General features: G+C 42.6%; 2 protein-coding genes and 1 long non-coding RNA gene across 3 annotated transcripts; 2 read left to right on the plus strand and 1 right to left on the minus strand.

Moving 5' to 3' along the window:
- The first annotated feature begins 219 nt into the window (after positions 1-219).
- On the plus strand, positions 220-26,541 carry TDRD15 (tudor domain containing 15). The gene is made up of 2 exons (XM_069726827.1): positions 220-5,883; positions 25,559-26,541. The coding sequence occupies exon 1, from the start codon at positions 249-251 to the stop codon at positions 5,850-5,852; it is 5,604 nt and encodes a 1,867-aa protein (XP_069582928.1). The 5' UTR covers positions 220-248; the 3' UTR covers positions 5,853-5,883; positions 25,559-26,541.
- Positions 18,554-20,027, plus strand: LOC138680951 (uncharacterized). The gene is made up of 2 exons (XM_069768145.1): positions 18,554-18,906; positions 19,013-20,027. The coding sequence occupies exons 1-2, from the start codon at positions 18,554-18,556 to the stop codon at positions 19,893-19,895; spliced, it is 1,236 nt and encodes a 411-aa protein (XP_069624246.1). The 3' UTR covers positions 19,896-20,027.
- On the minus strand, positions 21,659-22,640 carry LOC138680952 (uncharacterized). Its single transcript, XR_011321852.1, has 4 exons — positions 22,258-22,640; positions 22,071-22,178; positions 21,908-21,979; positions 21,659-21,779 (listed from the first exon to the last, which is right to left on the minus strand). It is a non-coding gene; the product is annotated as an uncharacterized lncRNA (long non-coding RNA).
- Positions 26,542-72,089: the final 45,548 nt, after the last annotated feature.

The following is a 72,089-nucleotide window of genomic DNA, read 5'->3' on the forward strand; positions in this document are numbered from 1 at the left end:
CTCCTAAACACTGCAACCCTAAATCCGATAGGTGTTGGTGTTTAGAGATTCATTGTATTTACGGTAGGCTCCTATTGCGAATTATTTTTTAATGTAAATAACATTTTAGTTTATGAAACGACAAAATGCAGTGAAAAACCATAATTAAATGTAAACCCAAAAATTATCCTACATTTTATTAACTGTATTTTTTTTATTTTTCAGATGTAATGGACTGTAAGTCTTTAACCGAAAGCTGCAACTTTGAAATGGACTTGAAGATCTTAAACATCCATTTAAAGTCTGGAGATGTTCTGATAAAATTTCAAGGAACATATCTATCGGATGACGAGTTTGACTACCATATCCTACAGAAAGAAATACAGCTCGCTACAAAAAATACAGAGGACATTGATATCGGGCAGTTCTGCTTGGTACAAGATAAACCTTTGGGATCATGGCACAGAGGAAACATTTTAGATAAAGTCAATCAGAAATTTGAAGTTGCACTAATCGATCAAGGCAATGTCATCAAAGTTCCCTCTTCACAAATTGCTTCTGCTACCGGTGAATTGTTTATTCTCCCCCCTAAAGTGGTCAATGGAATCATTTCTAATTTACTTCCGCTTGCAGAGAAGTGGCCCCCAAGAGCCATCAATTATTTTTCATCCTTGATCGGGCAACAGCTTCACGGAAATGTAAAAACCTTCTTGCTCCATCAAGTTATTCTTCTAGAAATACCAAAAGTCATAAGCCATGCCATCGAGCTCAGTTTAGCAAAATATGTGGATTCTGAGACTTTTTGCCTTCTTGCTGAGCTCCAACACAAGTTACCAGCAAACTCTCACTGCAAACGAATGCCAGACTTACTCCAACAGAAGGAAATCTGTCCTGATGTCACTCCAGACAGCCTGCCTCGTTTCCAAAAGCTATTGGATCATCTAAGACCGAAGTTGTGTACTAATATCATGGAAAAAATAAAAATTTCTGCTGCCATAAGCCCAGATCATTTTTTTTGTCACGTTCTGTCATGGGAGACAGAGTTGAGTACGTTGACTACTGCTATGTGCAGTCATTATGCATCTGCTGTAACAGAAACAAGTTCCTCGCTTGATAGTTTTGGGATACTCTGTGCTGCCAAGAGGATAGATGGTTCATGGTACAGAGGAGTTATCCAGAAACTAATCTCGTGTAATGATATGAAGATTTGGTTTATTGATATTGGTAGTAGTGAAGTCATACCAATCACCAATGTGCAGAAGTTGGAATCTGAATTCTTGTCTTTACCCATGATGACGATCCCATGTGCTTTATCTCGGGACAAAGACCATATAGAGAGTGTTAAAAATGTGCAGCTAGCTCTGTTTAAAGAGGCCTTGTTGGGACGTGTTGTTATTGGTCATATAAAGGACTACTCTAGTGAAGAGCATCTATACTACTTATCACTGTACAATGCTGACTTTGAGTTCACCGCAGACTGTCATTTAACAGATAAGCAAGGACCCTCATTCTCTTTGAACCCTTACTCGGCCATTGCAGATCCAGTCATTGAGAAGTGTGAAATCATCTCTGAGCCTGAGACGTCCACATTTATAGAGATGGAATACAACGAAAGTGTGTCTTACAAATCCGTCAAAATGGACGTTGAATCCGTATACGTGGCATATGTTGAATATGTGGTAAACCCCTCAAACTTTTGGATTAGAATTGATGAGAGCCAAAAAGGCTTTACAGAGATGATGGCTGGGATTGCTGAAAAGTACAATAAATGTGAGCTCATGGAGATGGTAATACAAGATCCTAAACCCGGTCAGCTTTGCTGTGCACTTTATGCATTGGATGGACATTATTATCGAGCTGTTGTCACTGAAGTGTTAAGTCCACACATTTCTGTTTATTTCATTGACTTTGGGAACACGGAGACCATTCCTTTCTATGATGTAAAGGTGTTGATGCCACAGTTCAGCGTTTTGCCTGCATTAGCAATGTGCTGCTCTTTAGCATATGCCTGTCCATTTGATGATGTGTGGGTAAAGGCTGCAAATGACTTATTTAAACAAACTGTGAATGGGAAAGCTCTTCTTTGCCATGTTATTGCAAAACAAAAGTGCAAATATGTAGTGGAAATGCGGCTTTCAGAGAGTTCCAACTCTTTAGATATCGTCACCCTTTTGGTGAAATCTGGATTTGCCGAATTATGGAAAGTGGATTTAAATTCAAATTCAACAAATTTGCACAGTCAGTTCTCAAACTACAACACTGAACACGAGATACCTAAAAGAACATTCATTGGCAAAGGTAAAATAACTATAAATACTAGGAAATACGTCTGCATGGAAGCAGTTGTGCCAATTGATTCTTTGCCCTTGAAAATCAAACCAGCAGAGAAAAGGTATTCATTTTGTACAGCAGCCAGTGATTTAGTAACACCTGGGATTTTCGCAATTTGTTTTAAACATCCTATATTCAAACCTGGGGCTGTAATGGATGTAATAGTTTCTCATGTGGATTCACCAGCTAGTTTCTGGTGTCAAGTGTCGGGCAATGCTTCTAAACTCTCGACCTTCATGGAAGATGTGCAGAAAGTCTACAGCTGTTGTGACATCCTATACCAACATGGACAAGTTGCTTGTATTGCAAAATCCTCCAAAAATGGCAAGTTTTATCGAGCAGCTGTTTTGAAATATGTTTCGGCTCACGAATGTGTGGTTATTTTCATTGACTATGGGAGTACCGAAAAGGTGTTGATTTCTGAGCTTCGCAAGATTAAACCACAGTTTCTTGAATTGGAAGGCCAGGCTTTTCAATGCTCTTTACATGACGCGTTTTCATCTCTGTCTGTTCCCCTCGAATGGTCTGCTAACGCGTGTGAAGATTTTAAAAGCCTTGTTCAGTCTTCTGTCGTGATAACATGCACTATTGTTGCCTTGTTCAGTAGTGGTTCGGAGGATCTGCGTATCGCAGTAAATTTGGAAACCTGTTTTGGTAATGCAAGCAAAATATTGACAGACAAGGGTAATCTAGTTCTAAGAAAAAATGTTCAGTGTGTCCGTTTGCATACATATTGCTACTCCAGTTTTGACCTTGAAGTAGGAAGTAGAGAAGATATATTTGTGAGTTTTATTTACAATACTGGAAGATTTTACTGCCATCTTTTAAAAAATGAGAAGATCTTAGACACGTTGATGAAGGCTGTAAAAAAGTTAGGTAACAAGCTAAAGCCAGCAACAAAACCTAATGAGCTCTGCATTGTTAAGCATGCCGAAGATCACAATTTTTACAGGGTATTGTCGTGCCCCGTGAAATCCTCATCTCTGTTCTTGGCTTTTTTTGTCGATTTTGGAGATAGCCATATGGTGAAAAGTAGTGAACTGCTTCCTATCCCTGAAGACGCTGATGATATTTTATTTCAACCAATGCTAGCTGTTCCCTGCTATCTGGCTGGCATGAAAGAAACTCATCTCACGACAGAGGCCAAAGCCTGGTTTGAAGAGCAATGTTTTGATCAACTTTTAAATGCAGTTGTAGTAGCTAGAAACAATGAAGGACAACTGGAACTAGAATTATATAGTAAGAATATATCAATAAACCAAGAAATTAAAAAATTTGGGATTAAATCTGTTGCTAGTAAGGAAAAACTGACTGACTGTGAAGACTCTAACACTTTGAAAAATCAGCATGAATCAGATAGTTATGACCCTTTGCCTAGGAGTACACCCCATAAAAAGTCAGATTCGGTGCATGTTGCAAAGTCAATAGACCTACTCAATGACAAGAGTGTTTCTTGCAGCCCTAAGCTTGTAAAGTCAGTTGACCTTCCCCCAATATTTCTAGAGGCAGATACTACCTGTCTTGTTTATGTTTCCCATGTAGACAGTCCTTCTAGTTTTTTCGTGCAACTTGCCAAACAGGAGGTTGAGATTTTTCAGCTCGTGGAAGAGCTGAATGAAATGTCATTCCAAGTCCTTAATGAAAAAGATCTTCAGAATGGTCTTGTAGTCATTTCTCAATATCCAGATGATGAGGCGTACTATCGAGCAGAAATTAAAGACATTCTTGAAGACAGTTTCTGTGTTGAGTTTATTGATTATGGTAACAAAGCAAATGTGGATTCTTCGTGTATTTTTACTCTTCCTGAAAAATTCTTAACTATACCGAGGTTAAGCATCCCTGCTTTTCTCACTGGCATTCAAAAGCTTCAGGGCCATACTGAATGGAGTAACAATGTTACGGAAATGTTTTCTGAGAAAGTTAAAAGTGAACCAATCTCTTGCAAGTTTATGTGCAAACATGACCCTCAGTGGGAGGTCAATATAATTTTAGAAGGTCAGTCCCTTTCTGAAACACTCATTCAAGCCTTTCAATGTTCTTCCAAACCACCTGCTGCAATTACCAATGACTGTCTTCTGAAATCTGATCTTGGTTATTTTAATATGTCAAATAAAAGTGCTATAGATGAAGCCAATGCTGATGAAAACATTAACATACCTAGAGCCAAAACATTGAAACCTGGTATGGTAGAAAAAGTTAAAAACCTTTCTCTTTCGGAATCTGGAACACTTTTTGTCACCTTGGCAAATTTTCCTGAGGAGTCCAAATTAAGTTTACAAATTGCTGAGACCATCAAGCAGTTTGGCAACAGACTTTCCGTTAAGGAGATAAAAGAAGGAATGGTTTGTTTGGCAAAATCTGAAAAGATGCAAGTTTGGCTCCGTGCCTCTATTGAAAAACTCATGCCAACTGCAATGAGGATGGCAGTGTCCTTTGTTGACCACGGTGCAAGTGAAATTCTAAGTGTGCACAATGCCAAAAAACTCTCTTTGGAAGCACGTTCAATTCCTAAGCAAGCAATTGCTTGTAAATGGATCGGGACTGAACAAATTGGTCAAAATGTGTTCGCTGCACATTTAGAGTCCATTTTGCAAAAGGAAATTAAGATAATATTTCTTGAATTTTTGGAGTGCACTAATGCATGGCAAGTGGAGATATTAGTTGATGGTCTTCTGCTATTGCAATATCTTCAAAGCGTACTAAACGTGGCTGATATTAATCTTGATAAAACCAACTCTCACTCACAGGCCAGTATTTCTTCATCCCAGATTCCATGGAATCGTCTAAAACCATTAGAACTTTGTCCAGGGTTCATTACTTCATTTAATTCCCCCTCTAGTTTTTTTGTACAGCTGACGGACTCTGTTAATATGATGGATGCTTTGTCGCAGTTGATGCAAATACAAGATGAGCTTACCCCAATAGCTGGGGATTCATTAAAACCAGGATCTTCATGTCTTGTACGGTCATTTGACGAAGAAGAATGGTGTAGGGCAGAAATAATGAGTATTAACATGAACTTTATTTTATTGTGCCTACTTGACTATGGAGTTGACAAAATAATTCCATACTCGGACTACAAAGAACTGAAAATCATTCCCACAAAACTTTCTTGCTTTCCAGCACTAACCTACCATTGCTCTTTACATGGCGTGATGCCAGACGCCGGAAACAGTTGGTCCAAAGATGCCATTAACTATTGTATTAGTTTTGTTGAAAACCAAGACTTGATGATTTTGCATGTTAAAAATCTTGGGAAGAACATTAAGGAAGTATCTGTGTATGGTCAAGGAAGTCTGGCCATAAATTTAATTAAAAAAGGTCTTGCTAAAGAGGTTGATGTCGTAGGCAAATCAGAAATGATATATAATTTCCCTACTCTTTCCTTAGAAACTAATCAGCATTTAGAAAATATTGGTTACAGAGAACCTTCTCCATGCAAAAATTCATTGCATCCTTCCAAACCGAATGTACATGAAGAGGCAAGAGAGGATTTTAAGGCTGGATATCCACTTCATCAAAATGGTGTTCAGGAACAGTAAGGTGCTGGTCACCAGTCCCCAAATAGTATTTGTAAGTAAAGCAAAAAAATATATGCAGCCTATATATTCTATACTAAGCCATTCATTTATTTTTTTTCCTTAATAATAATAATAATAATAATAATTTTTATTTATATAGCGCCAACATATTCCGCAGCGCTTTACAAATTATAGAGGGGACTTGTACAGACAATAGACATTACAGCATAACAGAAATACAGTTCAAAACAGATACCAGGAGGAGTGAGGGCCCTGCTCGCAAGCTTACAAACTATGAGGAAAAGGGGAGACACGAGAGGTGGATGGTAACAATTGCTTTAGTTATTCGGACTGGCCATAGTGTAAGGCTCGGGTGTTCATGTAAAGCTGCATGAACCAGTTATCAGCCTAAGTATGTAGCAGTACAGACACAGAGGGCTATTAACTGCATAAAGTGAATGAGAACATGATGCGAGGAACCTGATTATGTTGTGATTTTTTTTTTTATAAATAGGCCACACAGGGATCGTTAGGTTAATGCATTGAGGCGGTAGGCCAGTCTGAACAAATTAGTTTTTAGGGCACGCTTAAAACTGTGGGGATTGGGGATTAATCGTATTAACCTAGGTAGTGCATTCCAAAGAATCGGTGCAGGAAAATTAAGGAAATTAATTTCCTTAATTTTAATGCATTGTATTGTCTTTAAAAGGGTGGTTATCAGAATAAACGCCCCCTTCATTTAGCACAGTCACTCATCTAATCAGTTTATTGTATCTGGTGCAGCATCTTGCCCATTTTTTTCGGTATTTTCATTACTATGAAAATTGTACATTCACACTGAAGGCATCAAAACTATGAATTAACACATGTGGAATTATATACTTAACAAAAAAGTGTGAAACAACTGAAATTATGTCTTATATTCTAGGTTCTTCAAAGTAGCCACCTTTTGCTTTGATGACTGCTTTGCACACTCTTGGAATTCTCTTGATGAGCTTGATAGATGCTCCATACAGACACTTGCCCCATTTGCTGTTGCTGCGATAAAAAAAATCATACTCACCTCTCCGTCGCTCAGGCCCCCGACACTTGCAATATTCACCTGCTCCTCGTTCCGGCGCCGCTGCACTGACCTTCAGGCAGAAGGCGCGCACTAACCACGTCACCGCGCCCTCTGACCTGAGCGTCACTGCAGAAGACGCTGAAGACGGAGCGGCGCCGTAACGAGGAGCAGGTGAATATCGCAAGTGCCGGGGGGCCAGAGCGACGGAGAGGTGAGTATGTGGTGATTTTTTTTTTTATCGCAGCAACAGCCACTGGGACAAGTGTCTGTATGGAGCATCTATGGGGCGATAACGTTTGTGCAGCACTGTATGGGGCAAGTGTCTGTATGGAGCCATAACGTTTGTGCAGCACTATATGGGGCAAGTGTCTGTATGGGGCCTTAACGTTTGTGCAGCAGGGCAGCGCAGCGCTCCCCTCTCCGTTATACTCACCTGCTCCTGGCGCTGTGCAGTCCCTGCTTCCCTGCAGCTTCTTCCTGTATTGAACGGTCACCGTTACCACTCATTACAGTAATGAATATGCATATTAATTACTGTAATGAGCGGTACTATGTGACCGCTCAGTACAGGAAGAAGCTGGGGCACCAGGGACCGCCCCAGGAGCAGGTGAGTATAATTAGACAGCCCCGGCTCCCCCTGGGTATGACTCGAGTATAAGCCGAGAGGGGGACTTTCAGCGCAAAAAAGTGGGCTGAAAATCTCGGCTTATACTCGACTATATACGGTATGTCCTGTGAGGAGCAGTTAACCCCTTCCCGACCTGTGACACAGCATATGCGTCATGAAAGTCGGTGCCAATCCGACCTGTGACGCATATGCTGTGTCACAGAATGATCGCGTCCCTGCAGATCGGGTGAAAGGGTTAACTCCAATTTCACCCGATCTGCAGGGACAGGGGGAGTGGTACTCTAGCCCGGGGGGGTGACTTTGCCCCCCCCCCCCCCCCCCCCCCTGTGGCTACAATCTCTCTGATCGGCTGTTGAAAGTGACGTTTCACATTCACTTTCAATCGGAGCGATAATAATATTTCGCCAATGAAAATTGGTGAAATATTACAATCCAACAATCCAGCCATGGCCGATGCTGCAATAGCATCAGCCATGGCTGGAGATCGTGATCTGACCCCCCCCCCCCCCCCACCGCCACCGATCTCCTCACCTCCATCCGGTCATTTCCAGTCCTCCGTTCCCCTCCGTCCTCCTGTCCACTCCCCCCGCAGTCCGATTTCCCCCCCCCCCCCCCCCCATCATACTTACCGACCTCCTGTGTCCCTCCCGGTGTCCGTCCGTCTGCTTCATGGGCGCCGCCATCTTGCAAAATGGCGGGCGCAGTGCGCCCGCCGAATCGGCCGGCAGATTCGTTACAAGTACATTTTGATCGCTGTTATAGGTTCTATCACAGCGATTAAAATAAAAAAATAATAAGTAAACCCCCCCTTTATCACCCCCATATGTAAGGACAAAAATAAAATAAAGAAAAAATTTTTTCTCCACTAGGGTTAGGGTTAGAATTAGGCTGGGTTCACATTGCGTTAGTGGCAGTCCGCTAACTGAATCCGTTACATAGCGCCACTAACGCAATGTAACGGATCCGTTAGCGCAGCCATTGACCGCAATGTATCGAACGCATTGCTAACGTATCCCGTTATTTTCTGACGGACCTCGAATGCTGCTTGCAGCGTTTTTGGGTCCGTTCTTGCTAGCGCAGATCGGGCATCTGCGCTAGCGGGATCACTAAAAGCAATCCCTTTTTGTACATTGCGTTAGCGCATTCCGTTAGCGTATGCGCTAAACGGATTGCACTAACTCAATGTGAACCTAGCCTTAGGCTATGTGCACACGGTGTGGATTTGGCTGCGAATCCGCAGCGGATTCGCCGCTGCAGATTCGTAGCAGTTTTCCATCAGGTTTACAGTACCACGTAAATGGAAAACCAAATACGCTGTGCCCATGGTGCGGAAAATACCACGCAGAAACACTGTGCTGTATTTTCCGCAGCATGTCAATTCTTTGTGCGGATTCCGCAGTGTTTTAAACCTGTTCCACAATAGTAATCCGCAAGTGAAATCCGCACAAAAAACACTGGAAATCCGCGGTAAATCCCCAGCTAAAACGCGGTGTCTTTTACATGCGGATTTTTCAAAAATGGTGCGGAAAAATCTCACACGAATCCGCAATGTGGGCACATAGCCTTAGGATTAGGGTTGGAATTAGGGCCAGGGTTGGGAATAGGGTTAAGATTAGGCTTGTGGTTAGGGTTATGGTTAGGGGTGTGTTGGGGTTAGGCTTGTGGTTAGGGTTATGGTTACGGGTGTGTTGGGGTTGGGATTAGGGTTAGGGTTTGGATTAGGGTTACGATTAGGGTTGGGTTTAGGGTTAGGGGTGTGTTGGGGTTAGGGTTGTGATTAGGGTTATGGCTACAGTTGAGATTAGGGTTAGGGGTGTGTTGGGGTTAGTGTTGTAGTTAGAATTGAGGGGTTTCCACTGTTTAGGCATATCAGGGGTCTCCAAACGCAACATGGCGCCACCATTGATTCCAGCCAGTCTTGCATTCAAAAAGTCAACAGTGGTTTACCCCCACATATGGGGTATCAGTGTACTCAGGACAAACTGGGCAAGAATTATTGGGGTCCAATTTCTCCTGCTACCCTTGTGAAAATAAAAAATTTTTTGCTAAAACATCATTTTTGAGGAAAGAAAAATGATTTTTTATTTTCACGGCTCTGCGTTGTAAACTTCTGTGAAGCACTTGGGGGTTCAAAGTGCTCACCACATATCTAGATAAGTTCCCTGGGGAGTCTAGTTTCCAAAATGATGTCACTTATGGGGGGTTTCTACTGTTTAGGCACATCAGGGGCTCTGCAAATGCAACTTGATGCCCGCAGACCATTCCATCAAAGTCTGCATTTCAAAAGTCACTACTTCCCTTCCGAGCCCCGACGTGTGCCCAAACAGTGGTTCCCCCCCACATATGGGGTATAAGCATACTCAGGACAAACTGGCCAACAACTTTTGGGGTCCAATTTCTCCCGTTACTCTTATGAAAATAAAAAATTCTGGGCTAAAAAATAATTTTTGAGGAAAGAAAAATTATTTTTTATTTTCACGGCTCTGCGTTATAAACTTCTGTGAAGCACTTGAGGGTTTGAAGTGGTCACCGCACATCTAGATTAGTTCCATGGGAGGTCTAGTTTCCAAAATGGGGTCACATGTGGGGGAGCTCCAATGTTTAGGCACACAGGGGCTCTCCAAACGCGACATGGTGTCCGCTAACGATTTGAGCTAATTTTTCATTCAAAAGTCAAATGGCGCTCCTTCCCTTCCGAGCCCTGCCGTGCGCCCAAACAGTGGTTTGTGACCACATATGAGGTATCGGTGTACTCAGGAGAAATTGCCCAACACATTTCAGGATCCATTTTATCCTGTTGCCCATGTGAAAATGAAAAAATTGAGGCTAAAAGAATTTTTTTGTGAAAAAAAAGTACTTTTTCATTTTTACAGATCAATTTGTGAAGCACCTGGGGGCTCAAAGTGCTCACTATGCATCTAGATAAGCTCCTTGGGGGGACTAGTTTCCAAAATGGGGTTATTTGTGGGGGAGCTCCAATATTTAGGCACACAGGGGCTCTCCAAACGCGACATGGTGTCTGCTAACGATTGGAGCTAATTTTTCATTGAAAAAGTCAAATGGCGCTCCTTCCCTTCCGAGCCATGTCATGCGCCCAAACAGTGGTTCCCCCCCACATATGGGGTATCGGCGTACTCAGGACAAATTGTACAATAACTTTTGGGGTCCAGTTTCCCTTTTTACCTTTGGGAAAATAAAAAAAATTGTTGCTAAAAGATCATTTTTGTGACTAAAAAGTTAAATGTTCATTTTTTCCTTCCATGTTGCTTCTGCTGCTGTGAAGCACCTGAAGGGCTAATAAACTTCTTGAATGTGGTTTTGAGTACCTTGAGGGGTGCAGTTTTCATAATGGTGTCACTTTTGGGTATTTTCAGCCATATAGACCCTTCAAACTGAGTTCAAATGTGAGGTGGTCCCTAAAAAAAATGGTTTTGTAAATTTCGTTGTAAAAATGATAAATTGCTGGTCAAATTTTAACCCTTATAACTTCCTAGCAAAAAAAAAAATTTGTTTCCAAAATTGTGCTGATGTACAGTAGACATGTGGGTAATGTTATTTGTTAACTATTTTGTGTCACATAACTCTCGTTTAACCCCTTAAGCCCCGAGGGTGGTTTGCACGTTAATGAGCGGGCCAATTTTTACAATTCTGACCACTGTCCCTTTATGAGGTTATAACTCTGGAACGCTTCAGCGGATCTTGGCGATTCTGACATTTTCTCCTGAGATATTGTACTTAATGTTAATGATAAAATTTATTCGATATAACTTGCGTTTATTTGAGAGAGAAAAACGGAAATTTGGCGAAAATTTTGAAAATTTCGCAATTTTCCAACTTTAAATTTTTATGCCCTTAAATCACAGAGATATGTCATGCAAAATACTTAATAACTAACATTTCCCACATGTCTACTTTACATCAGCACAATTTTGGAACCAAATTTTTTTTTTTGTTAGTGAGTTATAAGTGTTAAAAGTTGACCAGCAATTTCTCATTTTTACAACACCATTTTATTTTAGGGACCACATCTCATTTGAAGTAATTTTGATGGGTATTTTCTATAATATAGACCAAAGTGTGACACCATTCTAAAAACTACACCCCTCAAGGTGCTCAAAACCACATTCAAGAAGTTTATTAACCCTTCAGGTGTTTTACAGGAATTTTTGGAATGTTTAAATAAAAATGAACATTTAACTTTTTTTCACACAAAATTTATTTCAGCTCCAATTTGTTTTATTTTACCAAGGGTAACAGGAGAAAATGGACCCGCAAAGTTGTTGTACAATTTGTCCTGATTACGCTGATACCCCATATGTGGGGGTAAACCACTGTTTGGGCGCATGGCAGAGCTCAGAAGGAAAGGAGCGCCATTTGACTTTTCAATGCAAAATTGACTGGAATTGAGATGGGACGCCTTGTTGCGTTTGGAGAGCCCCTGATGTGCCTAAACATTGAAACCACCCACAAGTGACACCATTTTGGAAAGTAGACCCCCTAAGGAACTTATCTTGATGTGTGGTGAGCACTTTGACCCACCAAGTGCTTCATAGAAGTTTATAATGCAGAGCCGTAAAAATAAAAAATCATATTTTTTCACAAAAATGATCTTTTTGCCCCCAATTTTTTATTTTCCCAAGGGTAAGAGAAGAAATTAGACCACAAAAGTTGTTGTGCAATTTGTCCTGAGTACGCTGATATCCCATATGTGGGTGTAAACCATTGTTTGGGCGCATGGCAGAGCTCGGAAGGGAAGGAGCGCCATTTGACTTTTCAATGCAAAATTGACTGGAATTAAGATGGGACGCCATGTTGCGTTTGGAGAGCCCCTGATGTGCCTAAACATTAAAACCCCCCCACAAGTGACACCATTTTGGAAAGTAGACCCCCTAAGGAACTTATCTAGATGTGTTTTGAGAGCTTTGAACCCCCCAAGTGTTTCACTACAGTTTATAACGCAGAGCCGTGAAAATAAAAAAAAAAAAAATTTTCACAAAAATGATTTTTTTTAGTCCCCAGTTTTGTATTTTCACAAGGGTAACAGGATAAATTGGACTGCAAAAGTTGTACAATTTGTCCTGAGTACGCTGATATCCCATATGTGGGGCGGAACCACTGTTTGGGCGCATGGCAGAGCTCGGAAGGGAAGGAGCGCCATTTGGAATACAGACTTAGATGGATTGGTCTGCAGGCGTCACGTTGCATTTGCAGAGCCCCTGATGTACCCAAAAAGTACAAACCCCCCACAAGTGACCCCATATTGGAAACTAGACCTCCCAAGGAACTTTGTGAGAACTTTGAACCCCCAAGTGTTTCACTACAGTTTATAACGCAGAGCCGTGAAAATAAAAATTGTTTGTTTTTTTTTACAAAAATTATTTTTTAGCCCCCAGTTTTGTATTTTCACAAGGGTAACAGGATAAATGGGAAAATGGAAATAAATACATTTTTTTTAATTTTATTATTTTTCCCTAACTAATGGGGTGTTGAAGAGGGGTTTGATTTACTTTTATAGCGTTTTTTATATCGGATTTCTATGATTGGCAGCTGTCACACGCTAAGATGCTTTTTTTATAGCAAAAAAGTTTTTGCGTCTCCACATTTTGAGACCTATAATTTTTCCCATATATTGGTCCACAGAGTCATCTGAGGTCTTGATTTTTGCGGGACGAGTTGACGTTTTTACTGGTAACATTTTCGGACGCGTGACAGTTTTTGATCACTTTTTATTCCGCTTTTTGTGAGGCAGAATGACCAAAAACCAGCTATTCATGAATTTCTTTTGGGGGAGGCGTTTATACCGTTCCGCATTTGGTAAAATTGATGATGCAGTTTTATTCGTCGGGTCAGTACGCTTACAGCGATATCTCATTTATATCATTTTTTTATGTTTTGGCGCTTTTATACGATAAACGCTATTTTATAGAAAAAAATTATTTTGGCATCGCTTTATTCTGAGGACTATAACTTTTTTATTTTTTTGGTTATGATGCTGTGTGGCGACTCGTTTTTTGCGCGACAAGATGACGTTTTCAGCGGTACCATGGTTATTGATATCCGTTTTTTTGATCGTGTGTTATTCCACTTTTTGTTCGGTGGTATGATAATAAAGCGTTGTTTTTTTGCCTCGTTTTTTTTTTTTTTTCTTACAGTGTTCACTGAAGGGGTTAACTAGTGGGACAGTTTTATAGGTTGGGTCGTTACGGACGCGGCGATGCTAAATATGTGTACTTTTATTGTTTTTGTTTTTTTTAGATAAAGAAATGTATTTATGGGAATAATATTTTTTATTTATTTAGGAATTATTTTTTTTACACGTGGAATTTTTTTTTTTTTTTAACTTTGTCGCGGGGGGAGGGGGGGGGGAACATCACAGATCGCCGATCTGACAGTTTGCATAGTACTCTGTAAGATCGGCAATCTCGCTCACATCGCTGCAGGCTTAGCCTGGCTTACCAGCGCCTGTAGTCGACCCGGAAGTACTCCCTGCAGGACCCGGATGCAGCCCCACGGCCATTTTGGATCCGGGGACTGCAGGGAGAAGACGCACGGTACAAGGTGAGTACATCACCTTGTACCGATCGTCTCAGGGAAGCATGCAGGGAGCCCCCTCCCTGCGTGATGCTTCCCTGTACCGCCGGCACACCGCGATCATGTTTGATCGCGGTGTGCCCGGGGTTAATGTGGCGGGAGCGGTCCGTGACCGCTCCTGGCACATAGTGCCGTATGTCAACTGCGATAGTCCGCTGACACCCAGCCGCGATTGGCCGCACTCCCACCGTGAGCGCGTCCGATCGCTATGACGTACTATCCCGTCGGTGGGAATTAAGGCCCACCCCACCTCGACGGGGTAGTACGTCATATGGGATTAAGGGGTTAGAATAAAAATTCAAAATTTGAAAATTGCGAAATTTTCAAAATTTTAGCCAAATTTCCATTTTTTTTACAAATAAACACAAAAATTACCGACCTAAATTTACCACTAACATGAAGCCCAATATGTCACGAAAAAACAATCTCAGAACCGCTAGGAATCGAAGCGTTCCCGAGTTATTACCTCATAAAGGGACACTGGTCAGAATTGCAAAAAACGGCCAGGTCATTAAGATCAAAATAGGCTGGGTCATGAAGGGGTAAAAGGATCTGGGAATGTTTAGTTTGCAAAAAGACTAAGATGAGTCTTAAAGGGAACCTGTCAGCAGGATTGTGCACAGCAACCTACACAGTGTCAGGTCGGCGACAACGTTATACTGATTAAAATGATACCTTGGTTGATGAGATCCCTCTTGTGGCTGTTTATTAATCTTTATTTTCAGTTTTTAGTTAATGATACAGTTAGGTCCATCTATATTTGGACAGACAACATTTTTCTAATTTTGGTTATAGACATTACCACATTGAATTTTAAACAAAACAATTCAGATGCAGTTGAAGTTCAGACTTTCATCTTTCATTTGAGGGTATCCACATTAAAATTGGATGAAGGGTTTAGGAGTTTCATCTCCTTAACATGTGCCACCAATTTCTCAACAAAATTGACAAAACCATTTTTTTAGGGACCACCTCGCATTTGAAATCACTTTGAGGGGTCTATATGGCAGAAAATACCCAAAAGTTACACCATTCTAAAAACTGCACCCCTTAAACTGATCGAAACCACATTCAAAAAGTTTATTAACCCTTTAGATGTTTTGCAGAAGCAACGTGGAAGGAAAAAATGAACATTTAACTTTAGTCACAAAGTCACAAAAATTATCTTTTAGCACCAATATTTTTATTTTCACAGGGGTGAAGAAAATGGACAGATAAAGTTGTTGTGCAATTTCTCCTGAGTACGCCGATACCCCATATATGGGGGAAAACCACTGTTTTGGCGCAGGGCTCAGAAGGGAAGGAGCCGTGTTTGACTTTTTCAAACCAAAATTGGCTGGATTTGAGATCTGATGCCAAGTCTCATTTGGAGAGTCCCTGATGTGCCTAAAAAATAGAAACCCCCTACAAGTGACCCCATTTTGGAAAGTTGACCCCCTAAGAAACTTATCTAGATGAGTGGTGAGAACTTTGAACCCCTAAGTGTTTCATTAAAGTGACGTTTTGGAATGCAGACTTTGATGGAATGGTTTGCGGGCATCATGTTCCTTTTGCAGAGCTACTGATGTGCCTAAGCAGTGGAAACCCCCCACAAGTGACCCCATTTTGGAAACTAGACCCTCTAAGGAACTATCTAGATGTGCCTAAACAGTAGCAATGCCTAACAAGTGCCCCCTTTTTGGAACTAATCTACGGTTTCCGGTTATGTAAATTCAAGTAAATAGTAGTGTATGGAGGTGTGGTACAGTTTGAAGCATTCTTTCATACACAGGCCAGGTTTTTCGGGGCAGGTGTTGCATTGATAAATGGTGTTTTTGCGTAGTCCCCTTTTGTAACACACTTGGCACCTTTTTTGCGACTTAGCTTTTTTACAGTTTGAGGGACTTTCCCCGGGAAATACTGACCTGGTACGATACAAGCACATTCAGTTCCAGAAATACTGAGGCTAGCTTCTTCCTGAGTCCCAAATATCAGGGCCATAATCACTATCTCCTGGAACTGAAGGTACGACATATCTGTGTAGCCTGCACATCGTAACAGCACAAAAGCATTGAGCATTGCCTTCTGTACGATGTTCACGGCCAGCTTTTTGTACCATATCTTGGCCTTTCTCAAAGCACTGTATGTTTGAAGGACCTGATCAGAGACCTAAACAAAGCCCCACATGTTTTTGTTGTACCTAAGCACACAGGTCGGTTTGCTGACCTGTGCAGAGGTATCTCGTACAGTGCCGAGGGCGCTGCCATCACAGTGTATGGTGGTCAAGAAAAATACATCCCTCTTGTTCTTGTACTTGACCACCAGCAGGTGGTTGCTACGTTGGGCTCTGCTGTCACCCTCTTCTGATCATCTGCCCAAGTAGCGTTTTTGGGAGGCCTCTCTGATTTTTGCAGACAGTACCGCAGGCTGCGCTACCTCACTCAGAGTGATTTGAAGAGTGGGATGCTGGTATAAAAGTTATCCGTGTAGAGGTGATGACCTTTATCCAGCAGTGGGTGCACCAAATCACACATAATTTTCCCACTCACTCCCAGGACAGGGGAACATTCAGCTGGTTCAATCCGGGTGTCCTTCCCTTCGTAAACTCTAAACCTCGGGGTGTACCCTGAGGTTTTTTCACACAGCTTATAGAGTTTAATTACGTACCTGGCCTCCTTGCATGGCAAGTACTGACAGAATCTGAACCTTCCCTTAAAATGAACTAAGGACTCATCCACGCAGATGTCCCTTTGTGGCACGTCCACTTCAGAAAACTTTGTTGAAGTGTTCGATGACTGGCTAAACTTTGAACAGACAGTCAAAGTTGGGGTCATCTCGTGGGGGGACACTGCATTATCAGTATAGTGCAGGAATTTGTGGATGGCCTCAAAGAGTGCCCGGGCCATGACCATTCGGAACACTGGACAGTTGTATAAAACATCAGCATTCCAATATTGCCAAAGTTCTGGCTTCTTCAGGATCCCCATGTGAAGGACCAGGCACAAAAACGGAATCATTTCAACTGCGTCTACAGGAGACCAGTTAGAAAATGATGAACCAGAGTTTTGTGCCAAAAATTGATGAGCATATGAATTAGTTTGGCCCACCATGAGGTTAACAAAATCCTCAGAGAAAAAGACTTTGAAAAAGTAATTCTGTGAGCCCAGTGGTGTCAAACTGGATTCCTGATTCTGCCACAAAATCAGGAATCAGTGGCTCATAATTTTGGGGGGGCAAGGTCCGTAATGGGGTGCACTGGTTCATCTTCTGGAATGGTGGGTGCTGCTTCCTCCTCTGTCTTGGGACGTTTGCGTGGAGATTCAGCAGGATCTGAGGAGGAGGAAGAGGATGATGAATCTGATAAATAAATGTGGGATCCTCTCCCTCGCTATCTATGTCGGAGGAAAGGAAAGCATATGCCTCCTCCACTGTATAGCATTGTTGGGATGGGCGGGACATTTTTTTTTTCTTTATGAATATGGTGATTGTGTTAGTACTTTATTTTTAACTGTGTGTGGGGGGATAGTGTTTGGTGTAAACTTTTGTCTGAAAAGAAAAATCTGAAAGAAAAAAAAGCACAACCAGGGAGAAAAGAAATGAAGTGTCTAAAACAGCAGGCACAAGCTCTGATGAGTGAACTCCATCACTCATCAAAGCTCGGCAACTTCTGGATGTGAACTGCGTCACTAATCAACGCTCGGCGGTTGCTAAATGTGCACACAGAGGTGGCACAAAGAGGGGTAGAGGGGGATGGGAGGGATTGGTGTGGATGAAGAGAGATTAGCAGTGATCAAACCACAGATGTCTCTCTTCTGTCTTGTCTTTCGTCTCTGTTCTTTGTTCAGCAGGGATTGTGGTGTCACAGGCTTCTGTGGTACCACAAGGCACAGCAGCAAATCCTGTAGCGTGACCACTCTGCAGGAATCCTCGGCTATTGTGAGGACCTGCAGAGCAGTCACAGAGCGGTCATACCGCTGCTGTGCCCTGTCATGGGTGTGATCGATGATTACATCGATTACACCAATCATAGCTGGCCCTGGTGACACTGGTGTTGCTAGGCACCGGCATAGGATCGGTGCTCTTACAGTTCCGATCCTAGGCAGGGCACAGCGCAGTCGCACCGCGGCTGTGCCCTGCGATTTAGGCTTCTTTCACACTTCAGTTGTGTGGCGTCAGTTAGGTCCGACATCGTGGCGGATCGAAGGATCCGTCAAATTTGGTGGAAAAACGGTTCTAACGGATCCGTTTTTTTGACGGATCAGCTGCCCCGATCCGTTTAAAAAACGGATCCGTTAGAACCGTTGTGACCGTTTTTTTACATCCGTTGTAACCGTTTTTTGACGGATCCGTTTTTTAAAAGGGGAGGATTTCAATGTGATTGGCTACTGGATACTACTGCAAAACTATATATAGCGTGTATTTACACCACATCTTTGAAAGGTTGTAGAAAAAGTGGCAGAAATGGAAGGAGTCCTGGCGAACATTGCAAAGATCTATGCGGATTTTACTTTTGAGGCAAATCAGTTGGCAGTCAGCGTTCGAGAGAGGGAGGAACAAAGACTGCGCATCCTACGGCAGCGGCGGAAGAGAAGGCTGTGGATCCATCCCATCACAGCACAACGTATGACCCGTGGTGTTTATTCCACGCTTTACATGGAACTAAGGGAAAACCCTCAAAAGTTCTTCAATTATGTGAGGATGAGAGCTGAAAATTTCGAGTTTTTATTGGGCTATGTGGAAGACTGTATACGTAGACGAGACACCCAGATGCGATTCTCAATATCACCAGCAGAGCGTCTCATGGTGACTATTCGGTAAGTAATTTTTTTTTTTTAAATGATTCTCATTCATCAGACTTATAACTGTAATGTTGTTTTTTGAATTTTTTTATTAATTATTGTCTTTTCGTTTTGTTAACAGATTCCTTGCAACTGGAGAGTCGTTCTCATCCCTCCATTTTCAGTATCGACTTGGGATATCCACCATCTCGGGGATCATCAGAGATACCTGCCGGGCATTGTGGGAGTGCCTACAAGCGGAATACATCCCAGAGCCATCACAGGAGAGGTGGCTGGAGATCGCCCAAAATTTTCAGCAAATTTGCCAGTTTCCAAATTGTGTTGGAGCAGTTGATGGAAAGCACATACGGATCGTCAAACCTTCAGGCTCTGGATCACAGTTTTATAACTATAAGAAGTACTTCTCTATTGTGTTGATGGCCATAGCCGATGCACAATGCAAGTTCATCGCTGTTGATATCGGTGCGTATGGACGCGCAAATGATTCACAAATCTTTAAAAATTCACCAATGGGGCGCCGTTTATATGGAGAGACATTTGATTTTCCGCCCCCTAGACCTCTCCCTGGAACCACTAGTCCACCATTACCATTTGTTTGTGTTGGAGATGATGCCTTCCAGCTTTCCCCACACTTGCTGAAACCCTTTGGAAGTAGTGGACTGACCCAGAGGAAAAAAATTTACAATTACCGCTTAACCAGAGCACGAAGAGTTGTGGAATGTGCTTTTGGCATCTTAACTGCCAAATGGAGAGTCCTGCTAACTGCAATTAAACTGCAGACTGAAACTGTCGATGATGTGGTCAAAGCGTGCGTTGTCCTGCACAATTTTGTTTTATCAAAAGAACAAGTTTCCCTGGAGGATAATGTTTCTGAAAGCACCTTACGGGATTACCAAAACCCCACTTTTCGCAGTCCAGTAGCAGTCTCCAGAATGCGGGACAGTTTTGCAGACTACTTCATGTCTCCTGCAGGATCAGTTGACTGGCAGTATGAAATGGTGTAAAAAATTTTTTTCTTTTTACACTTGTAAAAATACCATTTTTTGTTTGCTTACAAAATCTTTGTACTTTAATGCAGCATTGTATGTTTTGCAACGGTACCCTTTAAACACTGTTTATTGTTACTATTGCCATAACCTTGGTGATTTAAAAACTTTACAAAAAAAAAAAGAGAAAGACAATAAAATTGTTTTTAAACCAAACAACTGTTTATTTATTTACAGATTCTCATAGTTTGGGGTGGAGATAGTAGTGGAGGGGCTGACAGGGCGGACCACGTCGAGAGTGGGGGACAGGACATCACGGGGAGGAACAGAAGTAGAATGGGTGGTGAAAACATGAGGTTGTGTAGAGAGTTGAGGTGCAGATGTGGTGTGTGGGAGGTATGAAGGTGTTGGTGGGATTGGGAACGGAGAAGTTAAAGGGGAAGAATGGAAGGGGGACGGTAAAAACTGGGAAAGACTAAGGGGGGAAGGAACAAATGACGAAGGAGTAGAATGGACGGGAGGAGGACGGACAGGAGGAGGACAGACGGGAGGATAGACGGTGGATTGAGAGGGGAAAGGTGTTGACACATGAAGGGTAGGTGGAGGGGCATGGGACATCGCCTGCGCTAGAGCAGTGTGGCAGCCTTGCATCACATGCATCTGCAGGTCAGGAGTTAGATTTTCCATGTGCCTGAGGACTGACTGAAAAAAACAGTGCCTTGGTGACTGATTTGCATCTGATTGCATCCTATCAAGACGACTGCTGAGTTCAAGTATGCTTTTGTTAAGCATATTGTACCCAGCAGACGTTTGCTTACTCAAAAGCTTGATGGCACTGTGAAAGGATGCATTCAGCTGCAAAAAGTCAGGCGCATAGCTCCTTTCCTGACCTCTCTGGCGCTGCCGTCCTGACCACAAAGTTGGTCTAGATGTTGCGGCAGTGGCAGAGGGGTGGGGTAAAGGGAACTCTAACTCATCACCTGCAGCTTCAAGTGACGAAGTCCGCCCTGCTGCTCCAGCGCTGGTGGATGAGGCTGAGGGATCAAACGAAAGGGAAGGTGCAGAAACAGAGGGGTCGACGTGGTCCCCGGTGGCGGACTCTTGAGGGATCGCTCCAGAGGGGTGCAACTCTGATGCAGGCTCCCGAGTGCTGCAGAAAGTGCTGTTAAAGAAGAAAAAAAAAAATTAGTATCTGGATATTACAATTGCCCTTGCTGCAAAAAAAATTGAAGGTTACACATTTTTACAGTTTGACTGAAAATATGTGGTGTTGAATATTTACCTTCTGCTCAGCAGCGTCGACCGGAGGAACGACAGGGCTCTGGCATGTTTGTATCTGCTCCTGCGTCCTCTAGATCCACTCGGGGCCTGCATCTCCTTATTAAACTCCCTCTTGAAGCGATCCCTGAGTGACCGCCACCGCACGATAATCCTGTTACCTGGAAAGAGAAAGCAAAAATTGGTTACTATACACCACATTAAATCATGCCTAACATAAGGTTATGAAGTGTGAATACTTACGCGCTAGATCCTGGGCCCCAGCATCGAGTTCCTCCCAGTTATCCATAACAGCACTGCACACTTCCTCCCATAGCCGTCGGGTGATTAACTGGTCAGCATGGCGGCGGTCCGACATGTTCCACAGCGGCTCCCGACTTTGTACTGCTTCGATGAGGGTGTTCACATCGATGCCCTCCTCTTCATCATCTTGTTCGGGAGCACGCTGTGAAGCCTAACAAAAGGATAAGAATAAAAAGGGAAAGATTACAACACATGAATTTTACATTTTACTAAACACCAAAACAAAAAGGAACTTACTCTTCGGCGACCGCCGCGATTATCATTCCGACGACTATGGGAGGTGCTTTGAGGAACTCTACGTCGAGCCCCGGATTGTGAAGACTAATTTAAAAAAAAAAATAAAATTAATAATGTTCTTTGATCGAGGCATATGTATTGTGTGTGCTGTGCTGAATGTTTGTGTTGGGTGTAGTGCATTGTATGTGAGGATCGGTCTGTTCAAAACTTACACTATGCGCTCCCGCTCCTTGTATTTCTCCACCCTGTCCGTCTCCTTCTGTTAGCCCCTCTGCTTCATATTCCTGTGAATACAGAATAAACACATAAAGGCTTAAAATACAATTGCCATTGTTGCACCAAAATAAAAAATTTATGAAGAAAAAAAATTAACACCTCAGTTTGCTGATGATGTGCTGGGGGGCTCTCAGAAGAAGACATTATGATCTTGCGTCTATCTTGGGTTGGTCGGTCCCTTGCTTGGGTCCTCTTGGTCCCTAGAATCTGTAAGCATAAAGAGAGTTCTAAGCTACTATACAAAAGGATAGATAGATAGATGCAGCTTTCAGGACTTTACACTTACATCTGTTTCCAAAACTTGGGGCTTGCCTATAGCTTGGGTCGGTCGGTCCCTTGCTTGGGTCCTCTTGGTCCCTAGAATCTGCAAGCATAAAGAGAGTTCTAAGCTACTATACAAAAGGATAGATGCAGCTTTCAGGACTTTACACTTACAACTTTTAAAAAAAAATGGGGAGCCTGCTTGTGTACGTCTTGGGTCAGTACCTACTACAGTACCTACAGTGCCAACTTATTTTTGATTTCCCCCACCACAAAAGAAAAAAAAAATTCTACCGTCAAACTTGATGCACAAGCTGCCAAACCCTCTACCTCCTGTTTCCCCACAAAAAAACCCCAAAAAATCCCTTTAAAACAACACCAAAACTACTTAGAACTTGATATGCGCAATGCGCATGCTGGTAAAACCCACCTAAATAAAGTTTAACCTTATAAAAAATGTTCCTCATTCGAAATTAAAATACCAATCCCCAAAATTGTTAATTATGATTACCCTACAGTTTGTATTTTCTAAAACCAGATAACATATTCTATAGCAAAGATTTGCATTACACATTTGTATATATAACCTTTACTGCATGTTTACCCAATATTACATTTATCTTGAAATGAGACTACTGACAGTTTTGTGAAATTTTTATTACTATATTTTTTTAAATTTTCTTTTTTTTAGGGTACAGTAGGAGCTACACTGCTCTTTATTTGAAATACAAGTACATTATGGAAAACAACAAAGATGCAGAACACATCACACATCATTTATACACACACACAAAACAAATTTTACACCACAGCTATTTAAAATACCAGCATAGTATGAAAAACATATAAACAGGGCAGGCAGGCGCACGCACGCACACACAGCCACCTTCTGTCTGTCCCTCGGCACTCTGCTTCTCTGCCCTGTGTAAGCACAGCGGCCGGAAAGCAGAGTGGTGACGTCACCGCTGTGCTCTGCTTTACGGCTGGCTGGCGCTCACAATGCAGAGAAGCACAGCACGGGGACAGACAGCGGAATTTACCTTTTTTTTTTTTACTTTTACACTGGTAACCAGGGTAAACATCGGGTTACTAAGCGCGGCTCTGCAGTTAGTAACCCGATGTTTACTCTGGTTACCGGCATCGTTGGTCGCTGGAGAGCGGTCTGTGTGACAGCTCTCCAGCAACCAAACAGCGACGCTGCAGCGATCCGGATCGTTGTCGGTATCGCTGCAGCGTGTGACGGTACCTTTAGTAAATACATCAAAAATCAACATTAACCAATATGGCATTGACAAATGCACATGCAACCAACAAGATGCACACAAACATACCTGCAAGCAGAGTCATAACGCAAGCATAACACATGAACAGGCGTAATATTGACGAAGGCATAATAAGGTGCAGGCACATGAACACATACATACAAAAGCACACAGCAGTACAAAAATACACACACACACGGCCATCAGTCCTCCAGCTGGAGCTTGATATATTCACAGTGGCAGGCCTCGGGGTGGATCTGGACTGTAGCAGGGCACTGGCTGTTGCAGGACGACGGCAGGCCTCAGGTTGGATTCAGGTTTTAAAAGCTCTTGCTGTACTCAGTACGTCATACACAAATGCACACACACACACTCACACACACACACACACACACACACACACACACACACACACGCTGGATGTCAGTACTCACATGGCTGTCTCAGGCAGGGTCTGGCTGGCACGGCCTCTCTGGCTGGCTGGCAGGGCCTCTCTGGCTGGCAAGGTCTTGCTTGCAGGGTCTGGCAGTGTGTCTCTGGCTGGCAGGGCCTCTCTGGCTAGCTGGCAGGGCCTCTCTGGCTGGCTGGCAAGGTCTTGCTGGCTGGGTCTCTCTTGCATTGAAGGGTCTGTCTTGCTGGTACATTTGGGAATGACCTGTCCTTATATAGTTTTTGGGTTGTCTGGGCAAAGTATCCACTTTTTGGAGCATGCTCAATCAAAAAAAGCGGATTGAGGCGACGGATCCGCCAAAAAGCGGATCGCGACGGATCCGTTGCCCATAGGCGCCCATTCTAAAAAAAGGCGGACACGACGGATCCGCCGCGGTCCGCCTTTTCGGCGGCGCCAAAAAACGTTACAAAGTCCGTCAATGTCTAGACAACGTCCGCCAAATATCGACGGATCCGTCGCATGGCGGATGGAACGGACGGCCATCCGCCACAATCCGTCTCTAATGCAAGTCAATGGAAAAATAGCGGATCCGCCAAAAAAAAATGGCGGATCCGCCATTTCACGAAAATGGCGGTTTTTGACTGACGCCGAAAGACTGAAGTGTGAAAGAGGCCTGATGTGATAGTCGATTGCTCCAATCAGTCGTTCTAGGCGATGCCTGGAGCACCGATCATAGGCTGGGACATCCGTGTTTCAGGCAATCTGGCTGAAACACTGAGAAATCCTGCGATTGGCTGTTCAGAATTAAGGTAAGATGGCCCTGGAATTTTAATGCGATCACCGCGACTTCGGTCGCATTAAAGAAATAATGTAATATTCAGTCCATGGTCAAACAGGCCCAGGTCACATGGACGGAATACTACGTCGGGTGTCAGAAAGGGGTTAATAGCTGTCTGCAGCTATCTGAAGGGATGTCAGTGTAGAGGGATCTTCCTTATTCTCATTTACCCAAGAATTAATGGAATGAAACTGTAAGGGAGTAGATACAGATTAGATATTCGAAAACATTTTTGACAGTGAGGGTGATTACTGAGTGGAACATGCTGCCACAAGAAGTGGTGAGTTCTCCTTCAATGGAAGTCTTCAAACAGAGGCTGGACAGATATCTGTCTGGGATGGTTTAGTGAGTCCTGAATTGAGCAGGGGGTTAGACACGACGACCCTGAAGGTCCCTTCCAACATTTAACATTCTATGATTCTACCGACACTGATGGCTTTGTTTGGCACACCATCCGTATTGCTCTGCTGCCAAAATCATACTGAAGCCATTTAAATAGCAATCTTTAATCTTTCTTAATAATTCCAGAAGAGCGTTTTCAAATCTGAGATTCACTTTTTTTTCCAATGAACGACACGACACTGAGCGTGTCACAACCAATCTTGAAAGTGCCAAAGGAAAAAAAGTTTGCTCTTCTGTAGTGAACATACTGTCCAAATTAATTCTAATGTGTTTAATTGCAATACTGTGCCATTTAGAAAAAAATAATATACTGCTGGGTGTGCCCAAAACATACATAGAATGTCTTTTCTGTTTTATAAATTAGTTTTCATACGTTTTTTTACAATATATAATTTTTAATGTGTCTGAAAGATTTTCATTGCTTATTTTGCAGGGACATCAGGAGCCTGTTTATGAAGCCACTGTACAGTATTAATTTTCTGTTAAGTCTGCTGTGAAGGATGGAGTTTAAAATGTGAACGGATGAACACAAAATGTGTAAATTTCACACTTATGGTTTTGGTTCTTCTTTGTTATTGTATGAAACAGCAGAAAGTTGTTTTACTGTTGAGGAAATGTAGAATTATTTCAACTTACTAATGTACTTGTGCAGATTTTTCTGGGTGAATCTATTGCATGGCTCCTTTCGCCATGTTGCCAACCATGTTCTCACTTAAGTAATTTCCGTTTTTTTTGTTCTGATGGATTTTCTGTTCCTGCTGAATATGAAGGAAATTGGATGTTTGGTTTTGTTTTCTAGCTAGGCCAAAACCCTCCTCTGTCTTTAAGTCAGCTGTGAATTAGGAGAAGACTGACTTAACTGGCCAGAGTTTTCCAGCAGCAAAAATTAGAGAAAAAAAAATTATTTCCTAGTCGCGAAAATGTGAAATATTTTAAATTGCTTATATACTTCACATTTACTTAGGCAGTTTTATTTAAATAGCTTAAGATAGGTCATCAATGTCTGATCTGTTGGGATCCAGCACCCTCGTTGATCAGCTCTTAGCGGTGTCGGTGGCTGCGAGACGGAACTACTCACTTGCGGAATTGGCAGTGTTGTGATAATGGCTGCCGCAGGGTACTACACATCCGCCTCCTATTGGTTTGAATAGGAATCACGATAACAGGGGTGTCAGACCCCAACAGACATTGATGACCTATCTTAGTCATCAATACTAAAGTGGACAACCTCTTTAAGTGCCTCCCATCTCCCTCAACGAACATATGGGAATGTTAAAATAAATTAATAATTTCAATTACTTGATATTTCCTCAACAACATAATTTAAAAGAATAACAAGTAACATAGAGTATTTGTGTTGTGCGGTTTGATTATTATTGCAGCTTTTGCAAGTATATTAAACGCAATTGGTCTGTATTAAATTACTTGTAATAAAGCTGTTTTTTTGTCCTACGTAAATGACTTCTCTGATTAATGTACCATTTTTAGAAGATAAATATACAGGTGGCGCAAGATGTCAAGAGGCTACTTTCCTGCTGCGAATAAACAATCACCACAAGAATTGTAATCACGTCTAAAATACAAAGGAAAAAATATATATGCTGAAAAAAGCCAATAGAATAAAATATAAATATGACCACGAGAAGCACCCAGCTCAGTGCATAGAGGTACAGGTATAGTCAACCGGTAAGATAGATACAAGTGTGACCCACAGGTATCTTCCAGCAGCTAGTGTTGGGCACATGCGCTAAGGATAAGTAGTCTATATCAGGGGTGTCAAACTGCATTCCTCGAGTGCTGCAAACAGGTCATGTTTTCAGGATTTCCTTGTACTGCACAGGTGATAATTTAATCACCTACACAAATAATGAGTTGGTGATTAAATTATCACCTGTGCAGTACAAGGAAATCCTGAAAACATGACCTGTTTGCCGCCCTCGAGGAATGCAGTTTGACACCCCTAGTCTATATTGTATCAAGATAAGACAATTCCTTACCACCAGCAAGATGACCATGGAGGTTGGTGATTTCCTGATGCTCCAAAGCAGGGTAAGTAGAATAGATGAAGTCTTTAAAATTGTGCCGGAGAGCTGCCCCGGCCGGTGGCAGCTACTCAGTCTGTAAGTTCCAGTATGGGGAGGGATCCCGTGTCCTAGTAACCAGACACCTCGCGGTGTGAGAATAGTGTGAGCGGCCTATCTGGAGGACCTTCGTAATGCGGTGAATCAAGTGACAGCCCGCGTGACTGGAGTGTGTGTAGGGATCGCGGTGAGGACCATAAACCGTCACGTTTCGTAAACGTCTCCTTCCTTCCTCAGAGATGGTCCTTACCCCGAAGGTCGGTCCTTTTATATCTTCCAGCAATTAGGCTTGCTAGTGGAAGCCAAAGAGCTCAATTTCACTGTTGCCCTTGAAATAGATTTGATATAGTTGACTCCTCTCCAGTGAGGGTGCACAATTTCAATGCCCGGTATCTCCATAGTCTGTGGTGTTCTATTAAATGTTTAGAGAGTGGGAGACCCAGTTTTTGTTTCTTTATGTTCCGTATGTGTTCATTGATTCTCACCCTAAGGCTATATGCACACGTTAAGGATTTATTGCAGAAAATTCCTGAGAAAAACCTGAAATTTTCTGCAAGAAATCTGCATGCGTTTTTGGTGCGGTTTTTTTTTTTTTTTGCTGATTTTTCCAGACATTTCCCAATGCATTATATAGTGGGAAATGAGCAAAATATCCGCAAAATTATTCAACATGCTGCGTTTTTTACCACGTTTTTTCGCGGAAAAAAATGCATCATGTACACAAAAATTGCGGAATTCATTCTAAATGATGGGATGCATAATGTATGCTTTTTTTTTGCGGTTTTTATAGCGAAAAAAACACGAAAAATCAGCAACATGTGCACACAGCCTAAGTGGCCGTTTGGTACGCCCCACATAGAGTTTAATACATGGACACTTGATATATGACCCCTGTTGTGGAGCACGTAATAAAATCCTTAATCTTGAACTCTGTGTCCCCCTTTTCAATACTTATTTGTTTGAGTTGTGGTCTGCTTACACATCCTGCACTTACAGCATGGGAAAACAACCTTTAAGGATATTATGAAAAAGTCAGTTGCGTGGAGAGGGGCTTATTCTGGACGGTGGGGGCAATCATATTTCCCAAGTTGCAAGATTTTTATAGACCAAACGATGGATGGGGATTTTTTTCACGTATGATTTTATCATCTTTTAGTATATGCCAGTATTTTTTCACTATTTTGCGGAGGATGTTTGAGTTGGCATTATATTGAGTTATTATAGGGATAGAATAATTTATTTCCCTTGATTCAGAGGTAATCCGATCTTGGCAAGATTTTTTTAGGACAACTTCTTTTGATGTTACCAGTGTTTCTTCATTACACCCTTTTTCGAAAAAAGGAATTGGTAAGTATTTCTGCCTCTGCGTGAAAGTCCTGAGGCCTCGACCAGTTCCGATGAATTCTCATGAACTGGCTCTTAGTGACATTCAACAGCCAATTGGGAAGGTGGCAGCTGTCTAGGGGAATAAAACTGTTCGTGTCTGTTGGTTTGCTGAAGGTGCGTGTTTGAATTGTGCAATTTTCAATAAAATATTAAGATCTAAAAAGTTGACACCGGTCGTGCTGGTGGTTGATGTGAAATGTAAAAAGAAATCATTTTTATTAATAGCACATGTGCCCAACCCTAGCTGCTGGAAGATACCTGTGGGTCACACTTGTATCTATCTCACTGGTTGACTATACCTGTACCTCTATGCACTGAGCCGGGTGCTTCTCGTGGTCATATTAATGTTTTATTCTATTGGCTTTTTTCAGTGCGAAAATTTTTTCATTTTTAGTTTTACTTACTAGAGAATAAGACTCTGGCCCTAAATAAGTCTAAGGCTACATGCCCACTGTTAAGCCATGTGTTTGGCGTTTTGCGTATTTCATTTATTCTAAGGGAAAATACTTCTGTATGAACCTGATTTGGTGGCACAATGATCTAATGGTACAATTTTTTTTCTCATTCACATAGTCTGAAAAAACCCTCCCCATGGAATATTATTCACGCACCTGAATTGGTGATACATACCAATTTGAACTCTGATATGGTCATGTGCGAGAGACCTAAATTGCTCTGTCGTTTCAATAAACCTTGCATAAATTGGACTGTTAAGGACCATGCAGTCTTCACAATTTCACCATTAAATAGAATGGTGGATAAGGGGCCAACGGCACTTAAATCCACCAATTCAACTTGTGCCTGTAAGAGTGTGTACATGGCGTCTTTTAGATGCCAGCACACCCGATGAGTTCTCCCAGGCAAAGCTGCTTAATGAAAATGCCGCTGGCGTCTCCTACTCTATATTTTCCAGCATAGAGAGAGGGGCTTCTTCTGAATGGAAGTCGACCGAAGACTGTGCATGTCATTTGTCTGAACAGCTTAAGGGTTTCCGAAATCTGAAGTGGTTAAAAGAAATGACATAAGACAAACATGTACTTGTCAGTTTGACATTGCTGTGCATTATGTTCTTGTTATGGGTCACGGTTTCAGGCAGTATCTGCCTGAAAAAGACTGCGGCACATATCCAGATTCTGAGACTTGGTGCCCTGCAGACGCAGTGACATCACTACATTGTGCCTGCTTGTGTGTTGCCTCCATCCTCATTCCACACAAACCTGAAATGTGTTCCGGGGGAACGTAAGTAATTTTAACTTTTACATGTCAAAACTTGGGGGTCCATCATTATACAGAATGGGGGGCATCATACGTAGGGAGTACTTTTAGGGGCACTATGCAATGGGGGTGTCATTTTTCTGGAGGTACTGTGGAGTAATACTGTATATGTCGGTGGGAGATATGTGGTTAAATTAGGGGGCATTCACTGTGGGATATCATACAGTGTGTGGGTGGGACTTTTTTTGGAGCATGGCCATGAAAGGGGTATTTTGAGTAAGTGCTAATAGGCTTCAATAGGGGTATTCCTCAATACTGGTTCCTCTCCTTGTCTATAGGTTGGGAGATATGACCCCTCCTACTCTGATAATATTTGGGGGGATGAGAGGATGGGTCCAAGAGCTGTTGCTGTGGAAGATCGTGAATGCTATGTACGCTTCTGCGTACCATAATAGTAATACATCTTATCTAAGAAATATGTTTGCTTCTCTCCTCCTGAATGTCACTTAGAAAATCTGAATGAAATCCTCTTGCTAAATTCAAGACACCAAATTTCAACTGTTTATTAAAGTCCATAGGGGAAGGAGCAGATTAAGAGAAAAATCAAGGGGTGACAATAAGATGGTGTTGCAGCTTTCTCACCCAAGAGTAAGTCACAGCTACACTGCTCAGTATTCATGCTCTTTTGTCTGTGCTATAGATGGACTAAAAAGCAGGTATCCCTTAATGACAACTGTGTGCCGAGTATTGGAAGCATCATAGCAGCTAGTTTCCACCAAGTACAGTTAGGTCCATATATATTTGGACAGAGACAACATTTTTCTAATTTTGGTTATAGACATTACCACAATGAATTTTAAACAAAACAATTCAGATGCAGTTGAAGTTCAGACTTTCAGCTTTCATTTGAGGGTATCCACATTAAAATTGGTTGAATGGTTTAGGAGTTTCAGCTCCTTAACATGTGCCACCCTGTTTTTAAAGGGACCAAAAGTAATTGGACAATTGAATCCAAAGCTATTTCATGGAAAGGTGTGGGCAATCCCTTCGTTATGTCATTCTCAATTAAGCAGATAAAAGGCCTGGAGTTGATTCGAGGTGTGGTGCTTGCATTTGGAAGATTTTGCTGTGAAGTAAACATGCGGTCAAAGGAGCTCTCCATGCAGGTGAAACAAGCCATCCTTAAGCTGCGAAAACAGAAAAAACCCATCCGAGAAACTGCTACAATATTAGGAGTGGCAAAATCTACAATTTGGTACATCCTGAGAATGAAAGCACTTGTGAACTCATCAATGCAAAAAGACCTGGGCGCCCACGGAAAACAACAGTGGTGGATGATCGTACAATAATCTCCATGGTCAAGAGAAACCCCTTCACAACAGCCAACCAAGAGAACAACACTCTCCAGGAGGTAGGCGTATCAATATTCTAATCTACCATAAAGAGAAGACTGCATGAAAGTAAATACAGAGGGTTCACTGCACGGTGCAAGCCACTCACAAGATTCAAGAATAAAAAGGCTAGACTTGACTATGCTAAAAACAATCTTAAAAAGCCAGCACAGTTCTGGAAGAACTTTCTTTGGACAGATGAAACCAAGATCAACCTCTACCAGAATGATGGAAAGAGAAAAGTATGGCAAAGGCGTGGTACAGCTCATGATCCAAAGCATACCACATCATCTGTAAAACACGGCGGAGGCAGTGTAATGGCTTGGGCATGCATGGCTGCAAGTGGCACTGGGTCACTAGTGTTTATTGATGATGTGACACAGGACAGAAGCAGCCGAATGAATTCTGAGGTATTCAGAGACATACTGTGTGCTCAGATCCAGCCAAATGCAGCCAAACTGATTGTCCATCTGTAGTGTGAAATGAGGACCAATGACCCAAAACATAAAGCCAAAGCAACCCAGGAGTTTATTAAAGCAAAGAAGTGGAATATTCTTGAATGGCCAAGTCAGTCACCTGATCTCAACCCAATTGAGCATGCATTTCACTTGTTAAAGACTACACTTCAGGAAGAAAGGCCCAAAAACAAACAGCAACTGAAAACCACTGCAGTGAAGGCCTGGCAGAGCATCAAAAAGGAGGAAACACGGCGTCTGGTGATGTCCACGAGTTCAAGACTTCAGGCAGTCATTGCCAACAAAGGGTTTTTAACCAAGTACTAAAAATGAACATTTTATTTAAAATTATTGAATCTGTCCAATTACTTTTGGTCCCTTTAACCCCTTCCCGACCTTTGACGCATACGCTGCGTCATGAAAGTCGGTGCCATTCCGACCCATGACGCAGCATATGCGTCATGGAAAGATCGCGTCCCTGCAGATCGGGTGAAAGGGTTAACTCCCATTTCACCCGATCTGCAGGGACAGGGGGAGTGGTAGTTTAGCCCAGGGGGGGTGGCTTCACCCCCCCGTGGCTACGATCGCTCTGATTGGCAGTTTCACTTTCAACAGCCAATCAGAGCGATTTGTAATATTTCACCTAAAAAAATGGTGAAATATTACAATCCAGCCATGGCCGATGCTGCAATATCATCGGCCATGGCTGGACACACTAATGTGCACCCACCCCACTCCTCCGATCGCCCCCCAGCCCCCGATCTGTGGTCCGCTCCCCTCGGTCCTGTGCTCCGCTCCCCCGTCCTGCCCGCTCCCCCCGTGCTCCACACCCCCCGTGCTCCAATCAAACCCCCCCGCACTCCGATCCCCTCCCCTGCACAGCGATTCCCCCCCCTGCACAGCGATTCCCCCCCCCCCTCCCGTGCTCCGATCCACCCGCCCGCACAGCGATCCCCCACTCCGTGCTCCAATCCACCCCCCCGTGTTCCGGTCCACCCCCCCCCCATGCTCCGACGCCCCCCCCCCCCGTGCCCTGATCTCCCCCCCCTTATACTTACCTGGCCTCCCGGGGACCGTCCGTCTTCTTTGCTGGGCGCCGCCATCTTCCAAAATGGCGGGCGCATGTGCAGTGCGCCCGCCGAATCGGCCGGCAGATTCGTTCCAGAGTGAATTTTGATCACTGAGATAGATTATATCTCAGTGATCAAAATAAAAAAAAAAAAGTAAATGACTTCCCCCCCCCCTTTGTCACCCCCATAGGTAGGGACAATAAAAAAAATATATATATTTTTTTTTTCCACTAAGGTTAGGGGTAGGGTTAGGGTTTCGGTATGTGCACACGTATTCTGTTCCTCTGCGGATTTTTCCGCTGTGGATTTGATAAATCCGCAGTGCTAAACCGCTGCGGATTTATGGCGGATTTACCATGTTTTTTCTGCGCATTTCAATGCGGTTTTACAACAGCGATTTTCTATTTGAGCAGTTGTAAAACCGCTGCGGAATCCGCAGAAAGAGGTGACATGCTGTGGAATGTAAACCGCTGCGTTTCCGTGCAGTTTTTCCGCAGCATGTGTACAGCGATTTTTGTTTCCCATAGGTTTGCATTGAACTGTAAACTCATGGGAAACTGCTGCGGATCCACAGCGTTTTCCGCAGCATGTGCACATACCTTTAGAATTAGGCTATGTGCACACGGTGCGGATTTGGCTGCGGATCCGCAGCAGTGTTCCATCAGGTTTACAGTACCATGTAAACATGGAAAACCAAATCCGCTGTGCCCATGGTGCGGAAAATACCGCGCGGGAACGCTGCGTTGTATTTTCCGCAGCATGTCAATTCTTTGTGCGGATTCCACAGCGTTTTACACCTGTTCCTCAATAGGAATCCGCAGGTGAAATCCGGACAAAAAACACTGGAAATCCGCGGTAAATCCGCAGGTAAAACGCAGTGCCTTTTACCCGCGGATTTTTCAAAAATGGTGCTGAAAAATCTCATACGAATCCGCAACGTTGGCACATAGCCTTAGGGCTAGGGTTGGGTTGGAATTAGGGTTGTGGTTAGGGTTAGGGGTGTGTTGGGGTTACGGGTGTGTTGGGGTTAGGGTTGTGATTAGGGTTACGGCTACAGTTGGGATAAGGGTTAGGGGTGTGGGGGGGTTAGTGTTGGAGTTAGAATTGAGGGGTTTCCACTGTTTAGGCACATCAGGGGGTCTCCAAACGCAACATGGCGCCACCATTAATTCCAGCCAATCTTGTATTCAAAAAGTCAAATGGTGCTCCCTCACTTCCGAGCCCCGACGTGCACCCAAACAGTGGTTTACCCCCACATATGGGGTACCAGCATACTCAGGACAAACTGCGCAACAATTACTGGGGTCCAATTTCTCCTGTTACCCTTGTGAAAATAAAGAAATGCTTGCTAAAACATCATTTTTGAGGAAAGAAAAATGATTTTTTATTTTCACGGCTCTGCGTTGTAAACGTCTGTGAAGCACTTGGGGGTTCAAAGTGCTCACCACATATCTAGATAAGTTCCTTGGGGGGGTCTAGTTTCCAAAATGGGGTCACTTGTGGGGGGTTTCTACTGTTTAGGCACACCAGGGGCTCTGCAAACGCAATGTGACGCCCGCAGACCATTCCATCAAAGTCTGCATTTCAAAAGTCACTACTTCCCTTCTGAGCCCCGACGTGTGCCCAAACAGTGGTTTACCCCCACACATGGGGTATCACCGTACTCAGGAGAAACTGGACAACAAATATTGGGGTCAAATTTCTCATGTTACCCTTGGGAAAATTAAAAAATTCTGGGCTAAATAATTATTTTTGAGGAAAGAAAACGTATTCATTATTTTCACGGCTCTGCATTATAAACTTCTATGAAGCACTTGGGGGTTCAAAGTGCTCACCACACATCTAGATAAGTTCCTTTCGGGGTCTAGTTTCCAAAATGGGGTCACTTGTGGGGGGTTTCTACTGTTAAGCCACATCAGGGGCTCTGCAAACGCAACGTGACGCCCACAGAGCATTCCATCAAAGTCTGCATTTCAAAATGTCACTACTTCACTTCCGAGCCCCGGCATGTGCCCAAACAGTGGTTTACCCCCACATATGGGGTATCAGCGTACTCAGGAGAAACTGGACAACAACTTTTGGGGTCAAATTTCTCCTGTTACCCTTTGTAAAATAAAAAATTGCAGGCTAAAAGATCATTTTTGAGAAAATAATTTTTTATTTTCATGGCTCTGCGTTATAAACTTCTGTGAAGCACTTGGGGGTTCAAAATCCTCACCACACATCTAGATTAGTTCCTTTGGGGGTCTAGTTTCCAAAATGGGGTCATTTCTGGGGGATCTCCAATGTTTAGGCACACAGGGGCTCGCCAAACGTGACATGGTGTCCGCTAATGATTGGAGCTAATTTTCCATTTAAAAAGCCAAATGGCGTGCCATCCCTTCCAAGCCCTGCCGTGCGCCCAAACAGTGGTTTACCCCCACATATGGGGTATCAGCGTACTCTGGACAACAATATTTGGGGTCCAATTTCTCCTATTATCCTTGGCAAAATAGGAAATTCCAGGCTAAAAAATCATTTTTGAGGAAAGAAAAATTATTTTTTATTTTCATGGCTCTGCGTTATAAACTTCTGTGAAGCACCTGGGGGTTTAAAGTGCTCAATATGCATCTAGATAAGTTCCTTGGGGGGTCTAGTTTCCAAAATGGGGTCACTTGTGGGGGAGCTCCAATGCATAGGCACACAGGGGCTCTCCAAACGCGACATGGTGTCCGCTAACAATTGGAGCTAATTTTCCATTCAAAAAGTCAAATGGCGCTCCTTCCCTTCCGAGCCTTACCATGTGCCCAAACAGTGGTTTACCCCCACATATGAGGTATCGGCGTACTCAGGAGAAATTGCCCAACACATTTTAGGATCCATTTTATCCTGTTGCCCATGTGAAAATGAAAAAATTGAGGCTAAAAGAATTTTTTTGTGAAAAAAAAGTACTTTTTCATTTTTACGGATCAATTTGTGAAGCACCTGAGGGTTTAAAGTGCTCACTAGGCATCTAAATAAGTTCCTTGGGAGGTCTAGTTTCCAAAATGGGGTCACTTGTGGGGGAGCGCCAATGTTTAGGCACACAGGAGCTCTCCAAACGCGACATGGTGTCCGCTAACGATGGAAATAATTTTTCATTCAAAAAGTCAAATGGCGCTCCTTCCCTTCCGAGCCTTACCATGTGCCCAAACAGTGGTTTACCCCCACATATGAGGTATCGGCGTACTCAGGAGAAATTGCCCAACACATTTTAGGATCCATTTTATCCTGTTGCCCATGTGAAAATGAAAAAATTGAGGCTAAAAGAATTTTTTTGTGAAAAAAAAGTACTTTTTCATTTTTACGGATCAATTTGTGAAGCACCTGGGGATTCAAAGTGCTCACTATGCATCTAGATAAGTTCCTTGGGGCGTCTAGTTTCCAAAATGGGGTCACTTGTGGGGGAGCTCCAATTTTTAGGCACACGGGGGCTCTCCAAACGTGACATGGTGTCCGCTAAAGAGTGGAGCCAATTTTTGATTCAAAAAGTCAAATGGCGCTCCTTCCCTTCCAAGCCCTGCAGTGTGCCCAAACAGTGGTTTACCCCCACATATGAGGTATCAGCGTACTCGGGACAAATTGCACAACAACTTTCGTGGTTCAGTTTCTCCTTTTACCATTGGGAAAATAAAAAAATTGTTGCTAAAAGATAATTTTTGTGACTAAAAAGTTAAATGTTCATTTTTTCCTTCCATGTTGCTTCTGCTGCTGTGAAGCACCTGAAGGGTTAATAAACTTCTTGAATGTGGTTTTGAGTACCTTGAGGGGTGCAGTTTTTAGAATGGTGTCACTTTTGGGTATTTTCAGCCATATAGACCCCTCAAACTGACTTCAAATGTGAGGTGGTCCCTAAAAAAAATGGTTTTGTAAATTTCGTTGTAAAAATGACAAATCGCTGGTCAAATTTTAACCCTTAACTTCCTAACAAAAAAAAATTTTGTTTCCAAAATTGTGCTGATGTAAAGTAAACATGTGGGGAATGTTATTTATTAACTATTTTGTGTCACATATCTCTCTGGTTTAACAGAATAAAAATTCAAAATGTGAAAATTGCGAAATTTTCAAAATTTTCGCCAAATTTCCGTTTTTATCACAAATAAACGCAGAATTTATTGACCTAAATTTACCACTAACATGAAGCCCAATATGTCACGAAAAAACAATCTCAGAACCGCTAGGATCCATTGAAGCGTTCCCGAGTTATTACCTCATAAAGGGACACTGGTCAGAATTGCAAAAAACGGCAAGGTCTTTAAGGTCAAAATAGGCTGGGTCATGAAGGGGTTAAAAACAGGGTGGCACATGTTAAGGAGCTGAAACTCCTAAACCCTTCATCCAATTTTAATGTGGATACCCTTAAATTAAAGCTGAAAGTCTAAACTTCAACTGCATCTGAATTGTTTTGTTTAAAATTCATTGTGGTAATGTCTCTAAATAAAATTAGAAAAATGTTTTCTCTGTCCAAATATATATGGACCTAACTGTATCTCGGAAACATCTAAAAAGTAGTCATGGAGCCCACAGAGATTAAAAAAAAATGGTGAGAAAAGCAGGATGCAAGTCATATAGTAGCCATAAATTGTGGATTTCTCATGCACAGATTTATTCTGAAGTGCTAAGGATCCACTTATTATTATTATAGCACCATTTATTCCATAGCGCTTTACATGTGATGAGGGGTATACACAATAAAAGACAAGTACAATAATCTTAATCAATACAAGTCACGACTGGTACATAAGGAGAGAGGACCCTGTCCGTGAGGGCTCAAAATCTACAAGGGATGGGTAAGAATACAGTAGGCGAAGTTAGAGCTGGTCATGCAGCGGTTTGGTCTATCCGTGGTTACTGCAGGATGTAGGCTTGTTGGAAGAGGTAGGTCTTCAGGTTCTTTTTGAAGGTTTCTACGGTAGGTGAGAGTCTGTGTTGGGGTAGAGAGTTCCAGAGTAGGGGGGAAACGCGGGAGAAATCTTGTATGCGATTGTGGGAAGAGGAGATGAGAGATTAGAGAAGGAGATCTTCTGAGGATCGGATTTTGCTTGCAGGTAAGTATCGGGAGACGAGGTCACAGATGTATGGAGGGAGACATGTTGTGGATGGCTTTGTATGTCATGGTTAGGGTTTTGAACTGGAGTCATTGGGTAATGGGGAGCCAGTGCAGGAATTGACAGAGGGGAGAGGCAGGGGAATAGCGGGGGGACAGGTGGATTAGTCGGGCAGCTGAGTATAGAATAGATTGGAGGGGTGCGGGAGTGTTAGAGGGGAGTCCACAGAGCAGGAGGTTGCAGTAGTCAAGGCGGGAGATGATGAGGGCATGGACTAGGGCTTTTGCAGATTCTTGGTTGAGGAATGTACGGATCCGGGAAATATTTTTGAGTTGGAGTCGGCAGGAAGTGGAAAGGGCTTGGATATGTAGTTTGAAAGAGAAATCAGTGTCAAGGATTACCCCGAGGCAGCTAGCTTGTGGGACTGGGGAGAGTGGGCAGCCATTTACTTTAACCCCTTAGTGACGGAGCCAAATTTTTGAAATCTGACGAGTGCCACTTTATGTTGTAATAACTCTGCAACGCTTCAACAAATCCCAGTGATTTTGAGATTGTTTTTTCGTGACACATTATACTTTATGATAATGGTAAATTTAGGTCAATAAGTTTTGTGTTTATTTATAGAAAATATCAAAAATTTGAGAAAAATGTTAAAAAAATGAGCAATTTTCAAAGTTTGAATGATTATCCCTTTTAATACAGATGGCCATACCACAGCAATCCATTAATAAATAATATTTCCCACATGTCTGCTTTACAACAGCACCATTTGTAAAATGTTCTTTTATTTTGTTAGCATTTTAGGAGGTTTAAAAATGTAGCAGCAATTTTTCATTTTTTCAAGGAAATTTACATTTATTTTTTTAGGGAACTATCCATGTTTGAATTGACTTTAGGGGTCTCATATATTGGGAAACCCCCAAACGTCATACAATTTTAAAAAACAGCACCCCCTGACATATTGAAAACTGCTGTCAGGTAGTTTATTAACCCTTCAGGTGCTCTACAGGAATTAATGCAAAGTGGTATGACAGAAATGAAAATGTTCATTTTTACCACCTAAATGCCGGTAACTTCTGAACAGGTTACAACAGCCGACAGACTCTAAGGCCGCTATTTGGTCATGAATTGCCATCGCAAACATCAGGACCACAAAATCATGATCTGAGGGCACCAATTGGGATAAAGAGGAAGCCCCCACACTCTGTTAACCATTTATAATGATGTCACTATTGACAGCAGCATGTAAGTGGTTAAACAGATATGTACGGTGCCAACACTGATCGTGGCTGATACAGCAAGTTGTCCGCTATAGTGTCCAGCTGACAGCTGCTGGATTGTCACCTGTATGGGGATACTATTCTCTTATATCTCAGGTCAGTTAAAAGACGTATTGGCTGTCATTAAGGGGTTAATAGGTCTGTTTTGGGAGTCAAGTGAGATGGGGAAAGATGATGAATTCTGTTTTGTCCATATTTTTAGAAATCTAGCGGAGAAGGTGAAATGGCAGACATTGAGGGATTCTGGTTAGTAAGGAGGTGATATCTGGTCCAGAGATGTAGATTTGTGTGTCGTCAGCATAGAGATGATACTGAAAACCATGGAACTCTATGAGCTGTCCTAGGCCAAAGGTATAGATGGAGAAGAGCAGAGGCCCTAGGACCGAACCCTGCGGGACTCCGACAGATAGGGGGCGGAGTGAGGAGATGGTATGCGAGTAGAAGATGCTGAATATCTGGTCTGCTAGGTACGCCGAAATCCAAGATAGGGCTAAGTCAGTGATGCCAAAAGATGAGAGGGTCTGTAATAGTTGGGAATGGTCCACTGTGTCAAAGGCAAATGACAGGTCTAGGAGGAGGAGGACAGAGTAGTGCTGCTTGGCTTTGGCAGTTAATAGGTCATTGGTGACTTTAGTTAGGGCAGTTTCAGTGGAGTGATGTGGCTGGAAGCCAGATTGAAAGCTGTCGAAGAGGGAGCAAGAAGAGAGGTGGGAGGACAGTTCAAGATGAATGTGTTGTTCCAGTAATTTTGAGGCATAGGGGAGAAGTTCCCCACTATCCCATAGAATGTAAGTCCGCAAGGACAGGGTCCTCTCCCCTCTGTACCAGTCTGTTACTGTAAACTTGTTTACTGTAAACGATATAACTATGTAAACCTTTTCTCATGTACAGCACCATGGAATTAATGGTGCTATATAAATAATATGGGGTGATAGCTAGATGCAGAGCATTAGTCAAGAGGGCTTTTTGAGGATAGGTGTGTTAGGGATCTCACAGGGGAAGGGGGCGTTGACTTCGCTCACCTCGGGGGAGAGGAGAGAAAGGCCCAGCAGGGCTCTCTGGTGCCACCATTTGCCTCAGGTCAGTCAGGGAACTGCACCGAGGGAAAATAGTCACCGGAAAGGCTTCCCTTATAGGTACGAGTTAGTGAGGCGCTCCCAATGAGGGGGAATATATATCACAAGTTCAGGCTGGGGATATATATCTAAACCTCCCGGTCGTCACTGCCAGAGTTCTTCACTAAAACAATACGGTATTCTGCCACCATTTCCTCATTTAAAATTAGCCCCATCCGACAGCAGGCTTAGATCGGGTCAGGAACCAACCCTGGGGTAGCGTATAATATAACCAATGGAGCATGCGGACTTAGGGATTCGTGGATCGAGATAAAAGAGCAGCCCAAGATTAATTTTATATTTAAAAGCCAAAGAGGCGCACTAGATAATACAGCTATACATACAAGAACAAATATTTACAGTCAGCAGTATAGTACAAGGATAGGGTATAGATAGGTTGCAATTACCGTGTTCTGTAGCATGTGACTACAGGGAGGCGCTGATGGATCACAGGTCCAAATCTTAGTTACAGGCTTTCCGGGCTGTGTCAGCAAATGTATCCTCCGGCCGTCAGAAAAACACTGTCCAAAATGAGGAGCTGCCTTATATCTCCTAGGCTGCTACCTAACTCATCTGCTCCCACCCCTTTGTGGTGCAGCCTCTCTCCCATGTCTGAGAATATTATTTTCTGCCTAGAACCATGTCTTGCCCATATCTTTGCGCCCGAAGCTCTGAATGGGTTGGTTATACCGCCACTGGGTTCTGCTGGATTTTACCTGCTCATAGACTAAATATGACTACCGTATGTAATTATTGCTAGCTATGCTTTATAACCCAATGATCCAGAGTGCTACAGGTGGCTAACTAATATGTGGACGTGGGGAAAGTGACGCTTCTTCGGAATATGTGCCTGGTTCATCGTAGACATATTGCATTGTTATTATAAGTCATTTCCCATATTCAATACTTCCTAGCCTTGCTTTTACACGTGCTTAGTCACACAAAGAGGTTCAGGTTTCCACAGCTGCACAAGAGTTCACACCCTTGCGTTAACAACTTCAAAAGAGCTTGCCCTAGCTCCTCTAATTAAAGGAAAGCAAAGCCTGTGGAATCACAAGGGTGGGGGCACATTTCAGGAGTGGAGGGAGACTTAAAATCCAAAATGGATTCTCCCTTGTCCCTCAGTGTGATTGAGACATGTTTAAAGCTTGAGGGGAAAAGACCAGTTGTTAGTGATGAGTAGAAGAGATGGGTTAGGGTTGGAATGAAGACTGTGGCGAGGTTTGGGATGAAGTGGGATGTGATCTGGTCAAGTGCACAGGTGGTGAGATGTGATCTTGAGAGTGAAGTGGAGACTTGATCTTCTGCAATGGTGGAGAAGTTTGTTTTGGAGGAGGGCTGGGCAGTTATAAGGAAGGGCTCTGGGGGTCGTCAACCAAGACTGTCTCTGATGTTATCAATCTTCTGCTTGAAAAATGAGGCAAAGTCTTCAGCAGAGATGAGTGGAGAGGGAGGGAGTGCTGGGGGACGGAGGAGAGAATTGAAAGTGTTGAATAACTGTTTAGGGTTGTGAGACAGGGAGAATATGAGAGTTGAGAAGTAGGTTTGTTTTGCTGTGGCGAATGTGGCCTTGAAAGTAGTGAGGGACTGTTTGAATGCTTCTGCTTGAAAAATGAGGCAAAGTCTTCAGCAGAGATGAGTGGAGAGGGAGGGAGTGCTGGGGGACGGAGGAGAGAATTGAAAGTGTTGAATAACTGTTTAGGGTTGTGAGACAGGGAGAATATGAGAGTTGAGAAGTAGGTTTGTTTTGCTGTGGCGAATGTGGCCTTGAAAGTAGTGAGGGACTGTTTGAATGCGATGAAGTGTTCATTGGAGTGGGATCTTTTCCATCATGAAGTCACCCATGATGATAGTGGGGATGTCCGCAGAAAGGAAATTAAGTAGCCAGGTGGTGAAGTGGTCAAGGAAGATGGCGGCTGGCCCTGGGGGGCGGTAAATGACAGCCAGTTGGAGGGGGAATAGATGCGCATAGAGTGCGCCTCGAAGGAAGTGAGGGTAACAAAGGATGGCAGTGGGATTGGGGTGAAGGAGCAGTTATCTGGCAGGAGAAAACCAACTCCATGCTCGCTGCTGGGGCAGGGGGGTGGAAAAGGCGGAATCCACCATACGAGAGTGCAGCAGGAGAGGCTGTGTGAGGGGTAAGCCAGGTTTCCGCGGTGGCGAGGAAGTAAAGTTTATGAGTAATGAAAAGGTTATGGATGTAGGAAAGTTTGTTGCAGACAGAGCGAGCGTTCCATGGAGCTCCTGTTAGTGGGACTGGGGAAGCGGGGGCTGGGCAAATGGGTATAAGGTTAGAGAGGTTACGGAAAGTTGTGATTGAGCGTGGAAGGAAGGTAGAACTGACTGTGGGAATGTGGTGAGGAGGACCAGGATTTGGATTGATATCACCAGCAATGAGAAGGAGCAGAGAAAGTGTTAGTAGGTGGGAGCAGAAGAGGGCATGAGGTTGCTGTCTGTGTTTGGAGACAGAGGATTGTATGTTGAGAAACAGTTCAGAGGAGGAGGTGAGATGAATGGGAAGGATTGAAGAAGAGATGACCAGTTCCTTACTAGGTGTAGAGATTAGGGGGGTTTAATAGATAGTGAAGGATAATTATAGGGGTGAGAGTGAAAACAAACAAACATTGTTTACAGTGACTGTCCAGTTACCTTCAGTTCCCTTCCAGTTCAATTCTGGAATTAATTCTGAGCATCACACTTCTATCATACACTTATGTGATACACTGGGCAGACTGACATCTTGGCAGACTTATGTTATACAATATATGTGCAACAGTGCATTCGGTGTGAAGCTGTGGGGAGTGGTCATTTCTCATCTTGGTCAGATAATTAAGAGTGAGCCAGATGTATATGATCAAGGCAGAGTAAATTGGGGATATTACAGGGGTCAGTTGAAAAGCATACCAAGTTTTTACTACAGGCTGAGATAGGAAAGTTCAGTGTGGAAAGCTAGATGACATACCTGTAGGGAGAATAGATAAATATACATGCTGATTAGAGTGCGATGATGTCAAATGGCAGGGTACAATTTGTATGCATTCTGGAATTAATTCTGAGGATCACACTTCTGTGACACACAGGGCAGACTGATTACTTATGGGAGCTTTATGCTTTTGAATTCTTTAAAATATCAAAATAGTCTTTTTCCACTCTTTGCCTCTCCCTCCAATCATTGTTGATTTAACTACAGCGGTAACTTCACAATCACATCACATGACTGCTGCCAACTGTTGGGACGCTTCTCTCGAACTACAGCAGTTGTGCTGTAGATGTAACTGTTGACGTGACCGCTCCAGTGTAAAGATTAATCAGCAATAAATGGTGCTGGAGAAGCAGAGTAATGTTTCTATTTTTGGGGGGTAATAGGCAGGCTGCACACGATCCAAAAATAGCGGATCCTCTGTGAAGTCCTGACATACGGTGCGTCTTTCCAGACCCCTGGATACCAATTTCTCTTGCGGAGAAGCTTCACTCATAGAATGTATTGAAGGCAGTCAATCCGCATGGTTCAGTGACCACATGTTGACTACAGCCTGCAACTTCCAGATCCTGTGCACCCAGCCTTAGTTTTTAGGTGAATAACCCTTTCATGGCTGCATATGCAGTGAGCTCTTTGACCAAGAGCATTCATTATTGTTCAGTAGGGAAGGTTAGGTCTTCAGAAAAGACAGATCTCATGGCAGGTCCATTTGCCATGAGAAGGGAGGCTGCTAAAGTTGTATTTTGTGACAGGTTACATGTAAGGTAAAAGCACACCGATGCTTTAATGTAAGCCCCTCTGTGTCTGCATATTTTGCTAAAATATTTTAACTGCTTTGTCATTTTGCAAACAACATATGACCACATGGTGGCAGTAAAATTCTACACAGGAGAACCTTGAACTGCTACTGGCAAATTAAGAAAAAGTGATTTTTTTTTAATAGAAACTAAATATGCTTTTATCTAATAGAATATTTGCATATTGAGCATGAACTACGTCTAAGAAAATCATTGTTTTGTGTCTTCTGATGTGATGGGAATGCGAATCGAGCGTTTACACATTTTGTTTGTTTGGTTGCATAGACTTTCTATTTTATCTGTACTCTGCTCTGGCTGTATGCTCACGCTGGAACTTGTGCATTTCCTCTCTACTGAACTGCATACTTCTTGGGTTTTTTGAGTGATCGATATGGGCCTCAGGACCTGGACCTCCCCTCATGTGTTCTTGCAATTTTAAAAGGATAAAAAAAAACGTTTATAAAGGGTCTAGTTACTCTTAGTTACAGTTAGGAAATGTGCGTACAAATGTCAGCATCCTGGCATAGTTTTTGAAACCCCAAATTCCGGCAAAAAAAAGACTGGTGACTTTTTTAATTGCTTAACGACTTTTAATGCCTGAAGTGGGGGGGGGAAAAACCTGAAAAAGAATGAACATTTGTGTTCACAACACTGTGCATATGTTTGTTTTTATCGTTTATTGAGCGTTTTGTTCACAGTAGAATCTGCCTGAAAAGTAGACGCCGTGTGCACATGGCCTAACGAGGCATCGATTGCATATTCTCTCTAAAACTTCATTCACTTAAGACTGTTAGCCCCATGTTCTCAAGATAAGGGGTGTTCTCATCAGCTGCAACTCCCACAAGCTATTGTGGGTAGATGACAACTGTTTTTGAGATGAGCAATGTAAAGCTATACAAAAATCATTTGGAGATGCACCAGTTTTTTCACTGGGTAATTGCAGCCTGGATCACAATATGGAATACCTTTTTGAGCCTAGTAGTTTGGTGTAAAGGAAAGTTTCTACATCATACTATAGTACTTTTATGACACCAGTATGGTACCATCTTTTTCTCTGCCTCCTCGTGACCTGTATGAGAGCAGGATTTATTTATCTATTTTAACTCCATTTTGGTTATTCTTCGTGCATCTCGTGTTCTTGTGAAATGGAGTCTGCGTTTAGTTGGAGTCACAGGAATTTCTTTATCTAATGTAACCTAGATATAACACCTAGGTAAGTGAAAGTAAAGAAGTGAGTACCATACTTTTAACCCCTAAAGGTGGGTGTAGACTGTATTAACTTTAACCAGTGAGGTGTATATGTAGAGATTAGCTGGGTCAATTTTATTGTTACAATGTATGTCCGGTTAATGCCTATATGACGCGTGACCAATGATGTAATAAACAGAGTTCTGTTCTAATACTTGAGTGTCAGTGTGGTACCTCTTTTTCCTTTACGTACTTGGATTTTACAATTCAATTTGCAACATTACTTGTGGACGACACCTGCATTAGGCACAACTGTATTAATCAGAATTTAAATGCTTCATAAAGAAATGTATTCAGTAACTGATGACCATCGCTGATGCAAAAACGTAAGGAAAAAAATAAAACAAGTCTAAGGAATTCAAAATAAGTTGCATTTTCTCCTAGTCCAAGAAAGCTTCCTCTTACTATCGCTAAGCATATAAATGTCATTATTGGTAAGCTTTTAATTGGAAAATAGCTTCCCATTTATAAAAGTATGACAATCCATTCTATAAACTGAGATAAAGTTATATGCGATCACGATTTAAAAATCTTCACAGAAGGATAACTTAAGCGTTGGTCGGAATTCAAGGGCAAAGCTTCTATTATACGATATCTTTATTCCAATTTGTTTTCATGCTTCAGTAGTACCTTAATAAACAATAATGTTTAACGCCTCCGATCTTTTATTCTGCCACGACGCTTGATGCACAAATTACATATTACATACAAATAGAATTAACGTCACGCCATGGCAAGGAGGAAATAGATGCATGACACTGCCTTTCATCATTTCCATGCTCCCGGTAATAAACAAGCATAAAAAGAAATGAGTGTTTCCATAAAACAATGTTACTGTTATGTTCCAAGTTATTTTTCATTCTTTTCGGTTGGCCTTGATAGATTTCATCTGTTCACGCTCACAATTTCTGTGATGAAATGTGAGAAATTACTGTACATTTTCCATTCTAAATGGACCACTGTTATAAATTGGTCCCTCGCATTTGATTGGCATCACTCACTTCAGTAGTTTTAAGTAAAATTCATAAATAGACTTTTTTTCCTCCCCCCCCTTCCTTCAATCTCGTTTTGCTTTTTTGGAAAATGAAATGTAATTTCTCTCAAGAATGAGGCACATCAGTACGGGCACCTTGCTTGATGACTGGCATTGAATGGTTTTTCATGAATTTTGCTTAGAAAAATGGAAATAACTATTACCCATCTTGAATGAAGTTTTGTATAATGGTCTTGGAGATACTTGAGATTAAAATAAATTCTAACCTCTTCGCACAAAATGTAATTAGTGTACATCGTGGAGAGTAAAAAGTATAACTGGTTAAAAAATAAAATGCAAAATTAAATATACTTTGAGGCTAAGAAAATTGATTTGAAAAAAGTTAATGAAAAAGCACATTTTTAAAAAATGTATGATTTTTAGGCTAGGTTCACATTGCGTTAATGGGTTAACGCTAACGCATTGCGTTGCACGGCAAAAATGTCGCACTTAACGCCGTGCAAAGGGTCCGTTAGCGCACCCATTGACAGCAATGTGATTTCTGCTTGTAGCGCATCGCTAGCGCATGCCATTTTCAGCACGCGCTAGCGATGTGCCGTTCTTTTGTGTCGGTGCGTCCCTAGTTAGCGCAGATCGGGGATCTGCGCTAGCGGGGATTCCGAACGCCGACCCTAAATAAACATTGCGTTAGCGCAATCCGCTTAACGGATTGCCCTAACGCAATGTGAACCTAGCCTTTGAACTTTTGGCACAATATAATGTTTGGTAAACAATGTCTGATTTGGCTAGGAGAGAGGCCTCTGGCTTGCAAAAGTATTCACTATCTGCCTTGACTTTTTACCTATTTTGTTACATTACAGCCTGTTTAAATATTTTTGCAATCAGATTTGTTGTGTTGCTTCATCACTAAATAGTCTTAGGTTGGTGAAGTAAGGAAAATGTAGGCATAAATTACATTTATGGGATCAAAGAACTAAAAATTCTCATGTGCATATCTATTCACCTCTTTAGCTATGAAGATCCTAAAGAAGATTTGGTGCAAGCAATTACCTTCATAAGTCATATGCTTAGTGAAAGGAAGTCCACCTGTGTGCAGTGTAAATAACATGTGTGATTGGGCACCATCTATAAATACAAGTTCAAACTGGGATCAGCTAATGCATATAAAAAGTAGTCACAGAGAATTAAAGAAAAATCATATGCATGAAAAAAACAGGGATCACCAGAGTAAAGTACAATACAAAAAATTATTTTATTGGGAATCGCCACATACAGATCAACTTAAAAACATTTAAAAGTCCCAACTTGGACAGTAATCAAGGAAAGTATGGGTCATACAATGGTGAGTACGTATAATACTCGAAACACTACTACATGCCATGATGCTTAATATAATAAGTACACTGTGTCTTATTGCCCTTGACACTAAAAAAACAACTAGAGATATAACCAATTTATACAAAGTCGTCCAGGTTATAGAATGTATACATGCTGCTATCAAAAATAATAACATCTAATCAAAGCCATAAATCCCACATATAGGATTTTTTTAGCTAAACAAAATGCAATAACGTGTAAAAGGGCCAAACAGGCAAAGAAGTAGACACAGAGGTAATTACTTCAAAGAGGCCATGATAATGGTGGAACAGATGCTTCACCCTGATCTGGGATGTCAGTCGCCCCCCATGAAGTGAAGCAGTCGGGCAAGGTAGGTACTAGACCTTGGTGGAGGCAGCATTATGTTGGGATATTTTTGGCAGTAGGGACAGGGAAAATGGACAGTCAATTGGAAGGTGGATTTTTCAAAATACAGGGATGTTCTTGAGCAAAACCTATTTCATTCTCGGATTTGAATATAGTACAAAACCCTGATTAAGGTCTAATTTTGACCGAAATGTCTACATTTTAGATTGCCAAATTTTTATGCTATACTTGTGAATGGATTTGGACCCTATTTGAGCACCATATGACAGTAGTGTCATGGTTTTCTATTGTCAGTGATTTGTGACTGAGGTTCACCTTCCAACAAGATAATGACTAGTGATGAGCGAGTATACTCGTTGCTCTGGTTTTCCCGAGCATGCTCAGGTGGTCTCCGAATATTTGTAACTGCTCGGAGATTAAGTTTTCATCGCTCCAGCAGCATGATTTGTGGCTACTAGACAGCTTGAACACATGTGGGGATTCCCTAGCAACCAGGCAACCCCCACATGTACTCAGGCTGGGGAGTAGCTGTAAATCATTCAGCTGCAGCGATGAAAACTAAATCTCCGAACACTAATACGCTGAGACTACCCGAGCGTGTAACACTCAAGTGGTTTAAGGGGAAACATGTAAATGTTTTGGAGTGACCTAGTCAAAGCTCAAACCATGATTCAATTCAGAATCTGTGGTCATGCTTGAAGATTGCTGTTCACCAGAGGAAACCATCTAACTTGAAGGAGCGGGACCAGTTTTGCCTTGAAGAATGAGCGAAAATCCCAATGGAAAGATGTGGAAAGCTCACTTATCCAAAGTGGCTTGCAGCTGTAATTGCTTCAAAAGGAGGCTCTACACAGTACTGACTTTAAGAGTTGAATAGTTATATACATTGAAGTTTTAAGTTATTTTGTCCTATTTGTTGTTTTCTTCTTGATGACACTGTGCACGGTAGACACAGGAACATTCAGGTCTTTGGAGATGGGCTTGTAGCCTTGAGATTGCTCATGCTTCTTCACGATTTGGTTTCTCAAGTCCTTAGACAGTTCTTTGGTCTTTTCTTTTCTCCATGCTCAATGTGGTACACACAAGGACACAGGACAGAGGTTGAGTCAACTTTAATCCATGTCAACTGGCTGCAAGTGTGATTTAGTTATTGCCAACACCTGTTAGGTGCCACAGGTAAGTTACAGGTGCTGTTAATTACACAAATTAGAGAAGCATCACATGATTTTTTAAACAGTGCCAATACTTTTGCCCACCCCCTTTTTTATGTTTGGTGTGGAATTATATCCAATTTGGCTTTAGGGCAATTCTTTTTGTGTGTTTTCATTTAAGACAAATTAAATGAAGATAATAATACCAAAGAATTTGTGATTGCAATCATTTTCAGGAAGAAACAGTATTATCTGACAGAATTACAGGGGTGTCAATACTTTTGGCCACAACTGTAGCTATTGTGCATTCTACATTAGCTCAGAAACCGGACAGTATAGTCCTCTATACAAAATAATGAGCCCCATCTATTGCTCCAAACAGAATAATGAGCCCAATATTATGCTCCATACAGAATAATGAGCACCACAGAGTACTCCATACAGAATGAGCCGCATATATTGCTCCATACGGAATTGACCCCATATAATTCTCCATACAGTATAGTGAGCCACAAATAATTCTCCATACAGTATATGATCGGCCCCATACAGTACTGAGTCCCATATATTGCTCCATACAGAATGGGCCCCATATAATACTCCTTACAGAATGGGTCCCATATAATGATCCAAAAATAATTGGCCCCATAAGATGCTCCATGTATAATGGGCCCCATACAATGCTCCATATATAATTGGCCATATAAAATAATCCATATATAATTAGTCCCATAAGATGCTTCATATATTATTGGCTCCATATACTGCTCCATATTAAATTGGCCCCATATAATGCTCCCTATAGAATTGGCTTCATAAGATGCTCCCTATATTATTGGCCCCATAAGATACTCCATATAGAATTAACCCTATATAATGCTCCATATATGGGCCCCTTCTGATGGTCCCTATATATTGCTCCAAATCTAAAAAAAAAAATACCTCTCGTTGCTTGACGCTGCTCTGCTCTGGACTCCTCACTGTCGGTGTCTTCCTGCTCTCTGTGCTGCCACTGCTCAGGCAGAGGGCACGCACTGGTGATGTCATCGCACCCTCTGACCTGAGCATCACAGTCAGAAGATGAAAGACGCTGCAGTGCTGGAACCGGGAGAGGTAAGTATCGCAAGTGCCGGGGCCCGGAGCAGGAGGGGGGTCCACTCACGGGGTCCAGCACTATAGCGCGCCAGTGTCTCGACGGCGAGTGGGCCCCGACACTTGCCCGGGTGCTGACGCCGGCCCTGCAACCCAGAGTCTGCAGGAGACCCCTCTGTCATAGCCAGATAGCTATGAACGCCGCCCAGTGGTCATCGCTCAGAGTGAGCATTTCTGCACGAGTGATCGGATGATCGCAGCTTCTAGTCTCCCATGGAGACTAGTAAACAGGTAAAAGTAAAACGTTTTCAAAAAAGCATATAACAGTTTAAATCATTTCCCCCCCCCCATTCGTCCCATACAAATTGAAACAATAATAAAAAAAATAGTTCAATGTTCAGAATCGCCCGTTCTATCAATATATCAAAAGAATCCGATCGGTAAACGGCGTAATTAGAAAAAAGTCAAAATGCCAGAATCTCGGGGTTTTTTTGTCACCGCAACATTGCTTTAAATAGTTATAACAGGAGATCAAAACACTATCTAAACCAAAATTGTGTCAATAAAAATGAAAGCCCTCATCCAGCCCCAGATACCGAAAAATGGAGACGCCATGGGTCTCAGAAAATGATGCAATTATTTTTTCTTGAACAAACCTTGGGGTTTTTTTCACCACATAAAAAAATAACCTATACATGTTTGGTATCTATGAACTTGCAATGACCTGGAGAATCATAATATCTGGTCAGTTTTAGCATTTGGTGAACATGGTACATGAAAACCCCCAAAAACAATAGTGGAATTACACTTTTTTTTGCAATTTCACCACACTTTGAATTTTTTCCCATTTTCCACTACACTATATGATAAAGCCAATGGTGTCGTTCAAAAGTACAACTCATCCTGCCAAAACGAGCCTTCGGGTGGCTATATTGATGGAAAAATTAAAAAAGGTATGGCTCTGGGAAGAAGAGGAGCAAAAAAACTAAAAAGGACCCGAGGGTGAAGTGGTTAAAAATATGTAAAAAAATAAACACAAGTTCAAATCACTTACCTTTTCACCCATTAAAAATTAAACAAAAAATATAGATACACATTTGATATCATTGCATTTGTAAAAGTCAGAGCTATCAAAATATAAAGTAAATTAATTGGATCGTAATGGTGTAACGAGAAAAAAAATCAAAATGACAAAATTATGGAGCTTTTATGGATATTTTATTATATATATTTGGTATCTGCGTACTCGTATTGACCTGGAGAATCATATTGCCTGGTCAGTTTTACCATATTGGTAACATGGTAAATAAAAAAACAAAAGCAATTGTACTTTTTTTTTTCCATTTTCTAGTACATGATGAGGTGGAATGAATGGAGACATTCAAAAGTACAAGACCTGCAAAAATCAAGCCTTAATATGGCTATATTGACAGAAAAATGAATACGTTAGGGATCTTGGAAGAATGGTAAGAAAAAAGGGAAAATCACCATGTCATGAATGGGGTAAATGGAATCAAGAAAAAGGTCAAGCACATTAAATAAGAAACAACTGCCAGGAACCATACTAATAAGGCCGGGGTCACACTTGCGAGTGTGATGCGAGAAATTTGCGCAAGTCTCTCATATCAATTCCAGGCACAGCCGCCGGCACTCGGGATCTGAGTGTGCAGCTGCATAGAAATACATGTAGCCGCACGCTCTGGTCCCGAATGCTGAATATTGATGCGAGAGACTCGTGTGAGTTTCTCGCATCACACTTGCAAGTGTGACCCCGGCCTAAGGTGAATTACCTACACCTATATGTGGCATGCTCATCCTTTGTTGGCAATTAGAAGTTGAGTAGACACAACTGGTGGCCATTAACAGTCGCACAACTGTAACATTTATACAGAAAAATGGAAGGGTGAAAATTGTGGCTCAGTGATGGCTTGTCATAGACAACTGACAGACAAGGATAGAGCCAGAAATGTCAAAGACTTGTTAGTAGGGTTGAGCGAATTTTTCAATTTTTGGTTTGGATTACAATCGTCGGCGAATATTGTTTTTGCCGAACGCCATTGGAGTCAATGGGAGTAGAGAATGAGCAAACATTTTCAGAAACAATCGGCAAACATAAATTCAGCAAGAATAGGATACCAAAATGGCACGAATATGGCAAATTTGGATTTGGTCATCATCTCCGAACATATTCGTTCAACTCTACTCGTAAGCACAGTTGGTGATTGGGTGACAAATATGAGCTCCACGTGGATGACGAGAGAGAGCTTTTTTTCTTACGATTCAACCTAACAATAGGAGATGTGCTGAGCTGATGTGAAAATACTTAAAAAGTTTGAACTAAGTTATAAATAATTTTAGGCACTTTATTAAACTAGTAAAATAGCACTCGGAGAGGAGGCACATGTGGCAACTGCATATGTGCTGTTACTTTTTATGTAGGAATTTTATGTTGTGTTTTTATTTCCAAATGTGAAGTTATATTACAGCCCATAAAGTGAGAGTAACTAATTTATAAATCACTGCAAGTGCCAAAGTGAATATAAATCAAATCAAATATCTTTCTATCTGAGACCGTAAAAAGCCCTAAGGAAAAAAAAAAACGATATTAGGATAAATGTCATATTTGTAACCAAAAGTCATTAGTTTATAATTAGATTGAAACGCAAAAAAGATAAATGATGAAAATATCCTGTAGTCTTAAAATATGCTTTCTAAGGCATTATCGGAATTTATTAAAATAACATCCGGAAAGGTCAGATTCTTAACGAAATGGCTGGGGATCTAAGGAGAAACAGAAAGGAAAGAAGAAAATAAATAAGAAAACAATTTGTTCTAAATTAAATTTGAATAGGAATTAGAAATCCACCAACAGCAGCTCTTTGGTAGTTTCAGGTAACACTAAAAATTGTTTTCAACTCCCAAAAAGCCACCATTTTTATACTTATCTGCTGTAGCTGTATACCTTGATTTTCGAATGACACAATATAACATTTATTATTAAAGGGGTTGTTCACTACTAAGACTTGTCGTGTGAACCCTACAGCCAGTCAGTGGCCGCATCACTCTCACTTCCGGAAGAAGTGACAACTGCTGCTGCTCTTTGACTTCCTCCAGACATCATAGTCCCTCAGTAATATACCGTATTTTTCTGACCATAAGACGCACTTTTTTTCCTCCAAATTTGGGAGGAAAGTGTGGGTGCGTCTTATGGTGCGGATGTAGCGTGTGGGGAGGGGGGCAGCAATGAGTGGGATCGCACTGTTATCCCACTTCAGGATGTCCCCTCTGCCAGAATCAGTGCTGGGGGAACCATGATTTAGTGCAGTGAATATTTAGCTACTCCCCGCCCACCTATCAGCTGAGGGTGAGCCAGGAGAGGCAAATGAATACTGCACTTAAGCAGGGACACACATGGCTTCCCCAGCGCTCATTCCTGCAGCAGCTGGGGAGATCTGTGTGTCCGGGGGAGAGGAGGCAGCAGTAGCAGGGTCCGGGGGAGAGGAGATTGCTGTACCTTCCTCGGCTGGAGCTGAGTGCTGTGCAGTGTGCACAAGGAGGACCTGTGATGTCAGAAGTGGGCGGGCTGGAGCATCACACGGCAGCACAGAGCCCTCCCTCTTCTTGACATCACAGGTCCTTCAGACTCCAACACTAGAATCTGCTGGCTCCCATTACTTGTGCTGTGGAAAGGCAACAAGAGGGAGGGCTCTGTGCAGTCATGGGATGCTTTTACCTCACCACAGTGTGGCTGGCTGCCACAATTAAGAGGTTAGTCTTTCCAAAACACAATAAAGCACTCTGCCACTTCTTTAGTGAACTATAACTCCCAGCATGTCATAGGATCTGCAGGACATGCTGGGAGTTATAGTTCTCCCATTGGATTTTAAAGCAGCACTCCAGTGTTATTTTGCAGTGCTGGAGTGGTGCTTTAAATATAAGCCCTGTGCCCCCATTCTTATACTCACCCTCCAGCATCTTCATATAGTACTGTACAGACACCACACTGGTCCCGCAGCTTCCAACATAATAACATACTATTATATGTGGTGTTATTATATATAATAGTATGTTATTAAATATTTTACCACATTTTTTTGCTTCAAATATTTTTTTCCCTATTTTCCACCTCTAAAACCTGGGTGCGCCTTATAGTCCGGTGCGTCTTATAGTCCAAAAAATACGGTATATGTTATAACGTGCACGTGTTAGAAAACTTACAATCGTCATCTTCTGTTTCTAGAATCACTCCCGTCCTCTTCTCATCATGACCGCTATTCAGACTAGCCGGCTCACCAAGTGTTTTTGTGGATCAATTCCTACTTTCCCGATAGAATTCTGAGACTTGCATCGACCCTACAAGAACTGTCGAGCCCCCGAGAACATTATACTTCCCATTTTGGAAGTCTGTAATAGAATAATCCTCCAAAATACGCATAGCAGAAGCAATTGTAATATGATGAATGATTCTAAAGATTGGCTTCCTTTTCCAATACCTAAAACTTTTGGACACTTACTACCGTTGAGGACATGATGTTGCTATTTTACAGGGTTTTTTTCTGTAGGATCAACCCTCCTAAGCTATCTAAATGGTCATGTAGGTCATAGAAATATTAATATAGTGATACCTTGATATCTGTGATCTGATGTATTAATCCCGAGAAATCCATGTTTTCTTAATATGTCAATGAGCTGTTAAGATCTATAGGCCGGACATAGATCTCACAGAGAATCTGCCTCCAGAACTTTTTTAAATGAAAAAGGGCGTTACCAGCGTGAGACATGTAATGATTGACAGCTTTCTCTCCTTATCTACATGTCTCACATTGGTAAGGCCCCCATTCATTTAAAATAATCTCAGGAGGCAGCTTCTCCGAGAGATCTATGTCCAGCCCATAGATCTTAATAGCACATTTACATATTAAGATACACTTGGCTTCCTTGGGAATAAGACATTGTATCGTAAATATCAAGGTACCACTTTATTCAACGTTTTATGACCCACATGCCCTTATCGACGGCTTAGGAGAGTTGATTGTATGGACAGATTCCCTTTCTTGTACCCTTTACATTTCCAGTAATCTCACAACAAGGTTCATCAATGAAGAAGACCTTGTGCACGACAAGTTTCCCATATCTTACAACACATTCAAGTCTTTTTCAGGGATTTTAAAAACAGGTTTAAAGAAGTTATAAGAAATGGTGAAAAATTAAAAAGTCCAATGCTAAAAGTTCAACTGCCTCCTTCCCATTTGTTATTAAAAATATAAACAATTTAGAAGAAAACAGAGTTTGTACTGAAATAAAAATCACGGGTTTAATTGTAAAAAAGTAATTTATGGTGCACACTGCTTCTAGAATTTAGGTGTTTTTTTGTCAATTTGCCTTAGAAAAAAAGAGAATAAAAGGTTGTTTCTTAGTGCTAAAAAAAGGAAAGCTTGTCCTACAAAAAAGCTCTCAGAATTACATTATGCCCCCCCAAAAAAAAAAATTGGCAATAAACAATATTTTTTAAAGGATTACTGTAATTTTTTTTAGAAAAGATTTAAAACCGCAAAAACAATTAATTTGGTGTTGTCGTAGCTGCTATCCTGCAGAGTTTAGTTAATTTGTCATTTATACTTTAGAATGAACTAAATAAAGAAAAGTAATCCCCAAAGTTAAAGAATTGCTGTTTTTTTTCCATTTCATTCCACATAAAAAAGACTAACGTTTATAGTTTTTTTTTTATACATTCTATCATAAATTAATAAATTCAACCTCTACTTATACGTTGGTGGAAAAATCAAACATTCATGGCTCTTGGACGTGAAGAATAGATCAGAAATGAAAAAAAAAGGAAAATTGCTGTTTTAGGAAGTGGTTAATAAAGATTATTACACTGAAATTAAAATAATGGTTCCTACATATATCTAAAAATATTGCAATACCTGTGATTTGTAAACGCATCCAAACTACTTAGAAATCCAATGCATACGGCTCAAAGCATCATTAGAAAAATCGGCTCGTACAATTAAGCAGCGGGAATTACGTTTTACAAGGTTACATAATAGCAGGGTTCTAATAATACTATTTTTAAGAGCGCGGTTTCCATGCGACTGACTTCTAGTTAAGAGATGTGCCACGTAATTACAGGGAATAAATAAAACTGCAAAAACAGACGTCCCAAACAATATATCCAGAAAATAGTCATGTAAATTTTTATGCAGAAGCATCTCCGGTGCAGCATCGATATAACACACTCAGGAATCCGAACCGATAATAAGCTGTTAATTTCATGGATCCGATCAGACACAGTTCTTTACTTTATATTAAATATGAAGAAAAGTCATCGAAAGGAGTCAGAGTACGCTGATAAGGGATGAGGGAATTTCATGAAATTGTTATATTCTGGATACCATAATTTATAGCTAGAGTAGGGATGGATTTTTTAATTGTTTGTTTAATTTGTGCAATATGATAATTTAAAGGGAATTTGTCACCAGGTTTTTGCTACCCCATCTGAGAGCAGCATAATGTAGGGGCAGAGAGAACCTGATTCTAGCCATGTATCACTTACCAGGCTTTTATCAGCTGCAGTACTACCAGTTCTCTGAATGTTGAGCTGTGTATAACCCTGCCCACTTCACTGATTGGCTGCTTTCTGTGTACACTGCGCATAGGTAAAAAGCTGCCAATCAGTGATGGGGCGTGGTTGGACTACCCAGCAGCAGGTTTACTAGTCCTCTAGTGATAATTTCCTGCTGATAAAACAGTGATTTTATAAACGCTACAACAAGCAACCCAGTAAGTGATACATCTTTAGAATCAGAAGCTCTGCGCCTACATCAGCCTGCTCTCAGATTAAGTATCAAAAACCTGCAGTCAAATTCCCTTTTACAACATGACTGTACGTTGGCAATGGCAGATTTCAGCTTGCCCCAAACATTTTTAAAGGGATTGAGGTCAGGACTCATTGCTGGCTATTTGAAAACATTTTTTTTTCTTTTTCAACTATTCCTGTGTACTTTTGGTTCTGTGCTTTGGGTCATTGTCTTGCTGGAGAACCCATGATCTTTGACTCAAACCAAGTTTTCTTACACTGGGTAGGACATTTTGCTCTAAAATCTCTTTATAATTCTCTGATTTCATGATTCCTGTGATATGATCAAGGCTTCCAGTACTGGATGCAGCAAAGCAACCCCACAGCATTATGGATCCTCCACCATGCCTAACTGTTGGTAGGGTGTTCTTTTCTTTATAAGCTTCATTGCGCTGTCTGTAACCAAACTGTTGCTTTGCATGGCCAAAAGGCTCTATTTTTGTTTCATCTGTCCACAGAACATTTTCCCAGAAGGATTGTGGTTTGTTGAGGTTATCTTTGGCAAATATCAGTCATTCCTTTTTATGTATTTTCTCCAGCAATGGTTTTTTTCCTTGACCTTCACCTATAAATCTCTTGCTTTGTTTAGTGTATGGTGTATGGTACTTGTTGAAACCATGACCCCAGACTGTTCCAGGTTGACCTCCAGATCTTTGAATGTTTAACGTGGTGTTTTTTTCCATCATTTGCACCAACCTCAGCACTTGTCAATTGTCCTCTTTCTCCCACATCCAGGGAGGTTCTTGATAGTTCCATGCTTGGAAAACTTCTTAATAATATTGTGCACTGTTGAAACCTTGATGCCAAGGTTTTTGTGGATGGCCTTTTACCCTTTGGAAGTCTTGTGTTTGCTATTAATAGCAGTTCTGATGTTCTCAGACAGTTCCTTTGTTTTCACCACTTTGACAAAGGAACAGGGCCTACCATGTGGCTTTTTGAAACACTGAAGCCATCAATTCATTGGCTAATTCATGTCACATGGGCACCGACAATTAATCACATGTGATTCTCATTTGTGATTTACCACAGGCAAATCAAAATTTGTTTAAATGCCAATTTAATGGAAAGGGTGAAAATACCAGTGTCACAGCAAGCATTGGGTTTTTCTATTTTTCCCTCCCACTGTTTTTTTTTTTTGTTAAATTATTGTTTATCATTTGCTCTTTTGTATTTAACACGAGTGCGCCATACAAAAAAACTGTTTCACTTGATTGATTTTTTTCAGGAAATATTTCACACTATGTACTTACACTTCATGGGAGCCAATAACAATGAACAGGACTGTTTTAATAGACACATAGAGTCTAGATCATGTGAAGTAATTATCTCCCTCTACTCCTCCATGGTAAGGCCTCATCTGCATGACTGTGTCCAGTTCTAGCCACCACATTTAAAAAAAAAAAACATTTAAAAACTGTAGCAAATTCAGAGAAGAGCTACTAGGATGGTGCAAAGTATGTCCTACAAGGAACGGTTAAAGGATCTGGGAATGCTTATCTTGCAAAGAAGAAGCCTAATAGGAGACTTAATAGCTGTCTACAAATGTCTGAAGGGCTGTCACAGTGTAGCGGGATCATTCTTATTCTGATTAGCATATGGAAACACGAGAAGCAATGGAATGAAACTGAAAGAGAAGATCCAGAGTAGATATTAGAAAAAACTTTTTGACAGTGAGGGTGATCAATAAGTGGAACAGGCTCCCACGAGAGCTGGTGAGTTCTTCAATGGAAGTCTTCAAGCAGAGGCTGGACAGACATCTGTCTGAGATGGTTTAGTGAATCCTGCATTGAGCAGGGGGTTGGACACGATGACCCGGGAGGCCCCTTCCAACTCTAAAGGTACCGTCACACTAGACGATATCGCTAGCGATCCGTGACGTTGCAGCGTCCTCGCTAGCGATATCGTCCAGTGTGACAGGCAGCAGCGATCAGGCCCCTGCTGTGCTGTCGCTGGTCGGGGAAGAAAGTCCAGAACTTTATTTGGTCGCTGGACTCCCCGTAGACATCGCTGAATCGGCGTGTGTGACACCGATTCAGCGATGTCTTCACTGGTAACCAGGGTAAACATCGGGTAACTAAGCGCAGGGCCGCGCTTAGTAACCCGATGTTTACCCTGGTTACCATCCTAAAAGTAAAAAAAACAAACACTACATACTTACCTACAGCCGTCTGTCCTCCAGCGCTGTGCTCTGCACTCTTCCTGTACTGTCTGTGTGAGCGTCGGTCAGCCGGAAAGCAGAGCAGTGACGTCACCGCTCTGCTTTCCGGCCGCTGTGCTCACACAGACAGTACAGGAGGAGAGCAGAGCACAGCGCTGGAGGACAGACGGCTGTAGGTAAGTATGTAGTGTTTGTTTTTTTTACTTTTAGGATGGTAACCAGGGTAAACATCGGGTTACTAAGCGCGGCCCTGCGCTTAGTTACCCGATGTTTACCCTGGTTACCGGCATTGTTGGTCGCTGGAGAGCGGTCTGTGTGACAGCTCTCCAGCGACCAAACAGCGACGCTGCAGCAATCCGGATCGTTGTCGGTATCGCTGCAGCGTCGCTAAGTGTGACGGTACCTTAACTTTCCATGATAATGTGATAACTAGACAATCTACTAATCATTTTTTTTTAAAGTATGATGCCATACCCCTCAAAAAATTACTAAAAGTTACAGTCCACTAGGTGTCTTATTTTTTGCTTAAGAATCTCCCCCTGCACTCCTTTCCATCATACTGTATACAGACATAAAAGAGAGGTAGACTTTTAATTAAGGGCAGGCAAGGCTGCCACTAGAAATTTTGGGGCCCCATACTGGCAAAATTTTCGGGGCCCCCTTGAGACACCGCCCAGGCTCCACCCCAGCCCCGCCTCCACGCTCGACCCCTCGAACTGTCCACAGTCCCACCGCTCTCGGAAAATCTCCACTTCTCACCTATCACACATTGACAGTTCCCATCACCAGATCACACATATAGCCGACAGCTTTTGTTTTGGCCAAAAGATTTTTTAAGCCACCAAAATGACAAGGTAGACACTTTTGGCCGGGCCCTACTCTACTGTAACCTATTAAATATTTGTTAAAATATGCAATACAATTTAGGTATATTTTTATTTATTTTTCAATTTTAAAATTACCTATAATACCACATACAAGGAACAAATACCACAACACCATGACCAGACACCATATCACCACAGTGACCTATAATACTATCTACAAGGCACAAATACCGCCACACCATGACCAGATGACATATTATCACCACAGTGATCAAATAATATCAAATACAAGGAACAAATACCACCGCATCATGACCAGACCACATATTACCACCACATAGTGACTGAATACTACAATACTCATCAGTACTAAAAAAATACCCACAATACTATCACCATCAGTGCCATTATACACAGGAGATCTGTAATTAGTAAGCAGTGTCTGTGTACAGGTAATACAGTGATCACCAGTGACATTATACACAGGAGCTCTGTATATAATGTATAGGTAATTGTTGTGAATTCCGCTCTTGGGCTCCCTCCGGTGGTTGTAAGTGGCACTTTTGTGAGTTCTGCTCTTGGGCTCCCTCTTGTGGTTTCTAGTGGTATGGCTGCTCCTTGGAGTTAGCTGTCATCAACTGCCTCCACTTATTGTCCGCTATTTAAGTCTGGCTCTTTCTTCAGCCTGTGCCACTTGTCAATGTTCCTGGCTGGATTCACATCTCTGCTTGGATTCTCCTGGTTTCCTGACCAGTTCTGCAAAGATAAGTTCTGGCTTTACTCATTTCAGTCCACATGTTGTGGACTTGTTGTTCTGTGCATTCTATATTTGTCCAGCTTGTCAGTATGTATTTTTTCTGTTAGCTGGAAGCTCTGGGAAGCAGATTTACCCTCCACACCTTTAGTCAGGTGTGGAGATTTTGTAAACTCTGTGTGGATTGTTTTGTAGTTTTTATACTGACCACACAGTATCCTTTCCTGTCCTATCTATCAAGCTAGACTGGCCTCCTATGCTAAAATCTGATTTCATTTCTGCGTATGTTATTTTCCCCTCCTCTCACCGTCAATATTTGTAGGGGGCTATCTTTCCTTTGGGGATTTTCTCTGAGGCTAGATAGGTTTCCTGTTTCCATCTTTAGGGGAAGTTAGATCTTAGGCTGTGCCGAGGGGTCTAGGGAGCGTCAGGTACCCCCACGGCTATTTTTAGTTGCGCTGCTAGGTTCAGGGTTTGCGGTCAGTACAGATACCACCTCCTTCAGAGCTTGTCTCATGTTGTTCCTAGACCACCAGATCATAACAGGTAATACAGTGATCACTGGTGACATTATACACAGGACCTCTGTATATAGTATACAGGGTATAGTGTCAGTGTATAGGTAACACTGACTCACCAGTGACGTCTCTAGGTGAAGTCCTTCATCTTTCATCCAGCACAGACCGCCATCACTTCATCCAGCCAGGACTCGTCTCTGCAGGAAATAACACAGTTATCTCGAGTTCCGCTTGTAGAACACATTACTTAATTTTCCCAGCCTCTACATTACACCACATGAAGAATGTGACATAGTATCACTCTACACAGTAACAGGACTGCCCCCATTTAAAACAGTATACTCAAAAAATAAAATAAATACATCACTGCAATAATAATATCCCTTAATTAGCCCCTATGGTAATATTCGCCATCCTAGCCCCTGTGTGTCTCATTCCTGGCATCAGCCATATGTTCTCCCATCCTGCCCTCATGAGTATCCATTCTGCCCCATATGATCTCCCCATCCTGCCCTATCTGTCTCCATCGTATCCATCCTGCCCCATGATCCTGCCCCATCTGATTCCAATCCTGCCCCCAGTGTCTCCAATCATGCCCGTATCTCCAATCATGCCCCCATGTCTGCAATCATGCCCCCTTTGTCTCCATTCTGCCCCATATGTTTCCAATCCTGCCCCATCTGTCTCCACTCATGCCGTCATGTCTTTCATCCTGCCCCCTGTGTCTCCAATCATGCCCCGTATCTCCATTCTGCCCCTGTGTCCAGCATTCTGCCCCTGTGTCCAGCAATCTGCCCCAGTGTCCAGCTTTCTGCCCGTGTCCATCATTCTACCCCTGTGTCCATCATTCTGCCCCTGTGTCCAGCATTCTGCCCCTATGTCCAGCATTCTGCCCGTGTCCAGCGTTCTGCCCCTGTGTCCAGCGTTCTGCCCCTGTGTCCAGCTTTCTGCCCCTGTGTCCAGCTTTCTGCCCCTGTGTCCAGCATTATGCCTGTGTCCAGCTTTCTACTCCTGTATCCAGCATTCTGCCCCTGTGTCCAGCTTTCTGCCCCTGTGTCCAGCTTTCTGCCCCTGTGTCCAGCGTTCTGCCCCTGTGTCCAGCGTTCTGCCCCTGTGTCCAGCATTCTGCCCCTTTGTCCAGCGTTCTGCCTCAGTGTCCAGCTTTCTGCCCCTGTGTCCAGCTTTCTGCCCCCGTGTCCAGCTTTCTGCCCGTGTCCAGCTTTCTGCCCCTGTGTCCAGCATTCTGCCTGTGTCCAGCTTTCTACCCCTGTATCCAGCATTCTGCCCCTGTGTCCAGCTTTCTGCCCCTGTGTCCAGCTTTCTGCCCCTGTGTCCAGCTTTCTGCCCCTGTGTCCAGCTTTCTGCCCCTGTGTCCAGCATTATGCCTGTGTCCAGCTTTCTACCCCTGTATCCAGCATTCTGCCCCTGTGTCCAGCTTTCTGCCCCTGTGTCCAGCTTTCTGCCCCTGTGTCCAGCGTTCTGCCCCTGTGTCCAGCGTTTTGTCCGTGTCCAGCGTTCTGCCCCTGTGTCCAGCTTTCTGCCCCTATGTCCAGCATTCTGCCCCTTTGTCCAGCGTTCTGCCTCGGTGTCCAGCGCTCTGCCTCGGTGTCCAGCTTTCTGCCCCTGTGTCCAGTTTTCTGCCCCTGTGTCCAGCATTCTGTCTGTGTCCAGCGCCCGCACGTCAATAGCTTTAAACAGCTGCAGCGTCGGCGCTAAGGGCCCGGTTAGCCTGCGGCTGCCGGTACGGGCCCTGTGAGCAGATGAGACGGGGCCCGATGCGGGCCCCCTCTGCCCACCGGGCCCCATACGCCAGTTACGGCCGTAATGCCCTGATGGTGGCCCTGAGGGCAGGCAAGTCATTAAACAGTGGCAGAAGTAATGCAAGATAAAAGTGAAGGGAAGAAAGTTCCAGCACTATAGATGGTACAATCATTTTGCAAGTTCGGGCCTCTTGTCAGCAATACATCAATGATCTGTGGTCGCTGGATGGGAACCTTAAGAACCTCTTCTTACCGGATGGCATCCCCGGCTTTGCTTTTATTTAGCCCACCAGGCACATTGCCTTTGTTCTGGCCTGAAAAACAAGTGGCTCCAGGCTGGCTGATCAAAAGAGGAGCCGCAGATGCCATCAGTTAAGAGGTGTTTCTCAAAGCGCCTTCCCAGCAGCCACAGATTACTGACATAGGGGATGGATCGGGTTCTGCAAATTGATTTCTTCCAAGTCTATCCAGCACCCTTAGTGCTGGCAAAATGCAGATGACGAGGAACTGAAAATGAATAGATGTCAGTTTACAGAGCATGACAGTATTGACAGTTCCTGGCTATATTAGACTGGTATGGGCCTAAAAGAAAAATCAATTTTAACGGTGGACAGATACAATATTCTTTTCTACAGGCCTTGTTTAAATTATTAGATAAACTTTAAGGTTCTATGGTGAGCTATGTTTAGTTACAGAGAATCTATCAGCAGATTTTAGCTACATGTGTGAGAGCAGCATGATGTAGGCAAAGGAAAACCGAATCCAACGATCTATCACTGAGATTACTGGGTGCAGCCTTTCTGATACAATCAGAACTTTTAGATTTAGGCTACTTTTACACTAGCGTCAGTACGGGGCCGTCGCCATGCATCGGCCCGACGTACCGACGCAAACTGCAAAAAAAATGAACAACTGGGGCAGTGGATGCAGTTTTACAATGCATCCGCTGCCCCATTGTAAGGTCTGGGGAGGAGGGGGCGGAGTTCCGGCCGAAAATGGTGCCGACGGTGCGCCAAAACACGATGCATCTGTCGCATGATGGATGCGATGTGTGGCCATTAGTGTTGAGCGATACCGTCCGATACTTGAAAGTATCGGTATCGGATAGTATCGGCCGATACCCGAAAAGTATCGGATATCACCGATACCGATATCCGATACCAATACAAGTCAATGGGACACCAAGTATCGGAAGGTATCGTGATGGTTCCCAGGGTCTGAAGGAGAGGAAACTCTCCTTCAGGCCCTGGGATCCATATTAATGTGTAAAATAAAGAATTAAAATAAAAAATATTGATATATTCACCTCTCCGGCAGCCCCTGGACATCACTGCGGGTAACCGGCAGGCTTCTTTGTTTAAAATGAGCGCGTTTAGGACTTGAGGAATGACGTCGCGGCTTCTGATTGGTCGCGTGCCGCCCATGTGACCGCCACGCGACCAATCAGAAGCCGCGACGTCATTCCTCAGGTCCTAAATTGCTAGAATGAGGAGTTTAGTGCCTGAGAATGACGTCGCGGCTTCTGATTGGTCGCGTGGCGGTCACATGGGCGGCACGCGACCAATCAGAAGCCGCGACGTCATTCCTCAGGTCCTAAACGCGCTCATTTTAAACAAAGAAGCCTGCCGGTTACCCGCGGTGATGTCCAGGGGCCACCGGAGAGGTGAATATATCAATATTTTTTATTTTAATTCTTTATTTTACACTTCACTATGGATCCGATACCCGATACCACAAAAGTATCGGATCTCGGTATCGGAATTCCGATACCGCAAGTATCGGCCGATACCCGATACTTGCGGTATCGGAATGCTCAACACTAGTGGCCATACATCGCAATGCGTCGCTAATGAAAGTCTATGGAGAAAAAACGCATCCTGCGGGCACATTTGCAGGATGCGTTTTTACTCCAAAACGACGCATTGTGATGTACATCAAAAAACGCTTGTGTGAAAGTAGCCTTAGAAAGAAGCAGAGCTGAGAAACCTAACCCCGCCCACACCACAGCTAAACCCGCCCACACCAGGCTCTCCCTGTGCAAAGTCTATAGACAGTAAGCTGCTTAGTTGCCAGACTAGTCTGGCAATGTTAATCTCTTAGTGATAGATCTTTCAATGTTTTACCTCACAGAAAGAATCAGCTGCAATCTCATGCTGTACTGTCTGCATACTCTCTTTTTTCTTCCTCCCCTACCCAGGAGATGTGATATGATCAGACCATGTTCCTGTAGAGTCACACACAGCCATTACACAGTACACAGCAGGGACACATTTATAAGATTATCTCAGCACAGGAACATTTTATTTAAACATATCCAATTGTGCAAATTATTATTATTTCAAGATCTATTGAGTAAAATGAACTTTTGTATGTAAAATTGATATTCACTGACCTCAAAATTTATTGTGGCCATAAATATCCTTTTATGGTAAGGAGAAGGATAATTTTACAGATTCCCTCGGAGGAAGAACATTTTTGAGTGATGATTGAGTTTTGCTGTCATAATACAAATAGTAAATTCTGCACTATATGACAATAAATCGATTCATATAACACTCTGGTCATCTGTGTTTTTCTGATGCATATACCTAACGGTTCACAAAGTATTTGGTTTATTAACTGTTTAGCGGCCATGGTACATTGATATCTTGGTGTCCAGTGCACAAAGGAATGTTGAAAAAAATATTTTTCTCCTAATGTCTTAGTCGAGCCAAATATATATATATATATATGTATATATATAATTTTTATTTATATAGCGCCAACATATTCTGCAGCGCTTTACATTTTATAGAGGGGACTTGTGCAGACAATAGACATTACAGCATAACAGAAATCATAGTTCAAAACAGATACCAGGAGGAATGAGGGCCCTGCTCACAAGCTTACAAACTATGAGGAAAAAGGGGAGACACGAGAGGTGGATGGTAACAATTGCTTTAGTTATTCGGACCAGCCATAGTGTAAGGCTCAGGTGTTCATGTAAAGCTGCATGAACCAGTTAACTGCCTAAGTATGTAGCAGTACAGACACAGAGGGCTATTAACTGCATAAAGTGTAAATGAACATAATGCGAGGAACCTGATTATGTTGGTTTTTTTTTTTTTAATAGGCCACACAGGGATAGTTAGGTTAATGCATTGAGGCGGTAGGCCAGTCTGAACAAATGAGTTTTTAGGGCACGCTTAAAACTGTGGGGATTGGGGATTAATCGTATTAACCTAGGTAGTGCATTCCAAAGAATCGGCGCAGCACGTGTAAAGTCTTGGAGACGGGAGTGGGAGGTTCTGATTATTGAGGATGCTAACCTCAGGTCATTAGTGGAGCAGAGGGCACGGGTAGGGTGGTAGACTGAGACCAGAGAGGAGATGTAGGGTGGTGCTGAGCCATGGAGTGCTTTGTGGATGAGGGTAGTAGTTTTGTACTGGATTCTTGAGTGGATGGGTAGCCAGTGTAATGACTGGCACAAGGTAGAGACATCGGTGTAACGGTTGGTGAGGAATATGATCCTGGCTGCAGCATTCAGGACAGATTGGAGCGGGGAGAGTTTTGTAAGAGGGAGGCCGATTGGTAGAGAGTTACAATAGTCCAGACAAGAATGAATAAGTGAGACAGTGAGTTTTTGCAGAGTCGAAAGTAAGAAAAGGGCGAATTCTAGAAATGTTTTTGAGGTGCAGATAAGAAGAGCGAGCCAGTGATCGGATGTGGGGGGGGAGGGGGTGAATGAAAGCTCGGAATCAAGGATGACCCCAAGGCAGCGGGCATGTTGCTTTGGAGTAATGGTGGAACCCCACACGGAGATGGCAATGTCAGGCAAAGGTAGGTTAATAGAGGGAGAAAACAGGAGGAGTTCAGTTTTTGACAGGTTCAGTTTCAGATAGAGGGAGGACATGATGTTAGAGACAGACAGTTAGAGATATACTGTATATAATTTTTATTTTTAATTGTTGTGGGTCAAAAAGGATTTTTAAATGGAAATAAATTTAGAACCAATAGATTTGCATAGTCTAGAAAAATATATTAAAACTATAATAAAAGATAATTTTAACTAAACTAATGTGCTAACCTCTTCTCAAAATGTGACATATTTGTCACATGTCTAATGGAAATGTTGGCACGAAACGGCCGTCGTCACATCCTGTTCACCTCCTTTCCTGTTCCACCGTCCCGGGCCATGAACGAGATGGCTTTTTAAGGCTTCAATAAATAATTTGTACCACACTTGGACCGGTGAGTGTTGCCGTATTGTTCTTCACATTCCCTAATGGAAATGTATGCATCACGCTCAAGGCTGACACTTGCCTAAAACTGCCAGGATGGGAGATAATTCCGATTAATTTGAACCCTTTAGATGTTACAGTCAGCAGTAATAGAGCCAACTAAGTGGTTAGTCAGAGGTGGATTTCCATTGTCCCACAGCTCCCTTCTTCCTACAAAATCACAGAATGCTAATACTTTATTATGGCAGCTGTGGTCCCACTGAATGCCCCCAAGCCTGCCAAGTAAGGACTCCTATTACCTCCTGCTATTTTCCCCTAATTTCCTTTTTTCTTTCACAAAAAAACATAGGTTGAATTATTATTTTTCATACACAGTGCAAAACCCTTTATACATAGCTAAACATTTTTAGTAGCATGGGTTGTACCTTTTATACAGCTCTGGCAAAAATTAAGAGACCACTGCAAAATGTTCAGTTTGTCTGATTTTTCTCTTTATAGGTATATTTTTGAGTATAATGTAAATTGCTCATTTATTCTCTAAACTACTGACAACATGTCTCTGAATTTCTAAGCAATAAATTTTGTACTTTTTTCTGACAAAGAAAAATGGTCAAAATTTAAAAAAACAACCGAGCTTTCAGACCTCAAATAATGCAAAGAAAACAAGTTCATAATCATTTAGAAACAACAATACTAATGTTTTAACTCAGGAAGAGTTCAGAAATCAATATTCTGTGGAATAACCGTGATTTTTAACCACAGCTTTCATGTGTCTTGGCATGCTTTCCACCAGACTTTCACACTGCATCTGGCGCAAAACTGTAAGCAGTTCTTCTTTGTTTGATGGATGGTGACTATCCATCATCCTCTTGATTACATTCCAGAGGTTTTCAATGGGGTTCAGGTCAGGAGATTGGGCTGCCCATGACAGGGTTTTAATGTGGTGGTCTCTTAATTTTTGCCAGAGCTGTATGTGGAGCCTTTGTAGGCTGCTGCCTTTTCCTCAAGTCAGTTTGTGAATTACACAGAAATGCATCTGTCTTTGGTAGATGCTCAGAGAACAATACCTACTGCAATACACAGTACCTTCTGTAAAATTTGGAAGAGATGACTGTTATGATCTGGTGGCCTAGGGGCACCATGAGACGTACTCTGGAGAAGGTGGTACCTGTACTGACCGCAGACCCTGAACTTAGCACCGCAACTAGAAGTAGCCGTGGGATGTACCTAACACTCCCTAGACACCTCGACACAGCCTAAGAACTAACTTCCCCTAAAGATAGAAATGGGAAAACTATCTTGCCTCAGAGAAAATCCCCAAAGGATAGACAGCCACCCACAAATATTGACTGTGAGAGGAGAGGGAAAAAACATACGCAGACTGAAATCAGAATTTAGCAGAGGAGGCCATTCTAGCTAAAAAGAAAGAATAGGACAGAGTACTATGTGGTCAGTATTAAAACACTAGAAAATATCCACCACAGAAAATACAAATCTCCACATCTGACTAAAGACATGGAGGGTATATCTGCATCTCCAGAGACACAGCTTAGCTGCAAAAAATCCTTCACAGACAAAGCTGGACAAGACAAAACATGAAAATGCACTGAACTATAAGGTCCACAGCATGTGGACAGCACAAACAAAGCCAGAACTTATCTTGTTGAAATGAACAGCAAAACAGGAGAGACCAGGTATGGATGTGAATCCTCCAAAAACAATGGACAACTGGCACTGACTAAAGGATCAAGCAGGACTAAATAGCCCAGTCCAAATTGCAAAAAGTGGACACACCTGATAAATGCTGCGATCCAAAGACAGCAGCACTACCACTCATAACCACCGGAGGGAGCCCAAGAGCAGAATTCACAACAGATGACATAATGGTTTGGCAATCTGTTTTAGGGATTGGTTCCTTATTTTCCATGAAGAGAAACGTAAACTAGAGATGAGTAGATCAATCTGCAGAAGTTTGAGTTCGAGTCCAATATCCTTAAATTTTCAGTTTCGCTCCAGTTTGAACATTTTAAGATTTTATTTGTAGTTCACGAAACTTGCCCTATTCCAACACTGCTGAAGCATCATAGATTGGGCTAATGTCTTTTTGCATTGCCTTGTGGACTGCCCATAATGCCCTGCAGCTATGACATCTAGCGGATTATCATACATTAGGGTTGAGCGACCTTGACTTTTTTAGAGTCCAGTCGGGTTTCGCAAAACCCGACTATCTCAATAGTCGGGTCGAGTGAAATCAGCCGATTATGATGTAAAGTCGGGATCGACCGAAACACGAAACCCAATGCAAATCAATGGGGGAGCATAGTCGGCAGTGAGTGGGGGCCAGGAAAACACCTAAAATGCCCATTTTAATGTCAAAACCATGCATTCTTCTTAATGAAGCTTGTCAATCTTAATTTCCCTTATAATAATAGTTAAGGTAAGGTAAGTATTTAAACTTTGCAAGTGCTGTGATCCTGAGCAAGCAGGGGGGGCCCACTCGTTGGCATTGGCACTGGCACAGGGCCCCTCAAAGTACGGTGGTGTGTTTGCACGGCGGGGGCGCCTCCCACCGGCACCGACACTTTTGCGTACTATGAGGGGCCCTGTGCCAGTGACGTCACCAACGAGTATTCCTCCCCCCACCTGATGAAGGAACCTGCACTTTCATCTGCACCTTCCTCTTTGTCCCCATGTAAGGTGGTATGGTATGCGGGAAGAGGAACCTGACTTTCAGCAGGGTCACAATCTTGCTGTGTAGCGTGCACGGGGAATGTTGCGTTATGGGTCAATGTACCAGCAGACTCATCTATCACTGGCTGGGCAATGGGCAGGATGAGGAGGAAACACAGATATAGGGCCAAAGAATAAAGTGGTTTAAATGCAGTTCAAAATTGGTAAGAGGACTAACCAGGGGGCATTGCTTTGTTCAGTGGAGGACAACTGTAATGAGAGGCTGACACAGAGAGTAGGCCCAAATCAGTAATTAGTCTAAATGCAGTTCGAAATTGGCAACAGTAGTAAACAGGCGGCACAGCTTTGTTCAGTGGAGGAGAACAGCAAGGAGCGGCAGACACCAATAGTAGGCCCCAACCCAACTAGTAGGCCAAATGCAGTCTAACATTAACAACTACTTAACGAGAGCCTGAAAATGGAATTTCAGGACAGGAAACCAGGAGAACAGCAAGGAGCAGCAGACACTGTTAGTAGGCCCCAACCCAACTAGTAGGCCAAATGCAGTTGTTCCATTTAACAACTATTTAACAAGAGCCTGAAGATAGAAGCTCAGGAAAGGCCACCTGGAGAACACCTTGGAGCGGAAGACACCGTCTCTACAACCCAGACCCAACTTGTAGGCCGAATGCAGTGTTGTTTTCAACAACTACTTAAGAAGAGCCTCAAGATTGAAGCAATGGAGAGGCAACCTGGGGAACACCTTGGAGTGGAGCACACCGTCTCTACACCCCTGACCCAACTTGTAGGCCGCATGCAGTGTTGTTTTCAACAACTACTAAACGAGAGCCAGAAGATTGAAGCAATGGAGAGGCAACCTGGAGAACACCTTGGAGCGGCAGACACTGGTAGTAGGCCCCAACCCAAGTACTAGCCCCACTGCAGTTAGATTTAAAAAAAACTACTAAACGAGAGCCTGAAGATCAAAGCTCAGAAAAGGCAACCCGGAGAACACCTTGGAGCGGCAGACACTGGTAGTAGGCCCCAACCCAAGTACTAGCCCCACTGCAGTTAGATTGAAAAAAACTACTAAACGAGAGCCTGAAGATCAAAGCTCAGAAAAGGCAACCCAGAGAACACCTTGGAGCGGCAGACACTGGTAGTAGGCTTTAAACCCAAAATTTTGGTCAATGGAGTTTATAAAATGTTCCAGGGGTACACAGGCAGCATTGGTGTGGTAAGCGGAGGACAATTTCTATTTGGGACTGCAGACAGACTTAGTAGGCTGTCCCCTGTGGACCATGCATCTACAACATTAACCCAGTGCGCCGTAATGGACATTTAACCTTTCATGGACATGCCTACTAGTCCATGCATCTGTTGTCAGGTGCACATTTCTACTATTAGATAGCCTGAGAGCATGGACAATGCGGATTTTTACATGATGGTGGAGGGCTGGGATGGCTTTTCTCGCAAAAGAAGTGACGACTGGGTAGCTCTTACCGTGGTACAGCGTAGTCCATCTGGGCTTTATAATTAAAAATTAAAGAAAAAAAGTAGGCTGTATGCACTTTGAAATAGGTTCCAGGGGTACACGGGCGGCAGTGGACTGGTCACTGGAGGACTAGTGGAAGGAGGGACCGCAGACAGGCGTAGTAGTATATCACATATGAAAAAAATGGAGAACGGTCCAAGAGTATCAAAATAACAATTTTATTACATAAATAACAACCAATAAAATGTACAAAATACAAAATACAAGACTAGGATCGGGAAAAAGGGAGGGCAGAAGTCACGACCAAACAGATGGAAAAATGGCCAACATGGGAAAGAAACACAGGCTAAGTGCCATCAATAGAAAAAGAACCCTGAGTAGTAGATCCGTATTGAGTCCAATGACTAGTTAAATCAGACATGTAGTGCGCACTACCTCCTAACTACACTCCGGTTCATGTATTACCATATTTGCTTACCCATGCTTCTGCCAGGTCGGGACAAATGCCCCCTGCCCCCTGCCGACGCGCGTTTCGCCTTCTTTGTCAAGGTGCGGTCACCTTGACAAAGAAGGCGAAACGCGCGTCGGTGGCAGCAGGGGGCATTTGTCCCGACCTGGCAGAAGCATGGGTAAGCAAATATGGTAATACATGAACCGGAGTGTAGTTAGGAGGTAGTG

Source organism: Ranitomeya imitator, chromosome 5, assembly GCF_032444005.1.
Source record: "Ranitomeya imitator isolate aRanImi1 chromosome 5, aRanImi1.pri, whole genome shotgun sequence".
Taxonomy (NCBI): Eukaryota; Metazoa; Chordata; class Amphibia; order Anura; family Dendrobatidae; genus Ranitomeya; species Ranitomeya imitator.

Excerpts from the sequence above, each read along its gene's own strand:
- TDRD15 (XM_069726827.1), top strand. The coding sequence starts at position 249 with ATGGACTTGAAGATCTTAAACATCCATTTAAAGTCTGGAGATGTTCTG.
- LOC138680951 (XM_069768145.1), top strand. The coding sequence starts at position 18,554 with ATGGAAGGAGTCCTGGCGAACATTGCAAAGATCTATGCGGATTTTACT. Across the intron at positions 18,907-19,012 it reads CGTCTCATGGTGACTATTCG|ATTCCTTGCAACTGGAGAGT; the intron begins GTAAGTAATTTT and ends TTTTGTTAACAG.